This window comes from Cotesia glomerata, linkage group LG3 (assembly GCF_020080835.1).
Source record: "Cotesia glomerata isolate CgM1 linkage group LG3, MPM_Cglom_v2.3, whole genome shotgun sequence".
Lineage (NCBI taxonomy): Eukaryota > Metazoa > Arthropoda > Insecta > Hymenoptera > Braconidae > Cotesia > Cotesia glomerata.
The window spans coordinates 21,062,361-21,134,449 of NC_058160.1; the positions used below are offsets into that span (position 1 = coordinate 21,062,361).

The window sequence follows — 72,089 nt, forward strand, 5'->3', positions numbered from 1 at the left end:
CTGTGACCGGTATATTTTTCAGCGCTCGGCAAATTTAAGAATGTAGCGATTCGTTTTGGACAATCAACAATAGTATTTTTTCCAACAACTTGCCGAGTACATCGATTATTCTGATAGTGCAGAAAAAAACGGTCACACTCAAAATTCTTCGGTCGTAAATTGATGTAATTTTTGACAATCTTAAAAAACTCTCCTTCAATTGTAAAAGACCGATCTTCGTGAGTTTTTGTATCTTTGAGGTCTACTTTTAATAACTTACTTTCATATTCTTTAAAATTTTTTACCGTCAAATCGCATAGTTCTTTCTCGCGACATGCTCCGAGAACCCCAAGAATCGTCACAACCTGATGAGGATATACGTATAAATTTTATAAAAGTAGAAGCATAGAAAAATGGCAATTGTCAATAATATCTAGATACTAACCTTTTCAAAAAGAAACTTTTCATCAGAAGCTTCACGGATAAATTTGTTGATTTCTTCAGGCGAAAAAACTTTTGACTTTTTAGGCTGGAATCCAGTACTCTGTTTTTTCAAAAAAGCTTGTAATCGGAGGTATTGACTGATGTCAATATTGTGTTTGCTACTAATCGCTGATTTAAGCATCAAATAGTTTGCCCACAAAGTTGACGGTGCATATTTTGCAGCTTGATCTACGAAATAACTTAGTAAAACTTCTTCTGACCACGATGTAGCTCTTTCGGATTCCTTCCAAGCAACAAATTTGTCGTACACATTTAAATACTTAAATCTTGATTTTTCCGGCAATAAATTCAAAGTTACAGCTGCTGCTTTATCAATAAGATGCTGCGGTGTATTTTGAGTTGTATCCATATTTATTATGTTATGAATTATAATATGTCAATATGTCAATTGATACAGTTAACGGTTATAATGACGATTATAAAGGTATGAAATAAACAAAAAAAAACTCTGATAGTATTGAAAATAAAGCTGCAACTTCATATTGCGGGCAGTAAATCAAGATTTTCTGTCCTCCGGAAAGGAATTGATTGATTCCTGCCCGGCAACAGTCGCATTGGTCTGAAATTGACTAGTTTCGGTTGGCTCAACAGGCATTGAAACTCGCATTTTCTATGCAGGTTATATGAAAAAGTAGTATATTCGTTTGATTTGAGTAATGTAGTTAGTAAGCTCTGTGTTGGTAAGCTTGGTCGTTCAGTACCAATTTCTCTTTGTTGCTCTGCTTTCAATGCTTTGTTCTATCTTCTCGTCATTGTCTTTCTTTATTGATACTGATTGTTATTTAAATTCGTTATATTATTAATTTAATTTGTTTATAATTAAAATATATAAGTTATAAATTTTATGATCACAATGGTGAAAACAGTGTACTTGATTGGTGATGTATTAAGTGAATTTGGTGGAAAAAAATTACCTTCATTGAAAGAGGTTATGTCACTTTTATTTTATTATCTCCAAACGAAAAATTTTTCAGTGAAAGAAAGCATATCAACCACTGTCGACAAAGTTTTCGAAATTTGGTGTGTGGCACAAATCCCGACAAGAGAGAAAAGATCTGCTTTTTTAAAACTAACCTCAAATCACAATCGATGGAGGAATTTACAAAAAAACTAAGAGGAAAAAGTCAAAATCTCAAAAAAAAAAATGAATCCCTTTTTCGGGACGAATTAAATAAACTATTTGATATAGCTCATGCTGATGTGCTAAATTTACTGGATAAAGAAAAAAGATTATTTTATTTGGGACAAAAATCTTCCAGTCGACGTGGTTTTATTTCATATAATTCTCAACCAATTCCAGAAGATGTTGAAGATATGGATGTTGATGTAAGCGATGAAAATAATAACTACAGTAATAGTGATAACAATAATGAAGAGAACATTGATATCAATTATAATAACAATAATGATAGTGGTACATTTGATGTCGGAGAGTTCGGTAATGACAATGTTGACTATTCTTGTACAGTTGAGACTGATAATGTTGTTAATCATGAAATATCAAGTCAAACATCTAAGTTATCCCAGAAATTTTCCTCAGAACTTGCTGCGGCTTTGGATAGAGCTAATGTGAGTAGTAGGTCGGCGACTTACATTTTTGCTGCTTTATTATCTAGCCTAAATATTGATTGTGCAAGCGTAAACTTCAGTCATTTGACTATTCACCGAGCACGGGAAAAATTTCGCAAAGAAGCGACGTTAAATCTGGAAACTAATTCGGAAACTGATAATTATGTGCTACATTTTGATGGAAAACTGTTGTCAGATTTTACAGGTATAGAACAAGTTGACCGGCTTCCTATTATTTTATCATCATCAGATAAATTTCAACTGTTAGGAGTCCCCAAACTAGAATCTGGAACTGGTCAAAATCAAGCTTCAGCTATTATTACAATATTTATCATATTATCATATTATCATCGATATTTTTGAGTGCTACTACCACAAATATTACATTTAAGCGTCCTGGAGCCGTCCATCATGCAAGGTGGATGGCTAAAGCAATATATAGTTTAAAAATTTTTTTATTTAGAAATGAATTTCATATTACTAAATCAGAAATAGCTGGATTACGAGAACTTAGTTTATTTATCATAATATTCTATTTAAAAGCTTGGTATACTGCGCCGTGCGCTATAGCAGCACCTAATAATGATTTAACTTTAATTGAAAAATTAATTTCATATAAAAAATGTAATAATACTATTTCACGGGCATGCTCAGAAAAATTAGCCGATCACTTGTGGTATTTATATAACGAGTTGTCTTTTTTATCTCTCTGACGAAACTGTTTCAGTTGAAACAAAAAGAAGAATAGTTCATGCTTTAAAAAACTGTGAAACCAATGAAACTACAACGAGTCGTTTTATAATCGATAAAAAAAATTTAGAGTCATTATTAAATAAAGATCTTAGTCAATTTGTATCTATGAGATCGATAAATTTGTTTAAATCGTTTGATTTGTCGTATGATTTCACTGATGAGGATGTAACTTTGTGGCCTCAGAATCTAAATTACAAAAGAAACTTGGAGTATTTTGAGAAACTTCAAGTTGTAAATGATGTAGCAGAACGCGGCGTGGCATTGATAGAGCAGTATAATCGATGCTTAACGAAAAATGAAGAACAGCTTCAGTATTTATTGCAAGCAGTGACAGAACACAGAAAACGTTATCCTAATTGGAATAAAAATAATTTTATAAAACTGTAATATTTTCAAGTTAGAAAAAATTTTATGAATTGTTAAATATTGTTTTTTGTTATAAAGAATTGATTGTTTAATAGAATTTATTAGTATTTGGTAGAAAATAAGATAAATTTGTTATAAAAGAGACCCAAAAATCATTTGTTTGATAATTTTAACCTTTATATTTATGTATTTGTACTTTTTGTGAGTTACGTATGGAGTAAATAAGCAAAAAAAAAATTAAAATCTCAAATTAACAGAATTCAATTGATTTTACAAAAAAAAAAACAATATCAATATAAAGTATGATTTTTTTTTGCAATTTTATTGGAAAATATTTGAAATTTTTGATTGGTGTTATTTTTGATTGCAAATATCTTTGAAACGGTTGATCTGAGGAACTTTGACCTTTAAACGTTTTTTGTAGAGCGTGAAATTTCCTATAAGACCTCTCTCTGGGATATTGCGTAAACAAGCCATTCCGAAGTAATTAAAATTCAAAAATAAAAAAAAAGTTTTCTCGTGTTATTTAAATAGAAAAATTACAAATGAATTGAGGCAAACCTTAATATTAATATTAAGGACTCTAATAGGCGCCAAAATTTTTGTTTTTAAATGTCCTTTCAACTTTTCAACACCATTAAAAAAAAAAAATTTTTTTTTTTTTTTTTTGAAACACCCTAATATATGGGTCATTCCACCAAATAAGAACATTTTTACGGGGTGACCCTCGCGGATTATGTTTAAAATTTATGGAGGTGTTCTCTATAATAAGAAATAAAGTCCCTACAAGTTTCAGCCTCTAATATGCAGCGGTTCTGGAGTTATGATTTTTTGAAAAAAAATTTTTTTTAACTTTTTTATTAATTTTTCTGATGAGGAAAACTTTTTTATTAAAATCCACGAAAAATATTATCTTGGAAAAATTCTCAGCTTTTGAATGAAAATATCCATTCTATCATAAACACATCAGAAGACCCTTTGAAATCCAATTAAAGTGGAAAAATTGATTTTTCTCGGTGTGCGGTGCAAGGTACATCCAATTTGACTTTTTTTTCTGAAAGATAAGTTTTTTACACAAAATATATGGTTTTCACGATGTGCATATTTTTTTTTCAATCACAATTAAATTAAACGTTATATCGGCTAAGCGTTATACGATTCGGGATAGTAAAATAATTTTCTGTTGAATATTTAAAATTTCAAACTGCTCGTTAAAAAATTGAGTTTATACAATGCAGATGGCGTTCACAACTACGATTCCATTTTCTTATTTAGGATGTAATTTTCCAAAATTTGCGAAAAATACTGATTGGATTATGGAAACTTAATCAATTTATAAAAATTTATTGAATAAATTGATTTGTAATAATCCAACGGAATCGTGCTTCTTCAGAAGTTGTAATAGATGTCCAAACAATGAAGAAATTATTAATTACTTTCATCCATCGTTTAAAGAATTTGATGTAAATGAAATCGAATTTAAAATGTAGACATCAACCGATCGATGTACCATTGTAATCGTTATTTCGGATTCAGATGACTTTATTGATACCTTAGCGACGCAACTTGAGAAACTTTTAAAACATGACTTTATAGTAAAAATACAAAGTCGGTTTTTCCCTAATGCGAAATTAAATTTGAAGAGTGGTGAATTAGCGGTAGTTTTTAACTTGGTAGAAAATTGCGTTTGTTGTGCAGGAAGCTGCTCAAGGCTATCATTGAAATAATGACCAAGCTACTATACTTCAAATGGTGGTTTACTAAAACGAAAATGATACTATTAAGCATTTAGGCTTAGTTGGTATCTCAGATTGCCTTAAACATGACACAGTTTTCATTTATTTATTTCAAGAACAATTGATTTCTTTTTTAAGAGAAAAATTTACTGTTATTGAAAGGATTTTTTACTTCTCAGATGGAGCACCTCAGAAATTTAAAAATAAAAAAACATTTACTAATTTATGTTAATATTATGCTGACTTTAGAATCATCGTTGAGTGGCATTTTTTTGCGACTGCCCATGGCAAAGGACCATGCGATGGGCTTGTAGGTGCAGTAAAACGACATGCTGCTAGAGCTTCATTACAAATGGAAAATAAAAAACATATACTGGCACCACAAGATTTAAATTCCTGGGCAATCAAGAATTTTACAGGCGTTGATTTTACTTTCATAACGAATGATGATTATTTAGACAAAAAAAATGTGTTAGACGTACGATATTCTTTATCAAAAACGGTAAAGGGTACACAGACATTGCACACTTTTACCGATAAATGATGAAATTGGATATGCTCTTATTAAAACTGTATCAACATCTGAAAAAAGTTCAAAAATAAAAGTATTTTAATTATAAAGATTTTACGTTTAATTTAATTGCGATTGAACAAAAAATATGCACATCGTGAAAAGTATATATTTTGTGTAAAAAACTCTGATTTTTCAGAAAAAAAAGTCAAATTGGATGTACCTTGCACCGCACACCGAGAAAAATCAATTTTTCCACTTTAATTGGATTTCAAAGAGTCTTCTGATGTGTTTATGATAAAATGGATATTTTCATTCAAAAGCTGAAAATATTTCCGACAAGATAATATTTTTCGTGGATTTTAATAAAAAAGTTTTCCTCATCAGAAAAATTAATAAAAAAGTTAAAAAAAATTTTTTTTCAAAATTTCAAAAAATCATAACTCCAGAACCGCTGCATATTAAGGACTGAAACTTGTAGGGAATTTATTTCTTATTATAGAGAACAGCTCCATAAATTTTAAACATAATCCGCGAGGGTCGCCCCGTAAAAATGTTCTTATTCGGTGGAATGACCCATATATATATATATATATATATATATATATATATATATGTTAGAGTGATTTTTTTTTCAACTTTTTTCTTTTCGGTCCCATCGTGAAATTTTGTTGCAAGTATCCAAAAAAAAAAATTCCCTGAAAGTTTGGGAAAAGCTCAGTGGTATTTCATAGAATCTCGTAAATGACAAGAGCTACAGAAAAAATGTGAATGACAAACTTGTAGAAAATTAAATTTCCTACAAAAAAGATCCTCAGTATCAAGTCGCTAAAATCAATATTTCCGGAGACATCTAAGCACCGCGATTCTAAACAATTGCCAAAAAATTTTTCATTTTTCGCGATTTTCGATAAAAATTTGAAATTAACAAAATTTTATCATTGACTATCTCTGATTGAGCTCTTCAAGCTGAAAAAAGTAATTTATGTGTTATTTTGAGCTCTCTTCGCTCAAGAAGTTAGCTGTTCTATGCTTTTCAGCTCTTTGAGCTCAAAAGTCTGATAGAAGTTTAGCAAAACACTATTCTTTAAATTTTCTAACTGCAATTACTTTTGAATGAATAAACCGATTTTCACGCAGTTGGTAGCATTCGATGCAATTTTTCGGATCCTATGATTTACTTTTGAACACAAATTGATCAGACCCAAAATTTTTCTTCAGACCCACGAGAAAATCAACGTGGTTTTTCAAGCGCGTATAGTTATATCATTACATCTAAAACAATCTGGTAAGAAATGTCGAAGTTATGTAAAAAAAACCATTTTTTTTAATTTTCCGTTTTTGCGAACTGACGAAGGAATCAACCGATTTTGACCGGCCTGGCGGCGATCATCGTGATTTTTAAGGGTAAGAATTGATTAGTTATTTTTAGAGTTGATCGATACAGCCATTTGAAAGTTACACACACACACACACACACAGATGCATACATACATAAATGCATGCTAGACTGTTTCAAAATAACTTTTATTTTTTTTTGATTAAATGTATTTTAAAGGTTTCTTCAAAATAAGAAAACAATTTTCCTTTACTGACGAGTAAACCCTGATAGCCAAGTTGGTCGCAACTTTCTGTCCATCTATAAACTGTCGCAACTTGTCACCAAATTGTTGGCAAAAAATGCTTCTGAAACTTTTTCACATCAAGTTGAAGAAATTTGACGACATATTGCGGCAGAAGATTGGTCTTATTTTTCTCAGAAACTTATTGCCAACTTGATGCCAACAGTTACAAATTCGGAAGTTGACCGCAAATTGTCGCTAAGTTGGTGGCAACTATCTGACACCTCCTTTGTTGGTCTGAAACTCTGGCTATCAGGAAATGCTCGTCAATTCCCTGATAGCCACGCTTTGATTAAAAGTAGTTGCATTTCAGCAGTTACAGTTAACTTGACATCAAGTTTGCCGTAAATTTTTATAGTACAATAGTTGTAAACAAATTGAATGCAATTTACAGCCCCAATTTGAATACAAGTTAACACCGAACTTTTAGTTAAATTGTACTACAATTTTACTACAACTTGAATAAAATACTTGTACTGCAAGTCTTGACGTCAAATTGCACTGTAACTTGTAGACAACTTAAGTAAAAACGTTTGGTTTGCAACTTTTTTCATCAAGTTGGCTACAAATTTCGGCAGTAGATTGAATAAAAGTTTAAGTTAAGATGGCTATCAGGGTTGTTCATGATCTGACCATCGTCAAAATTGCTGGTCACTTCACATTACCATGTATCGATAATATTTGCCACAAATTGACACCAAATTCGTCAACAAATCAATGTCAGTTTGCTACACTTTGCTACCAAACAGTTACGATAAGTTAAAAATTTCTTAAGAAACTTGTCCTCAACTTATGATAAGAAAAAGTTTCGAGACAATTTTCGCTGATAATCTGATAAACAAATTGATGCCAACTGAGTTAATTTCTCATACTTGCTGTCAACTTGGTGACAAGTTGCGGCAGTAGATTGACAACAAGTTGCGATCAACCCACAGCTACCATCATCAGGGATATTTATTGGGATATTTTACGAGAGATACCATTGGTCGATAAGAATATACTCGTATAGTAGTATCTGTTATCTTAAGTTAATAATTTTTTCAAATAAGTTGAGAAAATTGACGCATAAAATATCGAGTCGCTTAAATCATAACAATCAGTTTTCCTGTGTTGTTCATTATAATCAGCTGACCTAATAATCGTAAAATAATAACAAATAATAATAATAACTTCAATACACTTCTTGAAGTAGTAATAACCTTTGGGGCCAATTAGCCTCGCTCAGCTGTGGAGTTACCAGTGTGTAATCATGGCCTGTACTCTAAAAACAACTAAATTTGGTATTTACTGTCATTTTTAATTATTATTTACTTATATTTTATATAAACAATATTTAACTTTTATGCATAGAATTTCATTTAATATTTGACTAAAATATATCAAATATTTCATCATAATGTTATCATATTACAAATTACCCTCTGGTTGCTATTTAAAATCATAAATTCATTATTTTATTAATAATAACATATTGATTTCATCCAACATTATGTAACAGTTCAAAGTACACTCAAAGATTTTATTCGACATTACTTGGATTACATAAATTTTTCTTTAAAATCAGCCATTTAATTGAAAATGTTTGATGTTTAACAATTTCACATTTATTTTTTCTATTTACAGTTAAACAAATCCAACAACTGTCTAAAAGATCATTTTCTGAATCATCATTTCCTAAAATAACGACTCATTACTCAGTGGTACCTCGAGAAAACGATCCAAGATGGAAAGGTAATTAAATTTCAAATAATTATTAATTAATATGATATACAAAAAAAAATGATTCGCAGACGTAAACATGGAGAGATACGTCGACGAAACGGACATTCTGATTGTCGGCGGAGGACCTGCTGGACTTTCAGCAGCAATTAGAGCTAAAAAACTAGCGGAGGAATCCGGACGTGATTTACGTGTCACATTAATTGAGAAAGCAGGTACCGTAGGCAGTCATATACTTAGTGGAGCTTGCATTGATCCAGTCGCCTTGAACGAATTAATTCCCAACTGGCAAGAACTCGGTGCGCCTCTTAAAACACCAGTTACTGAGGATAAATTTGCATTGTTGACGGAAAAGGGTCGCATACCGATCCCCATTGTCAAAGGAATGCCTATGTACAATCACGGAAACTATATTGTCAGGTACTGTTGATGATTAAACTTTATTAGCTAATACAGCCAAGCAATACTGAATCGCTATGAAGAAAAATTAGAAATTAAGTCCTCTGAAAAATAACTTAAAATTAATTACGAATCTTATTTATATTTATCTTTTTTGATAATGTCGGTTAAAACAAAATAGAGACAAAATTGTTAGGAAATTCTTTTATTTCATTAAAAATATTTATTTTTGTTTTATTGAAATATTTTTTTAAACATACACAAGAAAAAATATTACAAAACCGTAATTCTTAATGACATATGAAAAATTGATTTGAAGAAGTTTTATGATTGCGAAGATATAATATAATATATAATAATGAACAAGTTAATGTTGATCGAATATAAAAAAAAAATTTATTTAAAAAACTATAAATTCTATATACTTTATTATTTTTTTGTTTACTATAATAAAGTGCAGAGTAAAAATCAGTAACAAGAGCTTCTATATTTTATTAACGTTATGTACATAGTTATTAAAAAAATTAATCTATAAAAATTATCACCGTTTTTAGAGGACATATCATTGCAAGCATATATTTTCTTTTGCGAATTTTATCAGCTTCAATTAAAAATATAATATTCAAATATCAATGCGTAATTAAAAAAAATTATAAAAATAGAATACAATTTTTACGGATTATTTTTACTTTTAATTAATCATAAGCTCCGTTTCTTAAATGTCTCAACGTCAACAATCTTTGGATCCTAATTGTAAATGTCAATGTGATCATGATTCTTGCAATAATATGATCATATTTAAATAATAATAATAATAATAATAATAATAATATAATTTATATATAAATCATCAATTGTATAAATAATTGTAAATATCAAATTACTTCAATTGAACACTGAAAACTAAATTGGAGGAAACATTTCCACTAATAACAATTAAATTCTTAGAAATATCATGTACACCAGTCAGTAAATGAATCCGAAACGAAAAATACGTCAAAACTGTCTAACAAACAAGATGTAAAGAACCCAATAATACGATTACTCGAAAAGAGATTTATTTATCTATTGTATTAAAAATTATTTTTGAAAATTTTATTTTTTATTAATTCACTTGTGTTCGTGAGATTATTAATAGCTTAATTGTTTCAGTAAAGAATGTATTCTACAATTCAACTTTCAGTATTTAATTAAAATAATTTAATATTTATAATTATTGAAATTTTTTTCTTGAACACAGTTTTTATCTTTGCTCTAAAATACATATTTTAAGTAATTTAGTTTAGAAGTACACGAAATAAAAAAGCAAAATCAGCAGTATTGCAAATTAATAATACCATGGATAGTCAATCAATATTATTAGATGTAGAAAAACTATTGTATTAAAGATACATATTTTATTTCTTAAGTAGGAATTTTTGGCTGAATTTAGGAATAAGAGGAGAAGTATAATAAGGCAGGATTAATTATTTATTGATATATTGATTTTTAATACATGACTGCTAGATGCAACCCTTTGTCAAGCGCGGTTGATCTGACAGGAACAGCAAAAATATTTTCGTTCTCCTCTCTTTATCTTTTTATCGCCGGGAACTGAGTCAGTTAGTAGCTTCCTAACTTCTGGTGATCTACTAGACCCTTGTGTTCAAATGGTTCTCAACGCTCTCAGTGGGCAGAGCGGCCCATTTCGGCCTATTGGACATACCACTTCCGATATCGTTACATTTTTTTAAGTTCATAAAGTGACATTGTTTCAATATAAAAAAATTAGGAAGACGGTTAACCCTAAATGCCATCCCTGCAACTTCCGGCTGTCCATACCTAAACACTTAAAATTCCACTGATATTGTTTTTATGTTACTTTGAGCTTTTCGAGCTCAAATAGATAGCTATTTTATGCTTTTGAGCTCTTCGAGCTCAAAAGTCTGATGAGACTTAGACATAATACCATTTTTGGAATTTTCAAACTACGATAACTTTTGAATGGATCAACCGACATTCACGAGGTTGGCAGCGATCGTTAATTTTTAAGCTCCCATTAAAGATTTACAGTGATGAAGATCGATCTGATGAAAAATTTCAGAGTTATTTTGAAAAAACACTTTTTTCGGAATTTTTCGTTTTCGATAACTCCCGAACGAATCAATCGATTTTGACGGGACTGGCGGAAATCGACGTGATTTTTCAAGCTTAAGAGCGGATTAGTTTTTGGGATTGATCGGTAAAGACGTTTAGAAGTTAATCCCAAAAAACCATTTTCTGAAAATTTTATTTTTGGGATTTCTCAAAATCTAGCTAATCGAATCGATTCAAATTTTCACGAAATTTAATGGCAATAATACTCTTTGGATCGCCACCTATTTCGATCCGATCAGTCGAGCCGTTCAAAAGTTATAAGAGGTAACATACAGACAGCCACACACACACATACACACACACACACACGCGCGCGCGCGCGCGCTTAGATATACACCGCTACACAGCTACACAGACACCATCCCAGGAATAGTCAGGACAGCTTCCTAGGACCTCAAAACGTCGAGATCTGATGAGAACTCGATTTTCGCAAAACGGGGTAAAACCAATAACTCCCCGAATTGTAAAATTTTTCAATTTTTCTTAGCGAGAAGTTAAAAATTTAATTGGCTCATCTTCGAATAGAAAATTAACTTGTTAAGATTTAATTATATTTTTAACATGCTAGGCAGAAAGTTTAATTTTGAAAAATCATCACCAATCAAATAAATAACAGAAATTTGTAAAAAAAAAGGGACGGAATAGTTCCTTTGGGGCAAAATGGGCCCTCCATAATTGTTTTTTTTTTTTTTTAACTTCCCGCTAAGAAAATTGAAAATCTTTAAAAATCGGAAAGTTATTGGTTTCACCCCGTTTTGTGAAAATCGAGTTTTTATCAGATCCCGACGTTTTAAGATCACAAGAAACTTCCCTGACTATTCCCGCGATGGTGTCCGTGCAGCTGTGTGTGTGTGTGTGTGTGTGTGTGTGTGTGTGTGTGTGTGTGTGTGTGTGTGTGTGTGTGTGTGTGTGTGTGTGTGTGTGTGTGTGGGTATGTAGGTGTGTGTGTATGTATGTAAACCTCTTATAACTTTTGATCGGCTCGGCCGATCGGATTGAAATAAGTGGCGATCCAAAGAGTATCATTGTTATTAAATTTCGTGAAAATTTGAATCGATTCGGTTCGCTAGATTTTGAGAAATCTCAAAATTCAAATTTTTGAAAAATTGTTTTTTTGGAATAACTTCTAAACGGCTTGACCGATCAATTGCAAAAACTAATCCGCTCTTAAATTTGAAAAACCACGTCGAGTGCCACCAGCCCCGTCAAAATCGGTTGATTCGTTTAAGAGTTATCGAAAACGAAAAATTTCGAAAAAACTGTTTTTTTCACATAACTTCGACATTTCTTTTTGGATCGTACTTGATGAAATAAAATAATTATTAAAGCCCAAAAAACTACGTCGATCGCCACCAAGAACGTGAACATCGGTTGATTGGTTCGTGAGTTATCATTGTCGAAAAAATTCGAAAAAAGTGAACTTTCCAAATTTCTTTAAAATTTTCGGTTCGATCAGTTTGTGTTCAAAAGTATACCATAGAATTTGAAAAATTGCGTGGAATACTGCCAACCGTGTAAAAATCGGTTCATTCATTCAGAAGTTATTTCTGGTTATTGCGGTTTGAAAATTCAAAAATACTGTTTTATTGAACTTCTATCAGACTTTTCAGCTCGAAGAGCTCAAAAGCTTAGAACAGCTAACTCGTTGAGCTCGGAGAGCTCAAAATAACATATAAATTCTATTTTTGAGCTCGAAGAGCTTAAAAACGTCATTGCAATTTTAAGCGCTTAGATATGGAATTAGCGGGAAGTTGCAGGGATATGGCCTTTAGGGTCAACCGTTTTCCAGATTTTTTTATTTTCATTTAAGACGTAGTTGAGTAAAACGAGAAAAACTATTAAATAGTTATTGTTCCCTTAATTAATTACCTTTAACTATTTTTCTTATAAAGTGTTTTTGTCCCACAAATGCATACTCTGTGAGACCTGTTTTTTAGTGTCAATTTCTTTATGTCGATCAATCTGAAACTATGGATTTTAGTTAAATCTTCTTTTAAGAAGTTTTAAGAAATATATTTTACCTTTATCTATTTTTATCATTATAATTTTGTTTTAAAAAAAAAGTTTTTAATTTCGGTCTGACGGTTTTTATTTCGATAAAAATAAAAAAATAAAAAATTTTTTCTTCGTACTTCCGCATACAATTATCTTCTAAAGACTTCAATAAAAATATGAATTTCATTATTCTACCATAAAAATAGTCAGAACAATAAAATCGCTCTTACCAAATTCTTTCCAAAGTAAATATAAGTCATAAAGTACAACAAATTCGAAAATTACAAGAAAAAGAATAAACCTTAGTCAATATCTATAAGTATACTAGCATTAGTGTTATATCAATACTTCAATCATTCAACAGAATCAATAGAAAAATTGCAAGTGCAAATAACCAGACTGTTACATATCCAAAAAATGATTTCTTAATATCAATAATTCAACTCACAATACTAAATATAAAATTTCACCCTACTTGAATCCATACTTCCCTCTAACCTAATTATTGTAAATATCAATGGCTAATGTAAATACATTTTAAATTTAGATTAGGACACGTAGTATCGTGGTTGGGCGAGCAAGCAGAGGCAGCAGGTGTTGAATTATACGCTGGTTATGCAGGATCAGAAGTTATATATCACCAAGACGGCTCGGTGAAGGGTGTAGCGACTAATGACGTCGGCATAGCCAAAGATGGCTCACCAAAAGAGACATTCGAACGTGGGATGGAGCTTCACGCCAAGTGTACTATCTTCGCCGAAGGCTGTCACGGGCACCTGACAAAACAGGTGTCGCAAAGATTAAATCTGCGATCAGATTGCGAGCCCCAGAGCTACGGTATTGGACTGAAAGAGGTAATCCGATTTAAAACCGAGCAAACAGTCTCATCCTGATCGGGTATTTATAAATCTAATCCTTTAATCAAGTGATAAACCAACTACCTAGGTCTCTGTTTTATTTTACCACATTTGTCTTAGTTACCCGGATTGTTTTAGTTGTCTTGGTCAGATCGGTGTCTGTTAAATGCCGGTGATTGATGTGCTTTTAGGTATGGGAAATAAATCCAGAAAAACATCGTCCTGGCGCAGTTGAACACACAGTAGGTTGGCCGCTTGATAAAAACACCTACGGTGGCTCCTTTTTGTATCATTTAAAGGACGAGACGCCATTAGTGGCTGTTGGATTCGTTATTGGACTGGACTACACTAATCCATACTTGCATCCTTTCAAAGAATTTCAGAGATTCAAGCAGCATCCGGCTATCCGTCCAACGTTTGAGGGTGGAAAGAGGTAGTTAATTTATATATGTCGTTAATTAAACACATATACCTAAATAATTTAATTAAGACACCACTAAAGGGCACTTAAAAACATAATAGGATAGCTTACGGTGCGCGAGCTCTAGTGGAAGGCGGTTTTCAGTGCATACCAAAGCTTCAATTCCCTGGCGGGTGTTTAGTTGGCTGCACTGCGGGATTTCTCAATGTACCCAAGATCAAGGGCGTACATAATGCCATGAAAAGCGGTATGCTTGCAGCTGAGAGCGCCGTCGAAGTGATAATTGAGGCAGAGACCACTACTCCAACGGCTCTCGGTCTCGAACCCAAGACTTACACGGATAAAATAAAAAACAGCTGGATTTGGAGTGAGCTTAAAGCTGTGAGGAATTTCCGACCTAGCTTTCACTCTAGTTTGGGATTGTATGGAGGTCTCATGTACGGAGGTTTCTCGATGCTAACAAGAGGCAAAGAACCCTGGACCCTCTCTCATGGCGGTCCTGATCACGCTAAGTTGAAGCCGGCGTCTCAGTCCACGCCAATCGAATATCCAAAGCCAGATAATCAAGTGTCCTTTGATTTACTTTCGTCTGTTGCACTCACTGGAACTAATCATGAGTCAGACCAACCACCTCATTTAACTCTTTGTGACGACACTGTACCAGTTAAAAATAACCTCAAGGTTTACGATGGACCTGAGGGACGTTTCTGCCCTGCTGGTAAGTAAAATGCTATATTCTTTTTTTTTTTTTTTTATTACTTTTTTTTCCAACTTTATTAATCGTGGTGCATTTTCTCGGGTAGTTTTAGAAGACATTGACTTGACGATGTCATTTTCTCGACCATTCGACCTCTTTCGTCGTGTTCCTTTGGATCTTCTATTCAAATTCGTGCCCTCGAGCGTGATTTAAATTAGCACTTTAATGAGTTGTTTTTTCGCTAAAAAATAAAAAAATAAAGGTTAAAGTGACCCCACTAACTTGATAGCTGGAGATGGGGTTATGGAGATTTTTTAACGTCGGATCCAGCTCGTTTAGATTCGGTTAAAAAAATTGAAATGGAGTGAAGAGGTAAAATTTGATGACTAAGTTTTTTTACAGTTTGATGATAAGTCGGATTTACGAGCATGAGAACGTCAATTAACGAGTATTCAAGAAAATTATTTTTTTTTTCTAGTCTTATTTGAAGAAAAAAATAAATAAATAAAATGAAAAGTGAAAGAATGGTTTTACGAGACGTACATGAATTGAGTTGAATAATTTTCCATTCGAGGAAAACTGTTTTACTTGAACAATCATTTATTTTTCGTAGGGGGTTGAAACCAAAGGAAACAAAAATTCTGGATGAAAGGGTGAAAAAGACAGACTGAAAAAGAGTTTTTTTTTGAGAGGGTGGGAAAGAGAAAGGGATACTAACCAGTCAGTTTTATCGTTCCCATTAATCACTCTGTCGATAGCCGTTTATTCGCGCGAATAGAATCACCGGTAGTCAGTCGATTGCTCGCGACAGTTCAAGGTATTATTCCAGAGACAGATTGTTCGACATTTAGAATTGCTTCTCGTAAATCAATTGTTTTTAAAAATAAAATTATTTTAAGTTTCAATCACTTATTCAACATTGTATCGTTTCATTTTTTAATTAAAATTATTTTTTCATGGGTTCATTTTTAAATAATAAAAAGAAGTTTATTTTTATTTTTTAAATTATTTTACTGTTATATAAAAATTAATTTTATTAACAAACAATTATTTTTTTAAATTAATATTTTTTTTATTTTTTTAAATTTACAATGACTAAATTGAATTTCGTACGATCTCGCGAGAATCAATTCTCTTTATTTGTTTTTATATTTATTATCACACAATACCCCGAGGAATTAACTTACAATATAGCGCTTGATAAAAATTTATAGATAACAAAAATATATAACTTTGAAAAGCAAATAAACAAAATTCATGCAAAAATAAATAAAACATTTAAATTTGAATTCAAAAGAGTTCACATGCATGCATTGCAGACAAATGAATAAACGTTATAACGTTATGTTACATAATTACGTAATTAGCCTAAATCGTAAGTAGACTATCAGGAAGATGTGACTTAGAAAATTAAATTAAGAATGTATGAAAAAAAATAAAAGTGAAGCTTTAAACGTAAATAAGTAAATAAACGGTGAGAGTTTAAAAGGTGTGGAAAATCGTTAGGTAGATAAAGCTGCGTTATATTGCTTTATGGTTAGTATCCGTATTGTTACACTTACCTTACATACTGTTTATCTTTTATATTTAAATGTACCATACCAGAGAAACGAGACTTTCTCATTCGAAAGAGGAGACACCAAAGAAAAATCTCTCACCACATGTGTCTCTTTGTGTCTCATTATCACATGATGTGAGGAAAAAATGAAGAAAAATAATAGGAACCGAAAAAGGAAAAATGTCTCGAGTGTACGTTTGCGAACAATAAAGGCGTGACATTTTGCAATTGCAAAGCTTTTCGAGTTGGATAAGACCACCGGGAGACTTGCAAACGAGCAAAATCCTCTTAATGTTTCAAAGTCTACAAGTTTCTCTTTGGGCTTTTGTAGCCCATACATACATATCACACATATTATAATATATTTATTTTACCTCAGGCCTTTATTAACCCTCATGTTCTACCTTTTAAATGTGATAAAAGATTAAATCAACTTTTAAATAATCGCGGATTAGCATTAAAAAAATGGTTTTTTCAACATTTTATTCTTATTTAAAAATATTCAGCTCTTTTATAAGTCAGGAAATTAACTCTTGAATCAATAAATTATAACTCTTGGATGAGCAGAAAATAATTCATTCAAGAAATTTTACTCTCCGATGAAGCACTTTATTATTTTCAAACAAGTTATCTGTACTTTTTTTTTTTATAATTCCTTCTTCTTGGATAAATACTAACAGTTACATTTATTCTAATTAATTTTTTAATATTTTTACATTGTTTTTCCTATTCGGCATCGATAGAATAATTATATAAAATTAACGTAAAAAAATTTATCAATATTTAAATTTTTCGAACTTTCACAATTTTATAAAACTAACAAAGTCAACTTAAGTGCACCAGAAATTATGAAAATTTGAAAATTTTTAGTGTTGACTGATTTCTTTTCTTTTTAATGGTGGATATGAAAAAATATTTAAAATGATCTCATCACTAGTAAATTGTTAATCGAACGTCAAAGTTTCATTTGGGGATCATAAGAAATTTTTAGATCATAAACAGAAAAAAAAATTCGATTCTTTCGAGAAAAATTTTCTTGAACTATAAAAAAATTCGCAGGAAGAAAGCCGATTTAATTGCTTCATAAAGTTTTTTCTTGGTTCTTAAATTCTTGCTTTCAAATCTATGTATGCTTGGTTCGAAAGTATATATTTTTAACTCGATATAATCTAACTCTCAAACTAAGAAACATATTTTTTTGGTATAAATAAAAATTTCAACACTAAATGGCGAATTGAAAAATAACAGCTGTACTCTTTTAAAGAAAGTCAGTGGAATTTCACTGGTGAGTAAGTGAAATTTTATTGATTCCAATCAGTGATGACAATTTCACAATAATTAATTTGCTGGAAAAGGAAAATTTTTTATTAAAATAAAATTATCCTGACAATTTTTACTTTTAAATTGAAATGTGTACTCCGAAAACTCATTTTTAATCATTTTTCCGAAATACATTCACAGATCCGCTGCAACAAAAAATAAAAAAAATCAATAAGTGAAATACTTTTCGAAATTTATCGCAGCAAAGATTTTGTCCTTATAAATATAAAGATATTACTTTTTAGAACCAAGAAATTACTACTCTAAGCAAAAATCTAAAGTTCTTAACAGAAAATGAAATTGTTTTTAGTCGAAAAAAATTCTCAAATGGAAATTTAATTGTATTCGTTGAAAAGAATGTATTTTTGAATTAACAATACTGAAATTTAAAAAATGATTCCATTTGCAGAAATTTGAAAAAAAAAACTATGAATGTAATTTTTCTAAAATATTTTCTGTGTACTAATCTATTATTTAAATAAAACTAAAAAAGAAAAGTTTGTCTGCTAATTTCAGTAATTTGAACCAAGTTTTTATAGTTGAGAGACCCAGATAATAAATTCCTAAAGCGTAAATATTTTTCTTTTTAATAGAGCTTTTCTACCAATATAGATGAATTTTTTCTATCTAAATTTATCAACAAAAAAGATAGTGAAACGAATAATTTTCATAAATCAATTACATTTTTTGACGAATCACCAGCAGCCTGATGAAAAAAAGCAACAATAAAAAAAACAAAAAAAAAAGAAAATAGCGACTAAAGAGATGTGACAATGGCAATAAATCGCACCGGCTACTAACTCGATCCGTCACTACCCAATACGGTTGTTCGCATTCGGTATAAAATGTACGCGAAGCGACAATTTATTCCATGGAATCCCGTGAGACCGAGTGGTGGTAGAGAGAGCATACAGAGAGTACAGAGTACAGAGAAAAGCCAACCCTCGGAAGTTTTTCGATTCGCTTCCTCCTTACAGTTAACCTTTTTTTTTATTTTTTCTCTTATTCCTCTCCCCTTTACTTTCGCTTTGCTTAGCTTTCTTTTTTCTTCAGTCGTGCTCTTTCTCACTAGAAGTCTTTGTCTCTCTGACTTTCCATATCCTCCTCTACATTCAACATCCTATCTCCCTTCAGTTCTCTAACCCTTAAATTCGCTATCATGCTTGCGCGCGTTTGGTTTTGGTATTCGTTCGGGCAATCGTCCTTTTCTCTTCGCGCCGGGAGTATCGACCGGTGTGTCCTTGAACCTGTGAGTGGCCCGGACAAACCCCGCACGGCTAGACGACCCCGGACCAAGTAAAAGCACCAGCCCCTCACAACTTTACTACCATCATACGACTCATTCTTCTTCTTCTTCTTCTTCTTCTTCTTCTTCTTCTTCTTCTTCTTCTTCTTCTTCTTCTTCTTCTTCTTCTTCTTCTTCTTCTTCTTCTTCTTCTTCTTCTTCTTCTTCTTCTTCTTCTTCTTCTTCTTCTTCTTCTTCTTCTTCTTCTTCTTCTTCTTCTTCTTCTTCTTCTTCTTCTTCTTCTTCTTCTTCTTCTTCTTCTTCTTCTTCTTCTTCTTCTTCTTCTTTTTTTTTTTTTCTTTCTCCTCCTCTGACATTATTCTATTTCAACTCAAACTTTATGGATTCTATGATCTTGCGGTGGGTCTGGGTATCAGTTATGATCCTTCCCTACCCAACTACTGTTTTTGATCTCCTCCAGAATTTTACCTCATACCATTCACTACCCATCCTTCTCTATCTCTTCCTTCTTCAGGATCTTCCACTTTTCGATACGATACCTAGTAAGTTAATTGCTTTAACGTCTGAGAATCCAGTACGACCGAAGAATATTTTAAAGATTTAAACCTTTTTTTCCGTTCCTTTCTTTTTCTTTTTCTTTGTAGTACCTTGTCTGTAATTTCACACGATACCCACTTACATCCGCATTTAATTTCAATCCAACTCAATTTTCTTATAGTACGCGACTTGAAAGACTAGGCTCCTCGTGATTAGATTTATATTTAATCCCGCGGCTGTTAATGCCAAACCGAAAAATAAATTTTAATTCAATAGATTTAATTAAAAGCAGAAATGCGAAAAAGATTTGTTTGAATACATTACTGCTTCAATGGTCGATTTATAAAAATAAACATTGATAATAATAATTATAATAATGGTAATATGAAATATAATAATAAATCGTCGGATAATTTCCACTGGAGAAATCGGTGAATTTTAACCTCAACAATTTCGTGATGTTCTATTCTATTTTGCCCATCGAGCAAAATTCTCGAAACTCTTGTACCCACAAATCACCGGCACGCGAGAGGAAGAAAGGGATGAAAATTACTGTGGATCGCTTGCAACCCGTTATTGTGTTCCATTGTTACCGTGCCAGACGACGCGATCACTCTTCCATTTCTCTTTAAATTTTTTTTACATTTTTTCAATGAAACTTTTATTTTTATTCACGATAAAAAAATACATCAATTGGTTGACCCCTCAGTTCAAGAATTTCACGCTTCGTATATTTTTTTAATATTCTTTCTTCAGTAAAAGAACAAGAACAATAAATATTACTTTTTTTTTTTTACTCAATTTTCAAATAATTTTTTCGATGTTAATTTTTGCTTACTCTCTAAATTCATTCCACACTGTTAAGCGACAAAAATTTAATATTTTAAATACTACTACGTGTTTTCAATTGCACGCTTCATAACGCGAAGCGCGTGAGGTTGTGCTTTATACTCGACTCGTCAAGGTCAAGCAATTTTGTGATCTTCAAATGTCTCTATCACAACCATATTACATTTATACAATCATATAAGTAGATGTACACCGAGAAAACACTTAAATTAAACCATTTTTTACTTTCTAAAATCATTTCATGTAGCTATTTTGAAAAAAAAAAAACGTTTTAAAAAAAATTTTACGTGGACGTCCGGATGTCACCCCATTTTGGATGTACCAACGATTACTCTCGAACAAATTGATATTTCAAGACCGGACCTTTTTTATTAGCTTAAGAATGCGATGAACTGGGCCCGTATTTCATATCAGTAGTCTAGTTTACGTATTTTTTTTTTAAATTGAATTTTTTATTAAAATTCACTATGATACAACCGTACAAAGACAAACGAATTTTTCTTATTTGTCACGTGAAAACTATGGCGCCACTTGATCAAGCTAGATTTTTTTAGACTGCGTGCGCATATGATAAGAAAAAAAGGCGCTTATATTTAAAAAAAAAAAAAAATACTCTGTAAGAAATTACTTAATTATAATTTTTTTTTTTTTTAATCAATAACACAAATTTTTTTTTCTTAAAAAATGAATGAGCGTTATGAGGCATGCACTTTTGGATTTTCCAAACTTTTTTACATTTTATTACGCCTGATGATAATATATGGAGACGATTAACCTTCCCGGCCGGCTAAAATTATTGCTTTTTTTTTTCTTATTGAAAACCTTGAACAATTTTACACTGATAAGTTAATCAACACTATTTAATTTGTAGTTTTAAACTTTTTAAGATAAAAAAAAACTCAATGTACTATTATTATCTCGTAATTTAATAAGTCGATAACAATTTGCAAGCATTTCATTTGAACTAGAATAGTAATGATCATTAATTAGTGGATTTTGATGGAACAAATTTACAATCAAATTTAGATAAAATTTGGTAAACGTTGGTTTTTTAAATCTTTCAATAACTTTCAGTTTTCCACTGATCAATTTTCTAAGTCTGACAATCTTAGTAAAAAACTGAATTGAACGCTGTAAGCTCTTTTGAAATAAATTTATTTGTTCAAAAGATATGTCGTCATTGAAATAGTTAAAATATATTGTGAAATATTCTCCAGTATCAAATTTTAATTGATTCAAAATATGCTAAATACAAATTTCTAGAGAAAATTTTTTCTCTGAAAAAATCAGTTCGAATAGTTGAACATTTCAAATGTCTATTTATTATATAGACATTATATATACATATGAGTCTGAATATAATAATTTAGAGATATTATTAAATTTTTTGCAAAATTTTGTAACCGGATCATTTTCTCTGATTGACTTCTTTTTTTTTTTTTTTTTAATGTTTCTATTTCATCAAAAGGAAAAAATAATTACTAAATTGAGAAATTTACAGTTTATAAGACAAATTCGAAATTCGAAAAACTGGAAAAATATCCGTTCTAATTATAATTTATTCGATAAAAATCTTAATAAACATTTTTAAAACTTAAACTTAAATTTTCACAAATTGTTAAAATAATTATTCAAATTTGTAGTTTCGATTTCATTTTTTCCGAGCAAAATTTTAAAAATATCTCGTTAGCATTCTAAAGTTGCTAAAAATATTGAACTTGAAAAAGTCATCTTTGCAATTGAATATTTAATAAAAAAAACCTAATATCCTTTTGTCCAAATTCGAATCAATTTCTAAGAAACTCTTAGCTCTAAATTTGATTAAAAAAATTTTAATAATTAACAATGTATTCACCATTTTTTAATCAATCACCACTAAAAACGGCCATCATTCAAAACTAAATAAATCATGTAATTTTTATTTAAATAAATTCAAAAATACTTACAAACATTTAATTTCTGCAATCCCTTCGAAGCAATATTCCTTGAATACAAAAAAATTCAAAATTACATACGTCAAATACAAACCCTTTGACAAACTCTTTGTAATTTTTTTATAAAACTATTGAAACCAAAGAGAAATCAGTTTTATTTCAGCTTTGTAAATTCACGGTAATTTTACAATATATTTCAAATATAAATAAGTTTATATTTTTGTTCAGTCATTACTTTCCACTATAAAAGAAATAGGTTTTCGTTTTTGTTCTGTAGGCTTTGCCATAAAAATGTAATTAAAATGTTTGATACTAAAATAACAAATCTTTCAATCCTCGAGTTTAATTATTATTATTATTATTATTATTATTATTATTATTATTATTATTATTATTATTATTATTATTATTATATTAATTAATAAAATAACTGATTGTTGATTGCATTTAATCAATAAATCCATACAGAACAGAGAGTATTTCCTGAGGGATGTTATTAGAGTATAACGGCATGAACGCCGGCTGGGTCTTTGTAAATTCGGTCGTTATACTTTGCAGTCGATAACCCAAGTATACACAGTCAGCTCACACCCTCCATTCAAGGAAACGACGTCTCGTCTCGTCTGGTCTGGCAGTGCTAAGAGGTAAAGGTGCGGCATAAGGAAACAACCCTCTGGGTATGCTTTCTCTTGCTTTCTTTATGCCATGCCGCTCGTTTCGACTGCCGTGTGTATTAATATAAAGGAAAGGAAAGGAAAAGGTAGCAGGTCTGCCACCAAGCTTTAACGTAAATGTTATCGCGTAGCTATAGAGAAGGAATGCTAAAGATAAAAAGCAAAAGAGAAAGATGAAGAAAGTATAAGCAAAGACATGAAAGCATGAAAAGACGCAGCTCTTATTGGGGTAAGGTACAAGGAAGTAAGTCAGTTCAATTCCCAAAAACTGTCAAAATAAAATATCAGGGGAAATTTTCCCAATATAACCTGATATGTCTTTATATGGGAATATAATAAAATTTTATATGACCACATATGGCGTGATATGAAAATTAGTCAATTTTGCTTGATAAGGTCTAAAATGGCTTGATATGCCTATTAATAATTTTTCAATCAGAAGTCGTGTTGAAAATCTCTACCTGTACAAAAAAATTTTGGTTCCTGATGAATTTCCAGATGAACTTCAGATTGTGAAACAAATATGAATTTCATAATGAATTTCATCGGGAATTCCAGCTGACTTTCATGATGAATTTCAAATTATTATTTTGCATATTGTTTTTTCTCACCAAAAAATTAATCAAGATAGAAGTTTAAGAATCGTAAATGATGAGTCAGTGTAAGTTACACTAAAGATTTCAATGTTATTGTCTCCAAATATTTTTTTACAGATTAAAAAAATTAAGTTTTATATGCAATTTGTTTCAAATTCATTACGAAATTCAGCTGGAATTCCAGCTGACTTCCCAGGTCAAAAAATTAAGTCTGTTTTATGATTAATAAAAATTTTTGATATTTTTCATTCAATTTAATTTTATTATGTGTATCTATTTTATGTAAAAATTTAATCTGTTTTTGCACGTACTATTCCCAACTTAGACCAATTTCAGATCATTTTTAATGTTATAATAAAATTGTTTTCTATTGTTTCAAGACCAAAATCAGACTTTTTTTGTCACAATCATTTAACTGGTTTTGATCGCATCAAGTTCAAAAACAGACCAAAACGTTGCATAATTTTTAGTCGGTTTTTGATCGCCTGTAGATCAAAAACAGATATTTTACGAGTTAGATAATAATAATAATAATAATAATAATAATAATATATTTATTTATTTATTTATTATTATTTTATTCATGTCCTCGAAGATCCTCTACAGGGCACAGCTTTTCATTCTCTGAAATTGAAATAGTGACTATTCACTATTTCGTAGTGCAATGTATACCAAGCGGTATTCTTCGCACTACCAAATAGTGAATACCGCTCATTAAATGATGCGTGAAAGCGTGAAAGTATAAAATTTGGCATTAATCTTGTCATTTTGTCAACATTTTAATCTTGTCGATGTATTCACATTGTGTTTAATAACGATAATTAGAAAACTCTAGATTTAGATCCATAATCAAACGATGAGAACTATTTTATATACGTATGTTAATACAAATTTATTAGTTATCACTGCAACTAATATTCGCAGTTACAAAACTTTTATAATCCATGAAATTTTAAGCTATGACAAATAAATATGACAGATGTAAGGTTATAATCGACATTCAGTTCATAAAACAAGAGAGCGCATGAATATATTATAAATTTATTTATTTTTTCAAATAAATGCGACTTAAAATTTTTAATGAGATACTTTTGAGTCCAAAAAATTATAAGTCACCATCTTAGTCGATTTTTCGTCTTCGAACATTTAAAGTGAAAATTGTAGATCAAAAACAGTATAAGATTTCATATTGAATTTGAAAACAATACATAAAGTCCATCTACAAATTAACTAGACTTAAAACAGATCAAAAATAATTTGAATAGTAGATCAAATACAGATGAAAATGTTTTTAAAAGTTCAAATACAGATCAATAAGTTCAAATGCAGATCATCTAGCTTAAAATCAGTTTAAGTTTTTCGACCCGGGTTTCATGATGAACTTCGAAATATTATTTTGCATATTGTGTTCTTCTACTCCAAAAAATTTATCCAGATAGAAGTTTGAGAATCGTAAATGATAAGTCAGTGTAAATAAAAATAAAAATTCCAATATAATTGACTCCAAATATTTTTTTAAAGATTAAAAAAATTAAGTTTAATATGCGATTTGTTTCAAATTCATTATGAAATTCAGCTGGAATTCCAAAATTACTCCCGAACAAATTGATATTTCAAGACCGGAACTTTATTATTAGTTTAAGAATTCGATTAACTGGGTCCGTATTTAATATCAGTGGCCTAGCTTACGTATTTTTTTTTCTAAATTGAATTTTTATTAAAATTCACTACGATACAACCGTACAAAGCCAAACGAACTTTTCTTATTTGTCACGTGAAAACTATGGTGCCACTTGATCAAGCTAGATTGTTTTAGAATGCGTGCGCATATGACAAGAAATAAGGGCGCCGATATTTAAAAAAAAAAATTAAAAAATACTCTGTAAGAAATTACTTAATTATAATTTTTTTTTTTTTTTAATCAATTACACAATTTATTTTTTTCTTAAAAAATGAATGATTGTTATGAGGCATGCACTTTTGGATTTTCCAAACTTTCTGACATTATCTTTAGTTTAATCAATTGCTAAACCATTTTTTGTTCGATAAAAAAAGATAATTGACCCACACATTTCTAGAATAAATAAAAAATAATTTTTTTACTTTTATATATAGTCTAATATGGCCATATATGATCAGATCAGACGATATATAGTCATTAGTCATGCATAAAAATTTTTTCTCAGGCAGAAAGAGGTCCCTAGGAATGTTTTTTTTTTTTTTTTTTTTTATCAGTTACTGGTCTTTTAGCAAGCGAATGTATGTGTTTGTATGAATTTTTGCTTAGATGAGTGTGGGTGTGGGTATGAGAGTCTTGAGCGGAAAATGTTCAAGAGTCTTGAGTACAGAATGTGTTCTCATCTAAAATCTAGAGTGTGTAGTGTGAAGGAGAATCTAGAATGCAAAAAGAATGGAGGATAAAAGTGTAAAAGTGTGAATACCAAAGAGATGACTGTACTCGGTAAATTGTTATTCACTTGGTTGACACTTAAGAAGAGACGTGAGAGTACCAGTAATTCGAAAAATTCATACTGCTAAAGTGTATAACGAAAAAGGAAAAAAAAAGAAAAATATGTAAACTAACGTATAGATGTGATGTAAAGTTTGTGTGTATTATATGGAGAATAGAGGGAGTAAACAGGTATGAAAATAAATTTACTCGGAAAATTCGTTTTAAATTGGTTGCCAGACACTTTACTTTCACGGGGTGGTCTGAGAGAGATCGAGATAGGCCGGATGAATCGCTGAGAATTGGAAGGAGACAGAAAGAGAAAGAGAGAAATCGAGATGGCGGTGGAGATAGACGAAGAGGCGAAACTGTACTCTACTAAGAGAGTTTACAGTCTGGACGTTAGTGTCTACTGGGAGTGGAGTAGGTACTCGTGAAAGTCAGACGTGTATACCAGGTACCGCGAACTCCGGTCAGCCATGAATAGTGAATGCAATCGAGAGTTAGTCAGACACTCAATGTACTCGTTCTACTGTAGCTACATAGATACACTGGTACTACTAAATTGTACTGTAAAACATTGAGCATCATCTGTGGGAAATGCAGTTTGATATATTGATGTCACTTAATACAAGGTTCTTCGAGTTACTGCTAATAGTTATCATAATAACAATTTTAAATTTTTGTTTTGTTTTTTTCCATATTCCAGTTTTTGTTTTGAAATTTCTTTCAATTGAAGGATTATTGAGGTTTATAAAAAGAAAATTGATGTCTATTAGAGTAATATTGTTTTTCAATATTATTTTTACTAAAAATAATTGATTTTAAAAAAGATTAAAAATAGCTTTCAGACAAAAAGTATACGCCACTAATATTTTATATTTTTGTGGTGAAACTTTTGAAGCAAAAATTGATTCTGATTTTGTTATTCAATGATAAAATTTAACTGATAATTACGGCCATATTGTTTGAAAAAAAAATGTTTGGGGGTGTTTTGCGATGCAAATTACTAGTCATTCTTTTAATACTACCGTAATAGAAAGTAATTAAACAATTTCGAATTTTGGGAGTTGAATGAAACATTTTAAAAAGGAAAAACTTTAAACTAGTTGCATTTTACGAATACAATTAAAAAGCTTTTGTAGTATACTACAAGTTTTTAATAACTTTATAATTAACAAGTGAAAATGAATAAATATTTATAAATATAATAATAGTTTTTAAAATGAGATTATTTTCAAGTTATTAAAGTTTGAACTCCATTTGTTTCATAATATGAAGAATGTTTACTGTTTTCTTATTTTTTGATTCGTATATTGGGTTGAAAAAAAATCTTTTAATTAAAAAAAAAAGTTTTTTTATACAAATTATTCAAAATAATGTTAGAAACAGTTGTTTGTTACTTTATTCCGGATCTGAAATATATCTTCTTTTGACGAACAATATTTTGAACACTTTTCACTACGTAAAATCCAAAAATTCCTTTTTGGACGTCTTAATATCTATCTTTGAAAACTATAGCTTATCAAAAAATTTTATTATTACTAACATCGCTTATTAAGGGGCACCAAAATTTAACAATAACTTAGAGTTTACATACACCGATGCATGCCAATAAATTTAACGTTAACTTGTAATACCAATACATCGATAATTATAAAAATTTTCAATTGTATTTTTTTCTTGAGTCATACTGTTTTGCAGCTGACTAAGTACGATGCTGGAAAAAAATGCTTGGTTGTTGTGGTGCACCATAAAATTAACCACATTGAAAAAAAATTAACTTGACTGAAGAGAAAAATTCTTAAACTAAGAAAATAATTTTGAAGAGTTTCATTGTCTCGAATCAAGACAAAAAATTATTGAATTAAGTAAAATTTACTTAAACCAAGAAAAATTTATTAATTTAAGAATTTCTCTACTCAAATCAAGAAGATGAAATTCTTCAAAATTATTTATTCAATTCATGTAAATTTTTAACTTCCCGCTAAGAAAATCGAAGATTTTCAAAAATCGGGAAGTTATTGTTTTCACCCCGTTTTACGAAAATTAAGTTTTCATCGAATCTCGACGTTTCGAGGTCCTAAGAAGCTTCCCTGACTATTCCCGCGATGCTGTCTGTATATCTGTATGTATGTATGGGTGTGTGTGTGTGTGTGTGTGTGTGTGTGTGTGTGTGTTTTTTTTTTTTTTTTTTATAAAGAGGTACGAAAAAAGATCTTCAAAAGACACCGGTATCGTTAACTCTGCCGCCCATCTTCCGGCAGATATCGATAGTCGGTAGTGTGGAGATTTTTACCCACTAAAAAAAACATTCCTCTTCCCCTCTCCCCTAGATGGTACGGGGAGGACTGGATTGGAACCGCGTTAGCATTACTTCAATCCAGTCGTGCTGCGTCTCACGACGCCTACTCCTGGCTACTGGTCCCTTTCTGCGATTTTGTCTTTCAGGAGGTGCTGTGCATAAACTGCAACAGCTGACCAGTTTTCCTCTTGTTTGATCATATAGGTCACCAGGCTTGAGGGGGAGAGCCTGGTGCCTATGATCTCTTCAGTGTTTCTTCTGTAGTCCTTCCATCGAGCACACTCGAAGAATGTGTGTTCGGAGTCGTCGATTTTATCCGGGCAGTATTTGCACGTTGGTGTGCTGTGCAAACCCATCTTGAAAAGATAGGCATTGAACTGCCCATGTCCCGTCAATAGCTGGGTCAGGAAAAAGTCCGTATCCCCGTGCTTCCGAGAGAGCCAGACGTTGATGTTTGAGATCAGGCGCGCCGTCCATCTGCCCGTCTCTCCCGATGTCCATCGGTCCTGCCACTCTTGCTGCGTTTCCGCCTTTATCCTCGTTCTTGCGTCCTTCATGTTATCATCACTGTCTTTAGCGTCATAGAGTTTTGCTCTTTCGAACGCTAATAGGTCGATGGGCGCGGCTCCTGCAATGACCAATACAGCCGCTTCGGAAACTGTGCGGTAGGCGCAGGCAACCCTGAGAGCGCCTCGCCGCTGTACTGCTGCGATCTTTCGCCGGTAGGTCTTCTGCTTTAATATGTCTGCCCATATCTCCGCTCCATAAAGCAGTACCGAGTGGACTGCTTCTAGAAGAACTCTTCTCTTTTTAACTTCCCGCTAAAAATCTCAGATTTTCAAAAATCGGGAAGTTATTGTTTTTACCCCGTTTGGCAAAAATCGAGTTTTCATCAGATCTCGACGTTTGAAGGTCACAGGAAGCTTCCCTGACTACCCCCGCGATGTTGTCACTATGTCTGTATGTATGTATGTGTGTGTGTGTGTGTGTGTGTGTGTGTGTGTGTGTGTGTGTGTGTGTGTGTGTGTGACTATGTGACTCGCTTATAACTTTTGAACGGTTGAACCGATTTCATCGCGGTTGGTGCCATTCGAAAGGGCTACGCTGAACTTAGATTTCCTGAGAATTTGAACCGATTCGGACCGATAGATTTTAAGAAATCTTGAAAAATCTTAAAAAAAATAAGAAAAAAATCATTTTTGAAAGTAGTTTTTTTGGAATATCTTTTAAACGGCTCTATCGATCAACTTCAAAAACTAATCCGCTCTTAAGCTTGAAAAACCACGCCGATCGGCGTCAACCCGATCAAAATCGGTTGATTCGTTCGAGAGATAGCGTGAACGAAAGAAAACCGAAAAAAACCGAAAAAAGTGTTTTTTTCACATAACTTCGTCATTTCTTCTCGGATTACTTTTGATGACATAGCATAATTTATAGAGCTTAAAAAACCGCGTCGATTGCCGCGAAAAACGTAGAAATTGGTTAATTAGTTCAAAAGATATCGTCAATAAAAGATTTGAAAACAAGTGTTTTTTTAAAATCACTGCGACATTTTTTTTTTTCATTTTTTTTAAATATCTTCGAATTGGCTCAACCGATCAACTTCAAAAACTAATCAGCTCTTAACTTTGAATACCCGCATCGATCGCCACATAGAGCGTCAGAATCGGTTGATGCGTTCGTGAGATATCGTTGTCGAAAAAAATCGAAAAAAGTGTTTTTTTGTAATAACTCCGAAATTTTTCATTAGATCAATTTTTTTGTTCTAAATTTTTTATAGAGCTCAAAATAACACATAAATTGTATTTTTGAGCTCGAAGAGCTCAAAAACGTCATAAGTGCAATTTTAAGCGCCTAGGTATGGAATTAGCGGGAAGTTACAGGGATGGCCTTCAGGGTCAACCGTTTTTCTAATTTTTTGTTCTTGGTCCCATGGTGTTGGTCATAATTCGTGCTAGGCTAGACACAGTCTTGCTGGCTTTCTTGCATGCACTGTCGAGGTGTTCACGGAAAGATAGTTTCTCGTCTATCATTACCCCTAGATACCGCAGGGCCCTTGTTGACGTCAGCGTTGTTCCTCCCATGTCCATAGCGAATGGTTTTGGAAACCATTTTTGACGGGTCAAAACGACCATCTCGGTTTTCTGTTTGGCGAGTTTCAGGTGATGCTTATCGAGCCAAGTCTCGACGGTGTCGATGGTTTCCCGAACTAGCAGTTCGGCCTCTTCCACACTGTCCGCCACTATAGTGGCTGCAACGTCGTCTGCAAAGCCTGTTAGCTCTACTTGCTCTGGCAACGGGATTTCAAGAAGCTCGTCGTAGTCTGCGTTCCATAGATCAGGCCCCATTATTGAGCCTTGCGGCACGCCAGCCGTTATGGCGTATTCTTGTGGGCCTTCAGTAGTTTCCACTATTAGCTTTCTATCGTCAAGGTAGTTGTCGACTAGTGCCAGATTTTCTGGCTCCGCGTCAAACTTGTGCTCCAGAGCGTCTAAAATGTCTCCCCAATTCGCGCTGTTAAATGCGTTTTTGACATCTAGCGTGAGGAGAAGACATACTTTACGAGCTTTGAGGGTATCAGACCATGCTTGTGTTGCTGTCTTTATGACTTTCTTGATCGCTCCGACTGTCGAATGACCTTTCCGGAAGCCATGCTGGTTGGTGGCAAAACCTCCAGCACGGTCGATGTCGTCGCGAAGTCTCCCTTGTATGAGCTTCTCGAGCAGTTTTCCAGCAATGTCTAGCATACAGAGTGGTCTAAACGACGAAGGTGTTATTTCCCTTACCTTTGTCTAAGAGAACCAATCTCTGCCGTTTCCAGACCGCGGAAAAGGTGCCAGTTGCCAAGCATGCGTTGTAGGTGTTCAGGAGTAAGTCTGGGTATTCCAGGGCTATAATCTTGATCACCGATGCCGGGATGCCATCAGGTCCAGGTGCCTTTCCTGTTTTGAATGACTTGGCCGCGTCTTGTAGTTCCTTAGTTGTGAAGGGCGTTACTTCGTTGTTTTTAGTGTAGTGTTTCTTCTCCCGCGGCGGGTGTTTGGGGAAAAGCTCCGCTACGATGCTATCCATTAAGGCTGGAGACTTCGGCGCCTCTGGTGAAGCCTTTCCAAGTCGTTTGGCGACAATTTGGTAGGCTTTACCCCAGATGTCTTTGTCGAGATCGTTGCAGATCTCTTTCCACAACTTTGCTTTACTTGCTTTGATGGCTCGATTTAGCATCTTTTTGGCCTGCTTGTACTCTTTTGAATACAAGTCCTGGCTTGGGGAGCGTTTGGCGGCTCTCGTTGCGCGGCGACGTAGTTAATGGCACATTTTGCGAAGTTCCGCTATGTCTGTTGACCACCAGTACGCCGGCCTGCGAAAACTCCGGTTTTTCAACCGCGGCATAGAGGCGTCACATGCGGCGGAAATCTCCTTCATCGTATTTAGTACTGTCCTTTCTGTCTCGCTGCAAGTATCCGGAGTCGGGTTGTTCTGAAGGGTAGACCAGCTCCGTGCAAGTGAAGCTCGCAGTGCCTCTGGATCAAGCTTCCTGACATTCCACTTTCGCTTAGAAAGGTCGTGTTGTGGTACCGGAGCAGATGCCAATCCAACGTTAAATGTCACGAACTGGTGATCACTGCCACTGTATTTTTCGGATACTGTCCAGTTTTCAATCATGTTGGCAATTTTGGAGTCGCCAACGAAATGTCGAGGATGGACTCTTGGTACCCCGGTCTTCTGAAAGTCGTGGTGCTCCCAGTATTTAGCACTATGAGGTCGAGTCTAGCCACGACGTCAGCGACCTCGTTGCCTCTGGTGTCGGAGAAATCAGCGCCCCATTCAGCCGATTTAGCATTGAAGTCACCAGCTACGATAACTTCGCCGTCGAACTTAGTGACCGCATCTTCTATATTTGCGAGTTTCTGTCGGAACACACTAATCCCTTCGTTAGGTGAGAGATAGACGCTCATGAAGTAGGTTGTGGGGGTTTGAATCCAGACAAAACCTGCTCCACCTCCGCTGTTGTTGACGGTAACGTTCTTTGTGTTCACAATCCAAATTGCTGCCGTGCCCGTTTCTTCTGCGAACCATGTTTTACCTTCGATGTTTAGATATTGCTCGCAGATAAAGCAGACGTCAATTTTATCTTCGAAAACACGCTGGCGCAGCAGGTTTTGCGCCAAGGCGCACCTATTCAGGTTGCCTTGTAGTATGCGTGTCATTTCTGACCTTTCATGGCTTCTGCAAGTGCTTTGCGGAATGCCTTACACGCTCCAGTGCCAGAAATATGGCATAGACTATCCTGGGCATCTTTGTCCGAAGCACAAAGGAAGCATTTTAACTTCTCCGTGCAGTTTACGGCCTTGTGGCTCTCTCCGCCACATTTGTAGCAGCACCTGCTTCTGTCTGGTCCCGCACACTGACGTGTTTGGTGTCCATAACCAAGACATTTAAAACAACGTGTTACTTTTACTACTGGGCGTATACGACAGTTCACCAAACCGATCCGTATACGGGCCTTGTCAAGGGCCTTAATCGCATTGGGCTCGTCTAGTTCGCAGAAGGCTGCCCGATTACCTCGTGGTGTGGGTTTTGTCAAATTTACCCGTTTGACCTCCAGGTTGTCAGTGAATTCACGTTTGAGTGCTTCACGGACTTCGCTCTCGGTAGAGATTTCATCTAAGTCGAGGATCTCGATCGTTGTTGTTGGTGTTAGCGTCTTGACTGTGCCGATGTTTGCAGTGGCTGCCCTTACTGCATCGGTGAATGCCTTGCTGTCTTCGGACTTTCGAGCCATTTCAAGGAGAACGCCTCCGTGTTTCGTCTTTTAATAGACCTTATGTCTACGCCCGTCTCGACAGGGCTTACCTTGGCCTTGATTTCCTTCAGGAGATCGGCGTATGTTCGCCCTTCAGCTGGTTGGACTAGGACAGCTTTAGTTCTTGTCTTCTTCCTCCTTGGTTTCTTGGAGCCACCGCTGTTTGGCTGGTCTTGGGCTGTAGCAGTTTGAGTCACTGGCTCCTGTTCTTTCTTTTTCTTGTTTTGCCGAGTCACTTTGGTCCAGGTATCATCCCGGGCTGTCTTTTTCTGTGCTGGCTTGTCAATATCTGAGGAAGGGCTGGGCGTGGACAGCGGCCTCTTCTTGTTGCCATCTCCTTGCTGTGGTAATTTCTTAGTGTTTAATTTCTGAGTGGTCAGAGGTGGCTGTGATTTTTAGTTCAGACTCGGAGATGTTTGAGTCGTTGACGCCGACTTCGTTGGTGACTCGTTGGCCAGCCTATATGCCGTACTAATAGACGAAACCAATTTTCTGATCTCATGGTGGAGATTCTTTTTGTCTTTTATGAAGTCGGCTAACTCATCAATCTTGTTGCCGAGCCTCTCCATTGGTGACTGTTGGCCGGTGACGGTCGGTAGAGAGTTCATTCTTCCTCTGTGGGTTTGATTAGTGGCAGGAGCAAAAGGTCCTCCACTTTTTGAAGGAATGTTGCTCAGCTGTCCGTTCTCTGCCATCTGGGCTGATTTCGTACTCCCTGTAACCTTGCTAGCATTGCTAGACAGCAGAGCCATGGGGTCTACTCCACTGTTCAAACGGTCGCTTGATAACGACAAGTTTAGGCCCGTTTGCACGCCTTCTCTCGCCGGCACTGAGGTATCCATCCTCTGTACTGTAAACGATGTTTGAAAATCTTCTGACATTTCCATATCATCTTTTGCTAGGTTTTGGTCCACCCCGAGTATTCTGTTTCCTCGGTACCCGACGCATCTGACGTGCAGATATGCCGGGCATTCCCCTATCCGCCACCTGAGGAGGCGTCCGATGCGGGACCCAGCAAGCCCGACACGGGGTGTGTGTGTGTGTGTGTGTGTGTGTGTGTGTGTGTGTGTGTGTGTTTTCTATCTTAGGGGGGGGGGGAATCCTTCTTACGGATTCCAGGCATAGTTGTTTGGCCTGGATATGTGGCGACTCGACGCAGTGTCATACTAAAACTCGACCCTAACGCCCCTACCCACTAAACCCTAAACCCCTTTTCTTCTTTCCTCTAATCCCTCATGGAAACCGCCGTCAGGCATTACTTCGTGAGGGGAGGATCCAGCTACCGCTATTCCTTCTGGTGGCTAAGGTGTTATTTTTCCTTCCTTCTAGTTTCTGTCATTTGCTCTTTTTCTTTCAATGGAACGCAGCTCTGTAAGCACTTCTGTGGCAAAAGTGCTTGTAGCGTTCCAAGCAGTTTGATTCGACAACATTGCATCTACTATTGTCTCTGGTTGGATTCTCCAGTTCAGGATCCTCTCTAACTCCTCACGCTGAGGATCGAAACGTGGACACACAAAGAAAACGTGCCTTGCGTCCTCAATAACCCCTGGACAAGACGGGCACTCCGGAGAATCGTCGTGCTTAAAGCGGTGCAGATACTCGAAAGCACCCATGTCCTGACAACATCTGCGTTAGGTAATAGTTGACTTCACCATGGTTTCGGCTCAGCCAAACGTCGATCTTTGGTATGAGGCGGTGTGTCCATCTTCCTTTTGCTGCGGCGTCCCACCTCAAGTTGCCATCGCGAGATGCTGTGCTGCCGTTCTTCTGTTCTTAGTTCTTCAGCGCTCAGTGTAGTTGACCTCTTTCGATGGTAAAGGGCCCGTCTTTCTTTAGCTAAGACTCTAAGCGGCAGAGTTCCAGAAATGACGCACACTGCTTCCTCTGATAGTGTTCGGAAGGCGCTGGCTACTCTTAGCGCGCTCAGTCGGTAAACCGGACATGCTTTCCTCCATGATTCTTGGGTCTCAAGTGCGTCGGACCAAATGGATATACCATACGTGAGGACCGATGTAACTACTGATGATAGCAATAACCTCCTTTTCTGCTTCGGGCCACCGATGTTGGGCATCAATCGTACTAGGTTAGCCACTACTGCTGATGCTTTGGCGGTCACGTGTTCAACTTGTTGTTTGAAGTTGTCGGGAATCGAGCGTCACTCCCAGATATCGAATGAATGGTTGGGATGTGATTCCTTGTCTCCGACGTTTAAATTGATCGTTTCCACCACTTTTCTGCTAGTGATAAGTACAGCCTCGGTCTTCTGTTTAGCCAGTTGTAGGTTTACTGTGTCCATCCACTGGTTAATTCGCTCAAAGGTGATCGTGAACATATGATTTATCTCATCAATATGCTTGGCGACGATTACTACGGCTACGTCGTCCGCGTACGCTACCAGTTTGACATTTCTTGGTAGTTTCAGTCTCAGCAATCCGTTGTACATGATATTCCAGAGAAGTGGACCGAGAACAGAACCCTGCGGGACGCCTCCAGTAACATCATACTCCTTTGGACCATTCTTCGTGTCATATCTAAGGACTCTATTCGTGAAGTAGCTAGCGACTATCCTTCGTAGATATCCTGGTACGTTCATCTCTTTGAAGAGCTTGCATGATGCGATCCCAGTTGGCGGAGTTGAAGGCATTTTTGATGTCTAGGGTTGCCACCAGACAATATTTCTTCGTTCCACCCTTCCATCTGGTACCGGCGATTGCGTCTTTGGCTATACCGACAACCAGGTTGATTGCGTCCAGGGTTGATCGTCCTTTTCGAAATCCGTACTGATTGTCTGCTAATAGTGGATCGACAACTGCTTCTATCCTTTGGTGGATTATACGTTCGAGTATCTTACCGGCTGTATCCAACATGCAGAGTGGACGATAAGATGATTTGTTCTTCCGGTGGTCTTTTTCCTTTAGGAAGTAGTACCAGCCGTTGTTGTTTCCACTTCCGAGGAAAAATCCCTTCCTTCAAGCAGATGTTGTAGACATCGAGGAATAACGCTGGCGCTGCTTTAATAGATGTTTTCAAGGCAATATTAGGGATTCCGTCCAATCCCGGCGCTTTATTATTCCCGACGCGGTTACAAGCTTCCATCAGTTCTTCTTTCGTCACAGGTGGGATATCATTCAGTTCGTCTTGTGTCAACAGGTAGTTGAAAACGCGCTGTCGTGGAAACAGTGCAGTCACGATCTTCTGTAGGAGTTGAGGACACGTAGGAGACGGCATTGGCTGGTATTTCAAGTTTGCCATGACCACCTTGTAAGGTCTGCCCCACAAGTCTTTGTCCACCTCGTTGATTAGCTCTTTCCAGCAGTTCTTCTTGCTATCCTTGATGGCTTTGTTTAAGTCTCGACGAGCTTTCTTGTATTCTGCGACTAGTTCCGCTGAGTCATGCCGCCGATAACCACGCTGAGATATTCTTCTTTTCTTTGAAACACTCTTTCCGTAGGAAGCTGATGTGGTCGTGCAACCAGTGCACCGAAGGTTTTTGGTTCATGCCCCGTTTACGGGGCATGCAGGTGTCGCAAGCCTGGGACACTCTCTTTATCAACTCCTTGGTCATTTCTTCTGCAGATCCAGTAGTAAGCGGTTCACTATTTAGGGCAGCTGCTAGTGCACTTGGGTCAAAGGATTTCAGCTTCCACCCAACGATGTCAAGTTTCTTAGCCGGTCTTCTAGGATTCGGGTCCTTTGATACTTCCCAGAGAATCGCGTTGTGATCGCTGGCCGTGTAGGTCTCCATCACTTTCCAGTCGTAGTTTCCTCTGATGAGGCTGCTGCTGACAAAAGTAAGATCCACAATAGAACTTGCGTCGCCTTTAGTGTACGTCGGCGCATCGCCACTGTTCAACAACACTACGTCTAACGTAGAAAAGCTTCTAGTAGTTCTTTACCCCGAGCGTTGGTGTGTTTGCTGCCCCAATCCACTGCCCAGGCGTTGAAGTCCCCAGCTATTGCCACTGGGTAGTACTGCTTCGCGTCCTCCGTCAGTCGATCCAGAAAATCCATGAATTCAACAATAGTGAGGCTAGGTGGTGCGTAGCAGCTGTAAAACGGATGCCATCTACCGATGCTGCTACAAAGCCGGCGCTGCCATTGTTAACGATACTCTGGAAGGGGAGCTTGCCGCAGGACCATATGACAGCTTTTGTGGTGCAGTCGGTTTCCCATGGTTGGGTACTCAGGTGCCTGTATGGCTCTGCTATTAGTACTAAGTCTAGCTCATGATCGCGCACAGTCTGCATGAGCAGGTCTTGCGCAGCCTCACAATGGTTGAGGTTGAGCTGTAGTATCTTCATGTTCTTTGGTTTGTCATCCTCTGAAGCGCCTCTTGGAATACCGGGCATTTGTGATTGCCGGCACAGTGGGCGGAGTCCTTTGCACTTGGATTTTCAGCGCATAGTGCACATTTGGCTGGGTTTTACAGTCCGCGATTTTGTGCCCTTCTTGTCCGCACCTGATGCAAAGCTTGGATCGGTCTACGCTACTTTTGCACTGAGATCCATGATGCCCGAAGTGCCAGCACTTGAAACATTGGGTTGGTCTTCTCGTGGCTCTAATTCGGCAGTTGACCCAGCCGATCCGGATTTTACCGCTTCCTTCCAATATCTTCCGCGCTGCAGCTGCTGGTAGAGTCACTACGGCAGTCTGAGTACCTCTGTAGGCCTTACGGATCTTAATTGCCTCTAGCGATACCTCGCAAGATTCTCCGGTTGCCATATGCAAGGCGGCTTGAATGTCCTCCCTGGTTGTAGTATCATCAAGGTCCCGGATTTCGACGTCTTCCTGTGGACCTTTGCAGATCACTTTGGCCTCTTCTTGTAGGATGCCCTCGATGGTTTTCTGTAGGGCTTGGCCTTTATCGGAGCTCTTCCTAGAGAGCGTAATCAGCATGTTTCCGGCCCTAGTTTTGTGGATCTTATCCACCGTAGTACGGACCTGCTCTTCAGGGACATCCTTCTTTATTTTACGCAAAATCTCAGCGTACTTCGCCGGCTCAACTGGGCGGATGATCAGTGCGTCTGGCCTGATCCACTTGCACGGTTTCTTCCGTTTAGGTTCAGGACGGGGCTCCTTGGGCAGTTGATTTGGGAGCTGCTCTGAACTTTGCCTTCGTTGCTCTCTCTTGGACTGGACTTTCTGCCAAGCAGACGCTTTTGTCCGTTCGTCACTTTGCATTATTGCTCTTTGCGGAGGGCTTTTTCTCAGGTCCTTCCTCTTGGTGGCTTGGCTGCACGTTGGGTCTGGAGAGGTCCGATCTTTCCTCTTTCCAGTCTTCGTGGCAGTTTCTCGTTCGTCTTCAATGACCGACTCACCGTCACCTTCGGCTCCGGTATCCATTGTCTCGTCAGTTACAACAACAACTTGTTTGGTTTGCCCCAGTGTAGCACGAGGACTGCGTCGCGATGCTAATCGCCATTCTTCATCCAGTTTTTTGTACCTTCGAAGGGCGTTAGTTACACTAGTCGCCTTGGTCTTGATCTCCTTGTGGATATTGACTTTTGACTGGACGAGATTATTTAACTCATTTGTCAACTCTTCCAGGCGTTCCAGCGCTTGCGTTCTCTTCATTTCAGCGCTTGCTTCAATCGCTGCTTGTTGGGCATGCGGCCCGTTTTCACTAATGTTAGTTTCCATTAAATACCATTAATTAGCATTGCTAGACAGCAGAGCCATGGGGTCTACTCCACTGTTCAAACGGTCGCTTGATAACGACAAGTTTAGGCCCGTTTGCACGCCTTCTCTCGCCGGCACTGAGGTATCCATCCTCTGTACTGTAAACGATGTTTGAAAATCTTCTGACATTTCCATATCATCTTTTGCTAGGTTTTGGTCCACCCCGAGTATTCTGTTTCCTCGGTACCCGACGCATCTGACGTGCAGATATGCCGGGCATTCCCCTATCCGCCACCTGAGGAGGCGTCCGATGCGGGACCCAGCAAGCCCGACACGGGGTGTGTGTGTGTGTGTGTGTGTGTGTGTGTGTGTGTGTGTGTGTGTGTGTGTGTGTGTGTGTGTGTGTGTGTGTGTGTGTGTGTGTGAGTGTGTGTGTGAGTGTGTGTGTGTGTGTGTGTGGATGTATGTAAACCTCTCATAACTTTTGAACGGCTTGACCGATTTGATCGCGGTTGGTTCCATTCGAAAAGGCTTGACTGAACTTAGATTTTGAATATACTTTGGAACTATTCGGGCCGGTAGATTTTGAGAAATCGCAAAAAAAGTACAAAAAAAAATTTTTTAAATAAGGTTTTTTTGGAATAATTTTTAAACAGCTTTACCGATCAATTCCAAAAACTAATCAACTTTTAACATCAAAAAACCACGTTGATCGCCGCCAGTCCGGTTAAAATCGGTTGATTCGTTCGTGAGTTATCGTTGACGAAAGAAAACCGAAAAAAGTGTTTTTTCAGAATTACTCCGAAATTTTTCGTTCTATCAATTAAAATTTGAAAATTCTTCATGAAACTTAAAAAACTGCGTCGAATGCCACCAACTGCGTGGAAATCGGTTCATTCATTTAAAAGTTATTGCGATTTGAAAATTCAAAAAATAGTGTTTTATCAAACTTCTATCAAACTTTTGAGCTCGAAGAGCTCAAAAGCATACAAAAGCTATTTTTTTGCGCTCGGAGAGCTTAAAATAACACACAAATTGTATTTATGAGTTCGAAGAGCTCAAAAACGTCATAAGTGAAATTTCAAGCGTTTAGGTATATGATTGGCGGGAAGTTGCAGGGATGGCCTTCAGGGTCAACCGTTTTCCTAATTTTTTTTGTGTGCACTCGGATCTCAATCTTTTCGTATACGTTATGTGTAAAGTGAAAAATCTGGTACACTTGAATTTGCGAAAATTACCTTCAAGGTTATGTTTACATCGATTACGGGATCTCATAGGTCGTTATACGAAAGAGCAAAGCGAAAATTTTCAATTTTCGAAATGAAAAGTTACAAAATGATTCCTTAGTCGTCACAAAAGTGAGATCAGTAGCCTGAATATTCTGTTTAATTGAATTTTCATTTTATTTGCAATAATTGATGTAAATCCCATCGCGCATTAGTCGGATTTACTCGAAATCTTATTTATAAAATGAAAAATCGTAAATATATCAGGACAAAAAGAATATCAAAGACATAAGATAAATATGACGTAAATTATAAAAATAGTCACCTGTTTCAAAATCTGGTCTTATCTTCGGTGCCCTTTAGCACACGTTTTAGATAAACCGCAGTTTTCGAAAGTAAGACATTCAACCAAACGGGAACGACACAGCAGTAAAACGTTCATCCGTGCACGTCTGTCACTGAGCTTAAGAAGCTTAGACGATCCATCCCGGATGTACGACTAAGACCGGACGATACAAATGGAGTGAACACCACCAGGAGCATACAATACTTCCTCACCCTTATCTCTTCCCCTCACCTTACTGTACAACTCTTCATCTTTGAGTAGCCCCTGCAGCTCGCCCCCTCGTCCATCCACTTTTCTTTTTACCCTTTGCCCCTTATTTCGTAGAGACAGGAGATTGCATTTTCTCCGTGGGAAATAAAGTAGCACGGCTTATTTCCTCGAAAGCTTTATCTGATCTTTGCTTCGTGTATTTTTACTTTGAAATAATAACAAGAGAGTACCTATTTCGGTGCCTCTGCTCAAAGTAACAAAAGCACGCTGCAAAAGAAATATGACTAAAAAAAACATTAAAATATAATATAGGATAAGAAAACCACCGGCTTCATTTAATTTTTAAATTCACTGCCACTGCTATTACTCTAACAAAAAATAAATAAAGTTTAAAACATTTTGCTAATAAGCCGGCTTGTTTGTTAGACTTATTACTTTAAAAACATATTTTACTACTTAAACAATTTTCTGTGTTTCTTACTAGTTGGTGGTTGGCTCTTTCAATTTTTTGCTGGTTATTTACTTACACAGAGGCCACACAGTAAACAATTTTTCGTTTAAGCTAACACAAAATGTTTTGTTGATAATTAATTTAAAAGACTTCAACAAAATTGTAAATGTTTGATATATAAATTTGAATTAATACGAACTTTTTCTAACACAATAACAAAAAATATATTACCACGTAAGATTAGTTACCTTAGAAGTAAGATAAAAAATGCAGCTGAAACACGCGAAAGCTTTCAGTTAAATTTTTTTCCCTTAGAATCTTCAATTCATGAGAAGAAGTAAAGACAGATAGAGAAAAAATAAATGAATAAAATATATATAAGAAAAAAAAACGAGTAAGACGTGAATGCCAATGATTAATTTCATTTGGTTTCTTATTCCACTCAAGTAACTATTTTTATTTTTTTTTTATTTTTATATTGTACTAAACTTTTTTGTTTTATAACGCGTTTACTTGAGTACACGTTGGAAGAGTAAGTTAAGAGGAAATTCAAGAAAATTATGTGGTTAACAGAACGTGATGGTTCAGATGAGAATGCCAGCCGAAGATATTACGGCATTGTTGAGAGTTTGAGAAAATGATGTTAGAAAAATTTTATATCACGCAGTATGAAGTTGCACAGTATTAACTTGAGGAAATAGATTGTTCAATTGTTATAATTTATTGTCAAATATTTTTTTATTATAAGACAGAGATTATATTTATTATCATTATTTTTATAATTATTGTATTCGCTGTGTGCTGTAGCTATATTTACGTTCAATGTGATGTAACATGTGTATGTTTACTGTTATTGTGTAGGAGTATATGAGTACGTACCATTGGAAACCGGGGATGGCCAGAGGCTACAGATCAACGCTACCAACTGTATACACTGCAAGACATGTGATATTAAGGATCCGAGTCAGAACATCAACTGGGTGGTGCCTGAAGGTGGAGGTGGACCTGCTTACAATGGCATGTGAGAATTCAACATCATTTTTCTTTAATTCTTTTTATTTTTATTCTATTTCTATACTCTCATTTTTATTGCTATCCATTTATTACTTTTTACGTCTTCCATTATATTAATACAATTACAATAACGATAATTTCTATTATGATGATAATCATCATTATAATAACGTTATTTAAATCAACGGGCTAGTTTTTTAAGCTTTAATGAAAGTCTATTGATTAAAGACTTAATACAAAATGAAAAAATCTATACTATGAAATTAAATTTTAGCAAATTGATAATTAATTTTTGTACGAAAAAAGATCATACGTTTAATTAGTTTTTTAACTTGAGTTTAAAATCCTATTGACAATTGTAACTGTGGAAAATTGAATATAAAAGCTCATTGAATATTGTGTTCGAGCAATTTATTATATAGGAAAAATACTCGGCTTTATTGGATTTAATTTTTAATAGGGTAAGTGAGGTTATTACTGCGGTTAAAGGCGGAGAACTTTCAAAAGCAATCGTTCCAATTTTACATTAAGATATCGGTAAATCTGTTTCTTAACATTTTTCTTTTTTTAATTTTTATTTAAATGAGGTTTTCAAATCTTCATAAAACATTGAACTAAAAAATATCAAAAATTAGAACGATTGTTTTCTAGAAAGATGTATTTGAAAATAAATGTTTTTTTGGTTTTAATGATGAAATGATTATATTAATAAAAACTGATTTTAATAAAGACGAATAAAATTAAAGCAAGAAAATTATTTTAAACAAAATCGGTTGTGTTTTTTCAATCTAAGCGCATGGTTTTGGATATCTGAGATTAAAGTTTTTGTATCTACTGTTGATAATTATTGAGTTGATTAAAATTTACATTCTCTTAGATCGCTAAAATCAAATTCTTCACTCAAAAGCATTTTTCTAACAAAATTTAATTTTTTTTCTTTTTTTGAAACTTAAAATCTCATTAACTCAAAAAAAGCCTCCATAAAAAAAAAAAAATAAAAACAAAATTTTTTGTTTCAAAGAATTCTGAAACGTATACTAGACTTTTTTCTTAATTGCTTTGTTAAAAAATAATATCTTGATAAATAATTATGGTCGTTGTCCAAAACTTATAATTTCTGGAATTAAGGAAGCTTAATATTTCAAATCAAGGGTTGAATTGGAAAAAATTTTTTGTTTTAATAAAAGAACTTTTTTTTTTTGTTAAATTATATGAATAATTTAGTTAAAACAAAAAAATTGCAGTAATACCTTTATTTACCCTACACTATCGATAAGTATTTTTATAACTAGTAAGTTTTAACGATATTGTGCAAGCCAACCAATGCAAGACTGTAGTAAAAAATAAAAAAAAAAAGATACATTCATTGTCCAACGTATCTTTTGTTACAAGTTGTATCCTTTTGTGCCTTGAAAAGGTGAAAAATTTTATATATTTTATGTAAATAAATTTATGAAGCAAAAAATTTGTTGAATATTTTATAAATATTATATATTTCATATCATATGAGTTTATTTTATTAATTGTTCCCTATTCAGAGTATTTTGAGTTTGTTAAATTAAGTAAGCTAGTATGTATGAAAGTTTATGTTCAAAACAAAGAAGTGGTAGCAAGCTCTCAATTGAGATTTATCAATAATTTCTACCCACTTAAGTAAATAAATATATTCCATTTAAATTAAATTATACTGTATGAGAGATCGTGTCCATGAGTGGTGGTTTTCAACTAGCTCTCGCAAGTTTACCGGAATTTAAGCTCTTTTATACAGTATTTATCGGATACATTTATTATTTCGACAAGTTTATTTATTTACTAGAGTATAAAAAATATGCATAATACAATACACCAGTAAACACCTATAAATCGCTCAAACGCAAAGTTTTTCTACAATATAATTTGAAGTACACATAATATCACATCGGAAAATATAATATAATTTGAAGTATAATTTAACAGTAAAAAAATGAGACTACAACCTTCGTAGACGCAATTCAATTTTTTATTTTTCCCCTTATAATTTTTTTTATTGATAGATAAAGATTTAAGCGCATCAGTAAAACAATTGAAGTGCTTTACTGTCACTAAGAATGAATTTTTTAGAGCAACTTGTGGAAATATTTTTTGTTAAGGCCATTTATGACCAATTTTGTGTAGTCTTTACAATCTACGCAATGGTAGTTCCTACAATAATGCGATCGTAAGATTTTCATCCAGATGATTACATTTACCATCGAATATTATTAAATCTTGCATTCATGCATCAAAAATCATTATACATTGATTTTAAATAATAAACTCTTTCAATTAAGCACTAAAAATTAAATTAAATGATTCATTTCCACTTGAAATAATTTATTTATTTGAGTCTTCACGAACACGAGTCAGTAAATGAATAAGAAACGAAAAAAACATTAAAATCATCTAAAAAACAAGATGTACAAAACACAATAGAATAATAACTCACAAAAAAATCTAATTATTTTTAATTTTTTAAAAACATAAGTACTCATTTACCAATCTATATACAAGAAATTTTTCATGAATAAATTATTTCAAGTGAAAATATATATTTTGCATATAAATAATTGTTGAAGAGTACTCAACATATTAAAAAAGTTTGCAAAATCCAAATAAGCATGCCTTAAGGCTCATATGATACACAAATTATTTAGATTACGATTTGTTAACTTTTTCATAAAGACTTCTATACTTTTTTTAATTCGTTTTCAACTTCCCGCTATGAAAATTGAAAATTTTCAAAAATCGAGAAGTTATTGGTTTTACCCCGTTGTGCAAAAATTGAGTTTTCATCAGATCTCGACGTTTTAAGGTCACAGGAAGCTTCCCTGACTATACCCGCGATGGTGTCCGTGCGGCTGTATGTGTGTGTGTGCGCGCGCGCGCGCGTGTGTGTGTGTGTGTGTGTGTGTATGTATGTATGTAAACCTTTTATAACTTTTGAACGGCTCGGCCGATCGGATCGAAATAGGTGGCGATCTAAAGAGTATCATTGCCATTAAATTTCGTGGAAATTTGAATCGATTCGGTTCGCTAGATTTTGAGAAATTTCAAAAATAAAATTTTCGAAAAATCATTTTTTCAGAATAAATTCAAAACGGCTCCACTGATCACTTCCAAAAACTAATCCGCTCTTAAGTTTAAAAAACCACGTCGATTGCCACCAGTCCCGTCAAAATCGGTTGCTTCGTTCGAATGTTATCGAAAACGAAAAATTTCGAAAAAAGTGTTTTTTTTCATATAACTTCGACATTTCTTTTTGGATCGTTTTTGATAAAATAAAATAATTATTAGAGCCTAAAAAACCACGTCGATCACCACCAAGAACGTAAAAATCGGTTGATTGGTTCGTGAGTTATCGTTGTCGAAAAAATTCGGAAAAAGTGAATTTTTCAAATTTCTCTAAGATTTTCGGTTCGATCAGTTTGTGTTCAATAGTACATTATAGAATTTGAAAAACTTCGTGGAATACTGCTAACTGCGTGAAAATCGATTCATTCATTCAGAAGTTATTGCGGTTTGAAAATTCAAAAAAATACTGTTTAATAAACTTCTATCAGACTTTTGAGCTCGAAGAGCTCAAAAGCTTAGAACAGCTAACTCTATGAGCTCGGAGAGCTCGAAATAACATAGAAATTATATTTTTGAGCTCGAAGAGCTTCAAAACGTCATAAGTGCAATTTTAAGCGTTTAGATATGGAATTAGCGGGAAGTTGCAGGGATGGCCTTTAGGGTCAACTGTATTCCAGATTTTTTTGATTGAATTTTCCCGCGAGTGGTGTTATCTCCTCTGTAGGGCGAGCAAAAAAAAAATTTTAACAGATGATAAAACAGTTAGTAATTATACCATCATGTATGTATAGTTTCTGCTTGTTTAGTTATTTCAATCCTCTTGTATGAAAAATAATATATATGGCTGCCGAAATCGCAGAAAAAGTCACCGAACTGACAGTCGAAAAAAATTAAATGTATTGAAACGGAATTATTTTGACACGCAATTTTCACAAGGGTTTTGACGAACTCCCGAAGAAATAAAACAAAAAAAAAATTGAATCGTGAAAATGATTTTTGACAAAGTTGTAGTGTTATCAAGCCCAGTGCTCCTGTGAATAACACACTCTTATTCACTTAATTTGTCAGAAAAACGAGTTTTTCCGGAGAAATCTTATTTAATCAATAGGAAATTTTTTTTAACGTGTTCTGTAGTTATTATTAGTTATCTGAATATGCTTTTTATACATAATTTTTTTTTATTAAATTATGAAAATCACGTTTGAATCGAAATCACGATTTTTAGGCGAGAATAGAGCATATCTGCGCGTTTCGCGCTTCAGGTGTGATTCACTTTATTGTTAATTTGAAGTTGAATAATCATAAGCCAATTAAGACTTAAAACTAAAATGCTTAATGATTATATTAAACGGACGATCTCATTATATTATACTGGATAAAACGTAATAGGCGATTTAGTAAAACCCACACACGTCATTAGTTCCACTTGAAACTTGTACGTTTTCTCGCTTTGATTTACTGGCGTTGATTTTCTCCTTTCATCATGGATGACCGGTCACTAAAGACCCGACCCGGATGTACTACCCTGGATCCTTGTAGTAATGACGTCAATCAAAGCAACATTGCTACTCTTATAGACAGCAATATACTTGCTTTTCTACTCGGATAATGCTACAGTGCCTAGATATAAATAGAGGGCGGCTTATTAGATAACACGAGTATCTCAAATCGAACTACTTAGAGTTATTATAACGCCAATTACATCACTAGTCACAGAGTTTAACGAGTGATAGGAGTACCTTATAATAATAAACATTAAACATAAATAATAATAATAATAATAATAATAATAATAATAATAATAAAAATAATATTATTATTAAAATCATTAATAATAATATAAATAAAATTATATTAACAAAGAAAGAAGATTAAAGTTTGAGGGTGCGTCATCGTCATCAGATAACGTAATTTCATCAATGTTTCGATCAATTCGCATCAATACGCCCTCCTGAGAATGTAATCAAATATAATGGTCTATCTGCAATTTTGATAGGGTCGTAAAACACATTTCATTCTGTACATTTAGTGTACACACACATACATATAACATGCAAGGTTTCATTTTATTGATACCTGAACAAAAATAAAGTTAAGGGTCATGTTTTTAGACCTTGGACAGTAACAATAACAGCATAAATATATATTTTTTTTATCTATTTCTTGACCAAATCCCAATGGCTTTCGAGGATTTTCATTACCGCCATCGGAGTAATATATCCTCTTGTCGTAAAAATTTTTAGCCCAAGAAAATATTTTTTTTATGGTGATGATGATTGATGATAACATAAAAAAATGGAATCCACTATCACTTTGTATTTTTGTTTTTTATGTGTAAACTATTTGACACATTTTGCTACACAACATTTTATCCGGTTTTTGTATAAAAAAAAATTATGGTCATCCCGAGGGTTGATTGCAGCTGAAAAGTAAAAGTCCGAACGAGAACGAGAGTGTCTTTGTGTTGCTATCAAAATTGGTACCGCCCTAGTGTGGTGTATACTATATAGCTCGAGAAGTAAAATCGGTGGATGATTGAAGGGGATGTGCCTCGTATTGGCGGAAATAAAATGCATGAGGGTTGACAAAGCGGATTAAAGATCCATCAGCTCGGGGCCAAATGTCCGTCATATCACACACAACAAAGAATCCTCATCTCATTGGTATACTGTCATTTAAAAAAGTTGTGTAAGTTGGTTTATTGTTAACTACTCGAGTTTCTTTGTTGGTTGACTCTAAAGAGGTTTTTTCCGATTGTGGACGCCGTTATTAGAAGTTATTTCTAATTCAAATGTTTTATGGTTGGTTCGATATTTATTATATTCTAATTTAGTTTAGTTGTAACAGGTGTAACTTGGCTCTGCTTATTTTTTTTTTTTCCATTCAATAAAACTGTTGAGAAGTTCTTCTATTTATTTTTATTTATTTTACTTTTCTGCTTTTCAATGACAATGTAATTCTCTTTATAAAGAATGTAATTTTCTTTTGTCAAACATTGTTGTCTTATATTCGACTCCGTAATTGTATGAATATTTTATTGCAAATATATTCTTTAAGAATTTTTATTTGCGGCAAGTTCAAGCACAATATGATACAAAGTAAAAAGGTTAACAATGCAAAGAGAAACAAAATTAACAATTTAGACTAAGAATAACTTTTTCTTTGATCTCTTGATGAAAAAAACTATTTATCAATTTAATCTAGACGTAAAATAAATTTTCTCAGGAAATTAACGTTTTGCAAAGAGTCTTAAGCCGCTATATACAGAAAATTTTTCTATATTACGTTTTCTTTCATTTCTTTTAAAAAAACGTTCCCGAACATCGAAAAAACAAAAAACAAAAAAATAAAAGCTGAAATTTCATAGATAAATCTTCAATATATGCTCATGATCATATTAAGAAAAAAAAACAGTGAAAGACCATAGGATAGATCATATGTCTGTTAAAAATAAAAAGAATATATTTTTACTCACAATTTTTGATTAATGATAATACTTAGTTAATATATATATATATATATATATATATATATATATATATATATATTATAACGGGTATTTTCGTCTCCGTGCGTTAGCGAGGACGAAGTCCGAAATAAATAACCTGGCCTACCTGCTTTACCTGTTGTTGGGCGCCAGGAGCTTTGCTCCGATCACGTTGATTTCCGGCTACTCCGGTCCGGGACTCTCTTCTTCGGGTGGCGGGCCTTAAGGCTACGACTTAATTATAGAGGAACGAGGAAAGTATTCGGGATTGCTCGCATTAATTCGCAATTAATTAAAAAAATTAATAGAGAAAATTAAATTATAAATTTATTAACAATAAATGAAAACGATTGGTTAATATTGACAAATCAAGAAAGTAAACGCAAAGAAAATTAATAACAATAATCGTCGACGCTGTCGTCGATTCGCAGTTCGCAACCCGAACAAGGAAAAAGTTCAAAGTCGCCGCAATAATAACAATGAGTTAATCATAATAATCCACTTAATAATAACTCGCTAAATACCAAAAAAAAATAATGAACCTTCGCTCAGCTAAATTAATAACCATCGAATCAAAAAAATCAATCTTCGCTCAAATTAATTAACGGCAATTAATTAACTAAATAAAACAATAATCTTCGCTGAACTCAAGTAAATACAATTAAGTAAGATAATAAAACATAAATCGTCGCTTCAATTCAGTTAATTTCAGTAAATTAACAAAAAAAAATTATTCTTCGCTAAATTCAGTTAATAACAATTTCTTAACTCAAAGAAATAAATCGAATCGCCGGCTTTAATTAATGATGATTAATTAAAATTAATAACAACACAAAAAAAAATAAATCTCCGCTTGCTTTAATTAATAACGATTAATTAAATAAGTAAACTCGATAATCGATGCGCCAAAATTCAATTAATAATAGCCAAATTAACTTTCAAGATTTAAATAATCTATTCGCCGAATTTAATTAAACTTTAATAATAAAATTCAATCGTCGAATTTACTCAATAATTAAATTAAATACTTAAGTAAAAAAATTAAATAATCACTTAGTTCTCTGTCACTGAGTCTCACACAGTTCAAATTCTATGATAAGTCCCAAACGCTCCGCTGAGAGTGGGCAACTTACGTCCGATTGCCTGTCTCGGACGCGGCAGCCGTTTCTCGGGTTCCCTCTCCGTAGGCGAACCTCTTACTCAACGTCGGTGAATCGCATGAACCCGAAGCTCGATCAATGGGTAATCGAACTCATCGATTACCCCGGGAGTACAAAATCAACCAGCGTAATTCTTATAACGAACAATAATAATTATACAACCGTAAACACACACAAAAAAAAAATATGGCGGTACCTAAATACCTCGTGGGATTATCTCTACTGACTGACTCAACTTAGCCTTGACGTTTTTACACTATGACTCGACTAGTGTCGAGTACAATTAGTAATAAATAAATTAACTATTTAATGAACCCAATCCAACTGTTTAATTAACAAAATTGAATCCCACGAGCTACTTCAATTGAGACAAAGCCACTCATCCTGGCCACAGCGTCGACCTGAAGTTATTCCTGGGTTGTTTCTGCCACCAAGTCGCTCTCGGCTTCCACGTCGGACTCTTGGATAATGGATGCCTCGGCGAGGATACTTGCTGATTCTTCGGAACACGGACACGTCGACTAACAATCACACCAAAACACGCGTCGTACTTTATGACGCTTTCGTCGAGTAACTAATTAGCAACAGCTAATTATCGTTGCACTGCCTTTATTTTTCGGCAACCCAAAATCAGCACACTACGTCGTGGCTAATTAAAATATACGTTAGATTTCAAACGCAAGAAATACTCAAGGATTTTTCCCAAAAATAACCAAAAAAAAACTAAGTATCGTTAAAACGTGTCCGCACACGGCAAGTCGAAAACGTGGAAGAAAAAAAAACAGCACATCTCGCATTTTTCGTCTCTCCCCTCTCTGCTGGGTCCGTCATTAGCTGTGAACTCCAGAGATGGCGCCGTAAGTCCAATTTTCCAATATCGACGTTTTGAATGATGTATTGGCTGGAGCATTGGCACGCTCGGCAGCTAGCTTTACACCTTCGCGCATGCGTCGATTGCTCACTTCGAGTTCCGATCAGTCCGTCGTTTCGCTCGCTCTCGAGACAGCCGTCCTCCCGTCGTTGATGATCTTGCAGGTTACCCACGTCGATGATCCTCGTTGTTTCTCTTCACGGGTTCGTGGCCGACTTCGTTAGTACCGTCACAATTATTAAGTACTTAAATCTAACTTAAAGCTACTTACTTACTAAATTAAATTACGTATTATCGCATTAGATTTTGGTTTCGTGCACAATCGAGATTCGTTCGAGTTTCTACATGCGAGGGCGACTCGGTTGCGGCGAATCCAACCAATGGGCATAAAATAAAATAAGAACTCAATTAAAATTTCCTTTAAAATTAAATTCAAAAATGTAAAATTAGAGAAACAACGCCTTAACAGGTGGCGCTATAAGTGGCCTGTTACAATATATATATTAGGGTGTACCAAAATATAACTTCCGTGGAGAACCTTTTAAAATTGGAATTTTGAGTTCCACTTTTGACAGCAGCTGTGTTAGGGCATTTTCTGAAATATTTCGGGGTGAGATTCATTTGATTATTTATAGGATTTTTAACAGAAGATTTAATTGGACACTTCCGGCCAAATTTTGAATTTTCACCGGAAATGCCCAAACTAAGCTTCTGTTAAAAAATTCTATGAAAATCAAATACATCGTCTCACTCCAAAATATCTCAGGAAATGCCCAAACGCAGCCCCTGCTAAAAGCGGAACTCAAAATTCCAATTTTAAAAGGTTCTCCACGGGAGTTACATTTTGGCACACCCTAATATATACATAAATATATACATAAATATATATATATATATATATATATATATATATATATATATATATATATATATATATATAAGAGATTTCCACATATATAGGGGAGGGTGGGGCACAGCGGCCCACTTAAGCTTGTTATTTCTTTTTATGGTTTCTAACCATTAAATTTGTTTATTTTCCGTCTATTTCGAATAAATCAGTCGAAATTTTGTAGAAAATCGAAAAAAAAAAAAATTTTTTTTTACTGAAGTCATTATTATCAAAATCTGGAGATTCTCCTCTCAAAAGAAGTCGTCGGGGAAAAACCACAATTTTTACGAGTCTTAAGTATCACCAAGAACTCAAAGAAAAAAAAGATCAAAATGAAGCAGAAAAAAAGAATCTCAGTTTAACAAAAAAAAAAAATCAAATAAAATCAAGCCCAAAAAATTTGAAAAAAAATGCTTAAAATATAAAAATGATAATATCCATTGTCTTTAATGCATTGGACTTTACTCAGAATCCACAGAGTCATGAATTCAGTGTAAAATTTGCAATAAAAAATGGTCTCATGATTTTAGCGTAGGTATAAAAAGGTAGGTATAATCGTATATCGACGTTCTAAGTAGCAAATTGTCTAACTTCATTTTAGAAAATCTTCCATTTGTACGAAAATACAATTAGTCCGAAATTTATTATCACTTTAATAAAGCATTTAATATTTGATAGAGGTATAATATTTTAATTAGGATCATTTAAATAATTTACAAGCGAATTATAACTGCGTCAAAATTAAAAAAAAAATCACCCTCTAAAAAATAAGGAGTTAGACCAATTGCTAATTAGACCGTCGATATCAAATTATCTCAATGTGATTTCTTAATTATCGAAAATTTATATTTCATGTTTTATTCCAAATTTAATTTTTTTTAACGTTTTTAAAAAATGATTATAAATTTTATTAAAAAGTTAATAATTAGTTTTAAATAAATATTGATTAATAATGTAGGGGAGGAGGGGAGGGCAAAATGGGGTACCCTTTGAAAAAGTGAAGAAAAAAATTTCATTATCCGAAAATGAAATATCGTTAAAAAAATAACATTTTCTTATCGATAAGTCTACGAAAGAACCCAGAGAGATGAACAAATCACCCAAAAAAGAAACATTGTAAGCTGAAGCAATATACTCCTACACAGAAAGAAAAATTTCTTGATTGGAGAACAAATTTCTTGGCTCAAGAAAATTTTCGGGTGCCTGAAGGAAGACCGAAGTTGTGTTGGCCGAAGTAAAAATTTTTCGAGAAATTCTATTCTTGGTGGAAGTCATTTTTTCTTCATTCAAATTATAATTAATACTTGATACAATAAATTTTTATACTTGATCAAGATTTTTAGATAGTTTAGGGAAGCAGCGCCACCTACTTCAACTGAGAAAAAAATTTTCTCACCTTGAGAAAATTTTTCTCTTGAATATTTGATTCCCATTTTATATAATTTTAGTGTGCAATTATACATATTGAATAAAAAAAAATAATGAAATATTATTTGATCTTCCTATTGGACATGTTAATCAATAAAAATATTGATGAAGATTTACTTTTATCGAGATATTTAATTTTTTGGAACAAGAGAGAAATTTTCTCAAGACAAGAAAATTTACTTCTTTCAAAATCTAATTTTCTTGGCTTAAGTGAACCTTTTTTTCTGTGTAACAAAAATTGAAGTAGCAAAGAAAATTTTAAAACTGTTGTAATTTTTAATGAGTTTCGCTTGAGTAAAAATAATATCAAGATAAAAAAAGAGTTCTGTTGAGAAGATTCTAGTTTTTGGATCCCCCGACGAAAAATTTTTTAGACAAGTTCTCACGCAATTCCAAGTTATAGCATGAAAAAGGATTCATAATTTTTTTGCGCTCTCTTTCTTGGTTTAGGGATTCAGGAAAATTTTTTTAAGTTGAATAATCTTGTAGGCCTGAAAATCAAACTTTTTAAATTAAATATCTCACAAGCGCACCAAATGATTTTGAAGAAATTGATGGCCTCTGACGTAGTTTTCTGAGCATTGATAGTTAAATTATGATATCTAAAATAATCCGAGAATAAATTTTGAAGTTATTTAAAAAAGACACTTTTTTAGTGTACGATTTCTCTTCAACATATCACCCGATTTTAAAGCGGTTTGCAGCAATCGACGTCGTTTTTAAAATTTAAGATCTGATTAGATTTCGGAATTAATCGTTACATCTGTTTAAAAGCTGTTAAAAAAAAGAAAAGAAAAAAGTTATTTTAAATTTATGAGGAAGTCTAAGTTTTGCTGAACCCTATCGAATGACGCGAATGTCGTTTAAATCAGTGGAGTCGCTCAAAAGTTATGAGAGGTTAATACACACACACACACACACACACACACACACACACACACACACACACACACACACACACACACACACACACACACACACACACACACACACACACACTATCCCAGGTGTCGCTGAAGACGTGGAGCACGTGATCTTTGCATGTCCTCGTTTTAACCAACAGCGCGATGAATTAGAGAAGATTCTAAAAAAGAGAATTCAACCGGAGACAATAGTAGAAGAAATGCTGTCATCAGAAGCTGTCTGGAACGCCACGAGCACCTTTGCCACTGAAGTGCTTACAGAGTTGCGGTCCATCGAGAGAAAAAGAGCAGAAAACAGAAACTAGAAGGGAGATAGAAATAAAAAACATCTTAGCCACCAGAAGGAAGAGCGGCAGCTAATTCCTCCCCCCGCGAAGAAATGCCTTACGGCGGTACCATGGGGGATCAGAGGATAGAAGAGAAAGGGGTTTAGGGTTTAGTGGGTAGGGGCGTTAGTGTCGAGTTAGTATGACGCTGCGTCGAGTCGCCACATATCCAGGCCAAACAGCTATGCCTAGAATCCGTAAAAAGGATTCCCCCCCCGACAAAAAAACCACACACACACTATGAGTAGCTAGTGCCTTCCGCACTATATTAGAAGAAGCAGTGTGTGTCATTGCTGGAACCCTACCTCTTAGAGTTCTAGCAGAGGAAAGACGGGCCCTTTACCAACGAAAAAGGTCAACTGCACTGAGCCCTGAAGAACTTAGAATTGAAGAACGGCAGAAGAGCATAGGCCGATGGCAACTACAATGGGATGCTGCAGAGAAGGGTAGGTGGACGCACCGTCTCATAACTCGGATCGACATTTGACTTAACCGGAATCACGGTGAGGTCAATTACTATTTTACGCAGATGTTGTCGGGACATGGGTGTTTTCGAGAGTATCTACACCGCTTTAAGCATGATGACTCTTCGGAGTGCCCGTCCTGCCCAGGAGCTGCTGAAGACGCGGAGCACGTCTTCTTTGTATGTCCTCGTTTCGATCCACAGCGTGAAGAACTGGAGAGGATCCTGAACCAGAGAATGCAACCAGATTCACTAGTGGAAGCAATGTTGTCATCAGAAGCTGCCTGGAACGCTACCAACACGTTTGCAACAGAAGTCCTTAAAGACTTGGGTTCCACCGAAAGAAAAAGAGCAAATAGCAGAAGATAGAAGGAAAGTAGTTAACACCTTAGCCACCAGAAGGAAGAGCAGTAGCTAGATCCTCCCTTCACGAAGTAATGCCTGACGGCGGTTTCCATGAGGGATTAGAGGAAAGAAGGAAAAGGGGTTTAGGGTTTAGTGGGTAGGGGTGTTAGTGTCGAGTTTTAGTATGACGCTGCGTCGAGTCGCCACATATCCAGGCCAAACAACTATGCCTAGAATCCGTAAAAAGGATTCCCCCCCCCTAAGGGAAAAAAAAACACACACACACACACACCTTTCGAATGGCACCAACCGCGATGAAATCGGTCAAGCCGTTCAAAAGTTATAAGCGGTTCACATACTTTCACACACACACACACACACACACACACACACACACACACACACACACACACACACACACACACATTACTGGAGGTGTACCACAAGGTTCAGTCCTAGGCCCGCTCCTGTGGAATATTATGTATGACGGTCTATTAAGACTAACTCTGCCAAGAAACGTCAAACTCGTAGCATATGCAGATGACGTAGCCGTAGTGATTGTTGCCAAACACCTTGACGAGATAAACCATATGTTCGATCTCACTTTTGAGCGCGTTGACCGGTGGATGGACGCAGTGAACCTGCAACTGGCGCAACACAAGACTGAGGCAGTGCTTATTACCAGCAGAAAAGTGGTAGAGACCATTAAGCTGAAAGTCGGTGAACAAGAAATCACATCACAACCTTATATCCGATATTTGGGAGTGATGTTTGATGCCCGACTCAACTTCAAGCAGCAAGTGGAACATGTCAGTGCCAAAGCGTCAGTAGTGAGGGCTAGTCTCGCACGACTGATGCCGAACGTCGGAGGCCCAAAACAGAGCAGGAGGCTATTATTGTCATCAGTAGTCATATCGGTGCTCACTTACGGAATATCCATTTGGGCCGACGCATTAAAGACGCAAGAATCATGGAGAAAGGCTGGACCAGTATATCGACTGAGTGCCCTACGAGTAGCTAGTGCCTTCCGCACTATATCAGAAGAAGCAGTGTGCGTCATTGCTGGAACCCTACCTCTTAGAGTTCTAGCAGAGGAAAGGCGGGCCCTTTACCAACGAAAAAGGTCAACTGCACTGAGCCCTGAAGAACTTAGAATTGAAGAACGGCAGAAGAGCATAGGCCGATGGCAACTACAATGGGATGCTGCAGAGAAGGGTAGGTGGACGCACCGTCTCATACCTCGGATCGACATTTGGCTTAACCGGAATCACGGTGAGGTCAATTACTATCTTACGCAGATGTTGTCGGGACATGGGTGTTTTCGAGAGTATCTACACCGCTTTAAGCACGATGACTCTTCGGAGTGCCCGTCCTGCCCAGGAGCTGCTGAAGACGCGGAGCACGTCTTCTTTGTATGTCCTCGTTTCGATCCACAGCGTGAAGAACTGGAGAGGATCCTAAACCAGAGAATGCAACCAGATTCACTAGTAGAAGCAATGTTGTCATCAGAAGCTGCCTGGAACGCTACCAACACGTTTGCAACAGAAGTCCTTAAAGACTTGCGTTCCACCGAAAGAAAAAGAGCAAATAGCAGAAGATAGAAGGAAGGTAGTTAACACCTTGGCCACCAGAAGAAAGAGCAGTAGCTAGATCCTCCCTTCACGAAGTAATGCCTGACGGTGGTTTCCATGAGGGATTAGAGGAAAGAAGGAAAAGGGGTTTAGGGTTTAGTGGGTAGGGGCGTTAGTGTCGAGTTTTAGTATGACGCTGCGTCGAGTCGCCACATATCCAGGCCAAACAGCTATGCCTAGAATCCGTAAAAAGGATTCCCCCCCCTAAAAAAAAAAAAAAAAACACACACACACACACACACACACACACACACAAACACACACACACACACATACATACATACATACAGACACCGTGACAACCTCACGGGGATAGTCAGGGAAGCTTCCTGTGTCCTTTAAACGTCGAGATCTGATGAAAATTCGATTTTTGCAAAACGGGGTGAAAACAATAACTTCCCGATTTTTGAAAATCTTCGATTTTCTTAGCGGGAAGTTAAAAACCACTGTTTGAATCGTTCTCAAGTATATTAAAAATCTAAGTTTGGTCAAGCCCTTTAAAATGGCACCAACTGCGATCAAATCGGTCAAGCCGTTCAAAAGTTATAAGAGGTTTACATACATTTACACACACACACACACACACACACACACACACACACACACACACACACACCATCGCGGGAATAGTCAGGGAAGCTTCCTAGGACCTCGAAACGTCGAGATTCGATGAAAACTCGATTTTCGTAAAACGGGGTGAAAACAATAACTTCCCGATTTTTGAAAATCTTCGATTTTCCTAGCGGGAAGTTAAAAATTAATTCTTTAAATTTCCCACAATTCGAGAAGAAAAAAAAATTTTTTTCGTTACAATTTTTTTTGTCGAGTGGTTCATTATGCCTCACATATCACATATTGGCCCAAAATATCATAAAAACATTATAGAGGTCATAACTTAACGGAAAATGAAAAAAATAAATTTTTACCTAATTTTTGAGGTGGGCCGTTGTGCCCCGGGTGGGCCGCTGTGCCCCACCCTCCCCTAGTCACTCATCACGATATCTCTGGAACCATAAGACCTAAAGACTTTAAATTTGGTAGTAATATTCTTCTCACCGAGTAGAGGCCAGCTAAGAACGGATTTAACGAAATTCCACCCACAAGGGGGGTTGCGGGGGCGTAAACAATGAAAATTTTCAGTTTTTAAATTATAGCTCTTATCTGGACTCCAAATTTGGTAGGAATTTTCTATAAGTAATGAAAAATAATTCTTTAACGAATTTTACGATATCCTACCCTACAGGGAAGTCGCGGGGGTGTGTATTAACAATGGAATTTTTTAATTTTCAAGCTATAGCTTCTGCAGATTCCAAATTTTGTAGGAAATTTCTGTACGCAATGTAAAAATAATTTATGAACGAATTTTACGATATCCTACCTCAAAGTGGATTGCGGGGGCGTTAAAAATAAAAAAAATCCCGTTTTCTAACTATAGCTCCAATAGACTCCAAATTGGGTAGGAATTTTCTGTAAGAGATGTAGAAATAATATAGGAAAGAATTTTACGATAGCTCACCTCACAGAGGTTTGCGGGGGTGGGTGTTAACAATTAAAATATTTAATTGCCAAGTTATAGCTCCTATAGACTTTAAATTTAGTAGGAATCTTTTATATGTGATATAGAAATGATCTAAGAACGAGTTTTACAACGAATCACCTCCAATAAGAATCGCGGAGGTGGGTGTTAACAATAAAAAATGTTATTTTCCAAAATACAGCTTCTAAAAACTCTAAATTTGGTAGGAATCTTTTATTTCTCCTGTAGAGATCATTTCAAAGTGGATTTCAACAGAGTTTACTTCTGATAGGAACTGTGGGGGTGGGTGTTAGAATCTAAAATTTTAATTTCCAAACTGTAACTTCTACAGACTCCAAATTTGGTGGGAATCTTCGTGTATGATGTCAAGTTCAGCTAAGAATGAATTTTATCAAGTTCCAACCCCGAAAGGGATTACGGGGGCGTTAACAATGAAAAATTCCCGTTTGTAAAATATAGCTCTTATAGACTTCAAATTTGGTAAGAGTATTCTATATGTGATGTAGAAATAATCTAAGAGCGGATTTTACGACGAACCACCCCCAATAAGGATTGCAGGGGTGAGTGTTAACAAACAAACATCTTAATTTTCAAAATATAGCTTCTAAAAGCTGCAGATTAGATAGGAATCTTTTATTTATCATGTAGAGATCATCTCAAAACAGATTTCAATCAATTCTACACGGAGAAAATAAAACAGCAATGATTACTGTTTCGTACAAATATTAGAGAAATGTTCATAGTCAGTGTTCTTAGTGCCAGAACACGACTCAGTAGTGTGCAGACAATAGTCAGTAGTTTTTATAAAGCGCTCTCGACTGTCCCAAACATTTTAACGTTATTTTCTTCCAAAACAGTACTGAGTACTGCACAAAACAGTAATCGGTGTTGTTTTTTTTTCTCCGTGTACTTCCGATAGGGATTGCGGGGGCGGGTGTTAAAATCTAAAATTTTATTTTCCAAACTGTAACTTCTACAGACTCTAAATTTGGTAGGAATCTTCGTGTATCATGTCAAGTTCAGCTAAGAATGGATTTTCTTGAACCCTAACCTCAAAAGGGATTGTGAGGGTGTTAACAATGAAAATCTGGCATTGACTTGTTATTCAAGTAACAAAATTTATTTGTGGTGCTAAATTTGTTGCTTTATTTTTGCTAATTAGTTGCTCTATTTAGAATATTGTTACTTGTTTAGATTCCGAGTAATAAATAATAATGACCGTCCAAGATGGGCTCTGCCACTGCTAGCTTGATATTTCTATGAAAATCTCTCATTTCCAAACAAAAGTTTCTATAGACTCGAAGTTTTATTGAAACTTTTTGTTTATAATGTAAAAATGATCTCGAATAGGATCTTACGAAATTCCTCCCCCACATAGAAGTGCGGGAGTGATAATTTTCTTACAAAAATCGTCTCTTTGGCAGCGGTGAAAAAGTCATTGTAAGGTCTCCGAAATTTAACTTTACATGTAGCTATTCAGTCAACGGACTAAGAATTTTACATATACTTTATATTCGCTGATCACATAACCGATTAGCTGTTTTTATTACGGGATCGCGGGAATGTAACTGGTTAAAATGAATGAATTTTTTAAACACTTGAGCTGTGGAAAAGAAATTTGGCTACTTATTTTAAGAGAATTCGTAAAAAACATGTACAAATAATTTTCTATGAAAAATTGATAATACGGAGAAAATTTTAATTGATGATAAAATTCGTTGCACTTGAAGCTAGACAGATTTCAACTTCACTTATGAGACCTGCAATTACTTTATCCGAAACTTTCAATGCTCATTTCAAATTTTTTTCTTCGTGTCAATTATTATTCATTTTTGGAAGAAAGCTACGGGAATGTTATAATGATTGCACATTGAAAGTTACAATGAATATTAGCTAGAATAATCACATAGATAGAATGTACAGGCCAATCCAATAGAATTTAGAATCTGTGCAAGTCCAAACAATACTTCAATTAAATTTCAAATCTAGATCTAAAAATACAATTTTATAAAGTGCCCAGCGGAGCGGGCGGGTAACAGCTAGTTTATTGAATAAATTTTCAATAGATTCTTAGGCATATTAAAGAAAAAATCATTATATTTGATGAAAAATACTTTAATATGCTTATGAGCATGTTGAGATTTAAAGAATTGTTGTAGTTTTTACTTTCTATGTTTTCTTTCTATGTCATGAGTAGCCGAATGGAGCTTTTTGAATTCAAAGTAAGAAAAATGATAACGATGTATTTTTTAGCGACAATACGATGATCCCTTGAATATAATAAAATATAAAGTTAAATTCAGAAGAAATCTTGAAAAAAATAATAAAATAGACGGCAGACTGTAAACTTAGAAAGTACTTTTAAACTTTTGCTGAAAAGTCCTTCTCTTGTCTCTCGAAGCAGACTGTAATAAAGTCTTTCTTTTCACATTCCGGATACTCTAAAGAGATACCGAAATTGGTTGAGACTTGTAGAGATTCAAGACAATGCCGCGTATTCATAGGAAATTCGAAGAAACTTAAGGGTACAGTGTATACAGAGTGACTACATATATATTTAATAGCGAGTGAGTATAAAGTACAAGAAAGGGATGAAGTGAAAGAGGAAAGAGTGAGAAGGAAAATATATTTCACTTAAATTCGATTCCTCTTTCTCGTGTAAATATATTCAAAAACTACGCTCTCTTAGTCTCTCGGATATTTATGGAAGATTTTCGGCTCGCTGGAGCAAATTACGAGCTAGAGAAACTAAATCAACCTCCTATTATTTTCAGTAAAGTATTGTGGCACTTTAACTGCGAGTTTGTTATTTACTTTAACCTCCAAGTAAATAGAGTAATCAAACCGACTAAAGTTTCTTATATTATGATTTTCACTATTTTACACCAACCTGACACCGTCAAATAATCTCTTTATATATTATAACTTGTAGCAATTTACTGCTTAGTTACAAAAAAAAATAGAAAAAAAATAATAGCAAACGACACTCCAGCAGCTACTCCGTCGGTAGATTAAGACCATAAATTCACCAGGAATACTGTCTTGTTCGTGCGCGAGGATAAAATTCGCCAAAGGAAATGAGTAAAAAAAATATTAAAAATTCCTAGCTTCTCTGTTTGACTCTTTTTGGCTTTTTTACAATCATAAACAGCAATTTATATCAAGTGCTTAAGTACAAGTATATATATATATTTGAAAAAAAGTAAATCCAATAATTCAAGGAGGTTCCGTTGCATCAGCAAAAGTACATCCATAAAACTAAAACAATAGAGCAAGTAGCTTTATCAAGTTGAATAAACGACACATTCAATTTATGTTCTTTCTACCCAGCGACAATTGTCTTCTACTCTTTCAGATTTAGCTAAATTCCCTTTCCTTTCTCTTATTTTTTTTTTTTTTTTATTATTATTCTTCTCCAATCCCAATCGCCCAACTTTTCACCTTCATCTTTTTAGACTCGGCAATCCCCCAGCAGCGTTTCAGTATTTCTTTGTTCTTCGGCGAATATACGGGATCATATGGAGCGGAAGGGATCGCGACTTTCTAAAACGACTAGCTAAGTGCGGATCAGATTGTTCCAATTGTTTGTTAAGCTAGAGAGATTTTTCTCGTTTAAAGAGTTTATGAGCAACTCGATAGATAGGAATTTCTTTTATTCTTTTGTTCAACTAAATTATTCGAGTGTCACAAATATGATAACAATCATCCTCAACTTGCTGATAATCACATCCACCATATATATTTTTTACAAATAAATTACGAACATCATATTAAATTCTTCTATTACATGATGTTTAACGGAAAACAATTTGAAAAATCTGAAAGATTAATACTTCACATTGCTCATCAAACTCATTTTCCGCGAAAACTGATGAAAAAGAAAAACTACAAACAATGGTAAAAAATAAGTATTCCTTAATTACATGTGATTTTTGAATAACTAAAAAAATTATGACGTTTATAGTTATAAATATTTCGCAGCATGCCCTACTCAAGTAAAAAAATTATTAATCAACTGATTAATTGAACCTATCAGTGGTTTAATTTGGAGGATTCTTGAGGTTATCCTAAGATGATCTTAATTGGTCGTCTTTCAAAAATAGTGGCAGTTTAAAATAAAAAAAAATCCAAACTACTACTCTTTTTTTTATTGGTTGATCTTAAAATAATTTTTGAACGTTATAATTTGTAAAATTTCTAAACAGTACATTTAGAAGCTTATTAGATATGCTTTCATTCCTTTTTCTACTTTTTTTCTCAATAACAAATTAATTATCTTTTTATCTATGGAATTTTACGGTTGCATTCGTTTTGATGATTCTGAAATTTTTTTGTAACTCGCATCCTCGAAATCTACTGTCCTTTTCACTAATTGTAATTAAACCATTAGAAATCAGGTAGCCATTTGTAATTGGGTACCATTTGTAATAGAGCTATATATCAAATATTTAGGTAGCTAGAATTATTACAAACAGAATAGATACACACATGAGACTAGTTTAAATCCATCCTAAATATTTTATACTGAACGGAATAAAGTCTGTTTTTAACAAGTCCGGAGTACTTACACATTATCTTTTTCTAATATTCACAAACTTTTATTATTTAGAAGTCAAAAATGATTATAATAGACGCGATTGAAATTAAAAAATAACTCAACCTTGACAAGTTGAAATTAATGCACAGTTTTGAGCATTTTGTGCTCTGGAGCGTGTAAAAACAAAAAAAGTAACAAATTCCATTAATAAGCCAAAAAGAAAATGTAAAAGAGTGAGAAAATAAGAGGCGTCACTAAGAGTATCATAAAGATTTCCATATGTTTCTTTGTTTCGTCGGGTAGATGCTGTTTATTCTTGTCTGATCCCATCTTGAACCCCATTCCTAAGTTATAAGACACTTTTGCTTTCCTAGTCTGCACGACAGGTCGTTGCTTTTGCCGTCCTGCATCCCTGTCTCTGGCGTAGTCTCCTCCACAGCAAACCATATCCAAGGCGGTCTTTACTCTTGCTCCTTTATAAAGCAGATCCTTACGACGGGGCTGGGGTTGTTGCTGTTACCATCCTCATAGTCATAGTTGTAGTCGCAGTTGTCGTAGTCGTCGTAGGTGAGAGAGAAGGACGCAGCGAATAAGGAAGAGAGTGGTTCCCGGGCAACGATGGTGTCGTCATGGTAACCGGGAGCCCATTGCCAATCAACGGGAGGGTTGCACTCGTACGTGCGTTTACCCGCGCTCCTGGGTAGGTAACCAGTACATTCTCTATTCCGGTGGACGGTTGATTTCCCACAAACGCCGGACACTGTTGCTTCGTAACCAAAACTACATTTACCAGCTCCTGTTAATGATACTTCAATAAACTTGTACTTTCTTAAATCCTATTATTTACGCCTCCAAAAAATCCATCCTTTTGCTCACTCACTCTGCATAATACTTCTGGATTCATCAAACTCTTTTAGAGAAAATGAATAAATTCATGAATTTTTCCACAAGCATCTACTTGCATTGCAAATTAGTATTCTCTTAATGAATCACTGCTTACCACTTTTCACCGTTAAAAAACTTGTTAAATTATTCATCTCGACCCCAAATTAAAGCTGTATATCTATTTATCCAGCCAGCCCGATTGACCCTTTTTGAGATAAACATAGATGTAATTAAATAACATCCTAGTGCTGCAATTAGCGCTGCTGCATTAAGCTAATTATAGATTTTATAAAGTTTCTATCGAAATTGGCAAGGACCACATAGAGGAAAATTATATAATAGTTAAGCCTAAAATTAGCGATGAAGCTTGTCACTACAGATGATGCACTTCCAATTAACTATCACTAGTGTGCAGCAAACCGAATTGCCCTAGTGGAAGCCATATCGTCGATGGACCGATATAAATCCGGTTAATGGACTTGTCAAAGTTGTTTCTCTATGACGTTGCTCCAACCTACCTATCTGTGTTAACTACTTCATAAAAATTATACTACTCAGACAATTGTACTCAAATCGACAATCTACATCCAATATCAAAGCACCATATCTGATTACTATTATATGAATTCAATTTAAAACTTACCATCCATTCAATAATTCCAGTCAATAATCACGGTAATAACTAATAATAATTACCGTTACAGTTGCAGTAACAGTTTCTGTAAAATTGAATTGAATGAAGCATGGACAATGAAAGGTTCGGATTGTAAGGTTTCTAGTGTGCAAGGATATAATATTAATGGTAAATGCTCATGATCTGAGAGTTTAGATCTCATTGAGAATCGAGACAGACTGGTAAGCTGATATTGCTGTCCAAGCTTTCGGTATTAGTTGTATTAGTATACATTGAATTGACCACATTTGCATTCGAATGATGTCCTACCAACTGCTCAACCCAGAAGCCGCCTATTAAGGATACTAAATGGAGTAAAGATATGGAGGATGGCTGAGTAACAAGCTAAGCATACCTTCAACATTGAACAGTTAATTCCCTTATCTATATTTAGATATCTAGGTTATTATCACATTCATCTACGACTGAATCTACGCGCGCGATGCCATAATGGTTTTGACTTTATGAAAAAGCTTATCTTTGGATATGTGTGTGTGAATTTTAATCAGGCATGGATCCATCAAAGCAAAATATCATGTGATATAATAGTTAATAGATAATACATATATGTTGTACAATTAGAGGATAAAAGCACGGAAAATGGTACTTTGAATGGGGAAATCAGCTTTCGTCAAATATCCGGTGGTTTTGTAGCAAATCAATGGAATTAATGATTTAGAGCGCTGCCAGCTGATAGAATGGATTGGGTTGAGTCGAGTTGAGCTGCTTGTACAGAATTACACCATTACAAATACGTATGCAAATGTGTATTATGTATAATGGTCATTGCACTACACACTACACGGCTATTGCTATTGAACTTGCTGATGGATTGCTGTGTTTAGCGGGTCATCAAGGGTCACAAGTCATTACTTATTACGTGACCATTACTTTGACTAATGGTTGAGTACCACTTGAAACTGGGGTAACGAATTCTCGTGGTCAAATAAGAGCTAAATTCACACATTTCAACTTTGAGTAAATCCTATTCATTTTACAAGGACGATTAATTGATTATGAAACTATAGTTAAGCTCTTGCGTTATTAATGGATCATGTGATGATGGTTAACAATGAAAGTTTGTCTTTAATTATTTTCTAACGCGAAACACAATAAATTTCTTTTGGAGTTTTAAGATCTTAAGTATTTGAACATCTTGAATCAATTGATAATGCTTTGAGCTTCTTTAGTAAAATTATAATTTAAAAATGAGAAATACAATAGAAAACATAATTATTAACAATATGTACACTGAAAAAAAAAGTTTTTTTTCTACCCAAAATACAAAGTATTTTTATCCAAGTTTTTTTATATCCAATATACGTTTTCTTAATATAAAAAACTGGTATTTTTCGCATGAGAATACCAAATTTTTTTCTGGAGCTAAAACTTTATGTTGCGTTACCATAGCAACCGCAGCGGTGGCGCCGCCAATTCTCTGATTTCCCTCCAATTTCACAGTCCTGGCGTGTTTGTTTACATCATTGGAATTTTCACACGTGTAATTTTTTAATTAATTTTTTTTTTTTATAATAATTTAATTGCCATAAAATTCTAAAAAAATTTTTAATGTCTGTCAACTTTAGTATCATTCTTAAATTTAATTTTCTTAAATTTAATTATAATTGATAATTATTAATTTATTAATTATAATAAAAAAGATCCTCCATATCATAAACATATCACATGCATCTGTGTCAAATGAGGTTAGGTCAGCCATATTTTTATTTTAGTATTTTGCTGAGGAAGAAACTGAGTTTTTTAAAAATCACTATACTTATTACACGGAGAAAAAAACATAGGGATTTTTCCTATTTTTGCATAGAAATATATTTTTGGATAGAAATATCCATGTGACATAGAAAGAATTCATTTATCACTAAAATTTATGTAACTTAATTTAATAATTACAAATTTACATAATAATTTTCTCATTCGAGCAATTTCAGATAATTTATAAGTAAAATAGTGGTATACAGTAGGTTTTTGATAAAAAAATTCAAGAAAATTTCATACCGAAAATGGCCTCATAAATCCGTACAAAAAATGATAGCTTTTTATACAATTTTATAAAATTTCATATCATTGAACTTTAATAAAAAAAAAAATTCGAAAAAAATTTTTTTTTTCATTCTTAGATTGTTTATTATTATTTCGGAAGCTCATTACGACTTTGAGAAACGATTTCCACTGAAAAAATCAGGGGGCGCCTGTTGGATTTGAACTCGCGACCCCTCGCTTGCTAATCTGGTATTCTGTTAACTGCTCCCCGTCAAGTATAATATTAGGAAAGAGTTGTTAGTTGACAGAAACATGATTTTCATGTGGCAGTAACATGATTTTCATGTGGCAGGCAATCCTTTATTAAAAAGTTGATGTAACGTTTTCATTGTTGTCGCTTTTCATTGCTATGGCAACCACTTTGGCAACGATTAACATGGCAACGATTAGATAATAATAAATCAAATTTGTAAAAATAGTGATTAATTAAATTTTCAATGATAAACATTTTGACAGAAGCGTACTCAAATGATAGGTCTCGATAAGCGTAAAATCAGGATGAGCTTATATCTTAAAAAATTTCAATAATTAAAAATTGACGTTGTATTTTGTCTACTGATGATATTTTTAACGATATAAACTTTTAACTTTTTAAAAAAGGATTTTATATATATGATATTACTCATATTAACCCGGGTCAAAAAATTTAGTCTGTTTTATGATAATAAAAATTTTTAATATTTTTCATTCAATTTAATTTTATTATGTGTATCTATTTTATATAAAAATTTAATCTGTTTTTGCCCGTACTATTCCCAATTCAGACCAATTTCAGATTATTTTTAGTATTATAATAAAATTGTTTTCTATTGTTTCAAGACCAAAATCAGACTTTTTTTGTCACAATCATTTAACTGGTTTTGATCGCATCAAGGTCAAAAACAGACCAAAACGTTGCATAATTTTTAGTCGGTTTTTGATCGCCTGTAGATCAAAAACAGATATTTTACGAATTATATAATAATAATAATAATAATAATAATAATAATAATAATAATAATAATATATTTATTTATATATTATTATTTTATTCATGTCCTCGAAGATCCTCGACAGGGCACAGCTTTTCATTCTCTGAAATTGAAATAGTGACTATTCACTATTTCGTAGTGCAATGTATACCAAGCGGTATTCTTCGCACTACCAAATAGTGAATATCGCTCATTAAATGATGCGTGAAAGTATAAAATTTAACATTAATCTTGTCATCTTGTCAACATTTTAAACTTGTCGATGTATTCATTTTGTATTTAATAACGATAATTAGAAAACTCTAGATTTAGATCCATAATCAAACGATGAGAACTATTTTATATACGTATGTTAATACAAATTTATTAGTTATCACTGCAACTAATATTCGCAGTTACAAAACTTTTATAATCCATGAAATGTTAAGCTATGACAAATAAATATGACAGATGTAAGGTTATAATCGACGTTCAGTTCATAAAACAAGAGAGCGCATGAATATATTATAAATTAATTTATTTTTTCAAATAAATGCGACATAATTTTTATTGAGATCCAAAAAATTATAAGTCACCATCTTAGTCGACTTTTGGTCTTCGAATATTTAGAGTGAAAATTGTAGAACAAAAACAGTATAAGATTTCATATTGAATTTGAAAATAATACATAAAGTCCATTTACAAATTAACTAGACTAAAAACCGATCAAACTTTTAAAACTTTTTAATCTCATTAGATTAGAAACAGCATAAAATATTCATAGCTGTTCAATTATTTTACTAAAAAGTTATTTAGACTTAAAACAGATCAAAAATAATTTGAATAGTAGATCAAATACAGATGAAAATGTTTTTAAAAGTTCAAATACAGATCAATTAGTTCAAATGCAGATCATTTAGCTTAAAATCAGTTTAAATTTTTCGACCCGGGAATGAAATATATAAAATATATAACAAATTCATGTGAGTATTCAAATGAAAGGTCTCGATAAGTGTAATACCAGAATGAGCTTTCATCGTTAAAAATATCATTAGTGGACAAAATACAACGTCATTTCTTAATTATTGACATTTTTCGAAATATAAATTCATCCTGATGTTACTCTCATTAAGATCTTTCATTTAGGTACGCAAACGATTCTTTTCATACATTTCATATATATGATATTTTTCATATTTGTGAAATATATAAAATATAAAAAAAAATTCGTGTGGGTATTCAAATGAAAGGTCTCGATGAGTGTAACATCGGGATGATCTTATATCTTAAAATATGTCAATAGTTCACAAGATACACGGTCATTACTTAATTAATGACGTTTTTGAAGATATAAGCTCATCCTAATGTTACACTCATCAAGAGCTTTCATTTGAGTACCTACATCAATTTTTCATATATTTATGTATAGTTTATATATGTATATATGAAAAATATATCAAAAATGCATGTGGGTACTCAAATGAAAGGTCTCGATAAGTGTAACACCAGGATGAGCTTATATCGTTAACAATATCATTAGTGGACAAAATACAACGACATTTCTTGATTATTTACATTTTTTAAAATATAAACTCATTCTGATGTTACTCTCATTGAGACCTTTTGTTTGAGTACGTACACGATTTTTTTCATACATTTTAGATATATATTTTTCATATTTGTAAAATACATAAAATATATAAAAAATTCGTGTGGGTATTCAAGTGAAAGATCACGATAAGTGTAACACCAGGACGAGCTTACATCATTAAAAATATCATCGGTAGACAAAATACAACGTCATTTCTTAGTTATAGATATTTTTTAAGATGTAAGCTCATCCTGATGTTACTCTTATTGAAACTTTTTATTTAAGTACGCACACGAATTTTTTGATATATTTCACAAATATGAAAAATATGGTATATATAAAATGTATGAAAAAAATCGTGTGAAGACTCAAATGAAAGGTCGCGATAAGTGTAACACCAGGAGACCTTTCATTTTAGTACGCTTCCGTCAAAATGTTTATCATCGAAAATTTCATTAATCAATATTTTTACAAATTTTAATTTATAATATCTAACCGTTCCCATGATGGTAATCGTTACCAAAGTGGTTGCAATAGTAACAAAAAGCGACTACAATGAAAACGTTACATCAATTTATTAATAAAGGATTGTCTGCCACATGAAAACCATGTTCCTGTCACATGAAAATCATGTTGACATGTTATTTATACTTTAGTTATAGGCCCCAAAAACTATTTCTTCAATAAATGCAAATCGGTAGAGGTTACCGATTACCAATCGGTAGCCTCTATCGATTATTTTTTTCGGTGTACAAAAACAGAAATTTCCTGATATTTTAGAAAATTTGACAAAATTATATGAAATTTTATAAAACCTCGTAAAATTTTGAACCTTGATATTATAAAATTGCATAAATTTCAATAACATTCTGTAACTCTTTACACAATTGGAGAAGTCAAATCTTGGATTCGTGACAAGAATTTTGTAAATATTCATAGAATTACATGAAATTTGATAATTTTCCAGAAAATAAGTACTTGAGTTTTGCAAAATTGTATAAATTTTTATAACATTTTATGAAATGTAAAGATTCAAATCTTCGATACGTGACAATTATTGTATGAATTTTTATAAAATTTTGTAAAATGTAAGGAATCAAATCTTTGATTCGTGACAGGAGTTTTATAAGGTTTCGTGAAATTTGATGAATTTTCATAAAATTTTATAACATTTTTTTAAATTTGAGAAATCAAAATTTTGATCCACGACCAGAGATTTTATGAATTCTCATGAAATTACATAAAATTTTATAAAAATTTACAAAATATTATAAAAATAAAATATCTATATTCTTCTTCAGAAGTTTCTAATCAATAAAGTCATTACAAAAAAAAAGCGCCATACGGCCATGCCCGAGATGAAAGGTAGATTTCAACTTTAAAAAAATTCTGTCAAATAATAAATACTGAAACTTTTAACAATGAAAGAAGTTTTGTTAATTATTTTCAAATCAAACCATCATATGTGTTTATTTTTCATTATTTGAACATTCACAATTTTTATGATTTTTGTAATTTTAAAAATTTTTAAATGCCTACTAATCCTAAACTAGTCGACCAATTGTGCCTATCTTGAAACTCATTTGAGGTAATCGCCTGAAGTATATGTGTGTCTAATTTCATTTAGATCCGTTAAGAACTGTAGACACAATCGTGGCAATATACCGCGTTATATTACATATACATAAATTTTAGTGATAAATGATTTTTTCATATGCCACATGGATATTTCTATCATGTTAATAAAAAAAAAATTCCCACGTTACCATTGGAAAAATTCCTATGTTAACATTGGGAAAAATTCCTATGTTGACATTGGAAAAATTCCTATGTTAACATTGGAAAAATTCCTATGTTAAGATTGGGAAAATTCCTAAGTTAACATTGGAAAAATAGGAAAAATCCCTATGTTTTTTTCTCCGTGTAGTGTAGGAAAAAAACTTTGGTATTCTTCACACAGGTATACTAGTTTCTTTACGGGAGAGAAAAATTTCCTAGGTGGAAAAAAACTTTTTTTTCAGTGTAGAGGTTGAAAATTGTGAGACAACGATATCTAGTTAAAGTCGGGAAAAATGACATTCCAAAAATCGATCAATCGAAAAGTATGGAAAATGAGAAAACGTGAAAAAAAAATTTTTTCTGAATAAGATAAAATTTGACCGATTTCTTAATTTTCATTAATGTTTACTTTGAAAAAAAATTTTTTCAATTTTGAAGTAATCAATTTATTTTATGACTGATTATTGTGTAATTATATTGAAAAGTAAAATAATTATTAATAATTATAATGAAATATTTATTAATATAATCAATTGTTATTATTAGGCTCTTTTGGATACTATTGAAACTGATTTAGACTCGATTGTTGAAAATTACACTGTGAATCAAAGTGTTTTAAAAGTGACTACAATGCTTTAAGATAGGAACAAAACACTTTATGTGTGTTTTGTTAAAACACTTGGATTTACAGTGTAAAGAGAAAACACATAACTATTCTGAATTATATTGGGCACAAAAAAAAAATGATGCCCAGAGATAATAGTATAGTTGTCTAAAAATATCATTTTCTCCCCTCCGGGCGGAAAGCGTCAATTTTCCGCCCGCTGCGCTAAATGAAAATGCCGCTTTCCGCCTCCGTCGAGGAGAAAAATAGTATTCTCACCACGGGCAGGAAATAAAAAAGCCTCAGATCACATGTTTGTCGACCTCGGCTTCGCCTCGGTCAACAATTACATGTAATCTGAGACATTTCTTATTTTCCTGCCCTAGGTAAGAAATATACTATTCCATTCGTAAAATTATAATGCTAAAGTTTTTAAATTGATAATATGTATTATTTG

General features: G+C 34.1%; 1 protein-coding gene across 1 annotated transcript; it reads left to right on the forward strand.

Moving 5' to 3' along the window:
- The first annotated feature begins 8,148 nt into the window (after positions 1-8,148).
- On the forward strand, positions 8,149-42,569 carry LOC123260556 (electron transfer flavoprotein-ubiquinone oxidoreductase, mitochondrial). Its single transcript, XM_044721711.1, has 7 exons — positions 8,149-8,320; positions 8,664-8,771; positions 8,831-9,179; positions 13,837-14,143; positions 14,338-14,579; positions 14,669-15,285; positions 42,250-42,569. Exons 1-7 carry the CDS (start codon positions 8,290-8,292, stop codon positions 42,411-42,413), a joined length of 1,818 nt encoding a protein of 605 aa, XP_044577646.1. The 5' UTR covers positions 8,149-8,289; the 3' UTR covers positions 42,414-42,569.
- The last annotated feature ends 29,520 nt before the right edge of the window (positions 42,570-72,089 follow it).

What these genes read in the sequence shown, in the direction of transcription:
- LOC123260556 (XM_044721711.1), top strand. Translation starts at nt 8,290, where the DNA reads ATGGCCTGTACTCTAAAAACAACTAAATTTG. An exon ending in AAACGATCCAAGATGGAAAG is followed by an intron (nt 8,772 to 8,830) that starts GTAATTAAATTT and finishes AATGATTCGCAG; the next exon opens with ACGTAAACATGGAGAGATAC. An exon ending in GGGACGTTTCTGCCCTGCTG is followed by an intron (nt 15,286 to 42,249) that starts GTAAGTAAAATG and finishes GTTATTGTGTAG; the next exon opens with GAGTATATGAGTACGTACCA.